The following is a 72,089-nucleotide window of genomic DNA, read 5'->3' on the forward strand; positions in this document are numbered from 1 at the left end:
AAGACTTATTCTTTTGATATTTTTAAGGCAGATCAAATATTTGAGGTTTTATTAAAAGATAAGCAGCTTATTTTACCTGAAGAAAAAAAGATGCCTACAGCTGATGAAATAAAGAATAAGAAATTTTGTAAGTTTCATCAGGTATTTTCACATACCACTAATAATTGCGTCCGTTTCAGGGACTTGATACAAAAAGCAATTGAGGAGGGAAGATTGAAGTTTGAGGATAAAACTACTATGAAGGTGAACACTGAACTATTTGCTGCTGACTCAAATTATGTTGAACCATTCAACTTGTCAGTCAACATGGTAGAAGTTGATGCCACAATGGTTAGTGCTAAAGATGAAAATAAATACCTGAGGATCTTTGAGCAAGACAAGAAGCTAATTTATCCTCGTCCTGGTGAGGATCTGTTAGATTTTTTGTTGAGAATTAAAGAATCTGACAGCACCATCGCCATGTGCCCAAGGTGCAACGCTATTTTTGACAAGGAAGCTGCAAAAGAGTTTGAAAAGTACAAAGTTGAAGAGAAAGAAAAGGCTGAGTTGAGAAAGAAGATTGCTGAAAAAGAAAATGAAACTAACGAGCTAAAGCGGAAGATAGCCGAGGGAAAACAAAAGTTGGGCGGTCAAACTCCTTTGAACAAGTGCGTCAACAACACTGGAGTACAACCCGTCAACCAGAAGATGAAGACTGTGGTCATGATTGATGGAAGACCTGATGGATTTTCTCAAAAGACAAGAGTTCCTCCCACCAAAATTTCAAACAATAAATGGGTCCAGAATGTGAAAAATGTGCAGAATCAACCTACTGCTTTTGCAAGAGGAAAAAAACAAATGGGTGAAGCCTAGACCTTTTAAGCCCAGGTACTATGAGTCTCAGTTATGGAACATGAATCATGCACAAGACGGAGGTAGTATATATATTCCCAAAAATGTGCCTGTTCCCTCAAAGCCAATTTATTCTTGTTATAATCCTAACATGCAGCAGGTTCCTAATTATTCTCCTTGGTCAAACTGTCAAAATATTCCAAAATATTCTCCTTTTACAACTTTTGAGCAGAAAGAGAATATACCTGAGTATGTTCCTTTGGATCCATACAAGGGATACGGAGTAGATTTTCCTCCTTTGCCAACCATGGCCAAGTCTGTAGAAACAGGCAATTCTTCTAATCACCCTAAGTGCAATAAAATGTCAAGAACAATCTTGCTGGGAAGAGGGTAATGGTTGAAAACAAGGGAGAAAAGGATGAAGATTTAATTACTGATAATTTTGACATTGGTTTTGATGATAGCTTAGAAGCAATATTTGGTGTTAAGCAACCTATAGCTGTGGTGTCAATACTGCCTGAGGAGTATAGTCAAGTCCAGGAAGTAGAGTCATTAGAAGATGATTGTTATGATGTCTTCCCTGGAAGCAAGTGCTTATTGCTAGATGACAATATGTGTGGTGGAGGATTATTTGAGAGGCCTACTGAAAATGATAAGGAACACTTGCGTTCACTGCATATCAAGGCTCGTGTTGATGGAAGGATAGTCAATAAGATTTTGCTTGACGGGGGAGCTGCTGTTAATCTCATGCCTGAAAGAATGATGGGAAGGCTTGGAAAGACTGAAAAAGATCTGATTAAAAGTAGCATTGGGGTAACAGATTTTAATGGAAGGACTTTTTCTGTTAGAGGTGTGGTTCTGCTGTCAATTAAGGTTGGTTCTGTCAATAGGCCAACTCTATTTGTTGTGGTTCCTTCAAAGGCTGGTTTTAACTTGCTTTTGGGACGTGATTGGATTCATGGAATGGGTGCTATTACATCCACTCTACATCAAAAGTTGATTTTCTGGAACGAAGATGGAGGAGTGGAAGAAGTTCCTGCTAATAATAGTACATGTTACTATGATGAGATGCATGTGGAGTTCAAGATGTATAATCTTGGAGTCAAGCCACTGACAGTTGACACCAAGGCATTTAATCCTGAAAGTATTGAGATGTGTAAAATAGATATGAATGATTTTATTTAAAAAAAATGCATCAAGTTTAAGATCTTAGACAAAAATAATTTCTCATTGACATTTGGGTATGTACTTCATAAATACAAAAATCTAATTGACTTAGAAATTATGTTGAGTCTCTTAGCGCTTGGAGTCAAAACTATTAGAATATTAGTGTGGAAATTTTATAGGATTAGAAATTTTATCAAATTTAATTGACACCTGGAGTTTAACATATGAAAGAAACGATTTCACGAAGTTAAGATTTCGTTACTTCTGAAGTTAGGAAAATTGTGTCAATTAAAACAATGAAAGTGTGTGTCAGAAAAAACTCTTAATTGAAATATTAAAGGTCAAAACAAAGGTCAATTGATACACATTTAATGTGCCGAAATTAGAACAGATATCATTTGACACACTTAAAAATTTCATACAAAAAAATAGACCCCATTGACAGTTCAACTATTAATGTAAAAAATTTTATAGACTTAGAAATTCTGTTAAGTCTATTACTAGTAGGCATTTAATCTGTCAAGCGAATGTGTCTAAAATGTCAATTGACTCTCAATATCAAAAATAAAAAAAATGTCAATAAACAACTAAGTTTTCTCACTTTCAATCATTGCATATCTTCAAATGAGAAATCTTGGGGCATCTTGTTAGACAAAATATAAATTTTATAAGAAAATAATAAAAAGAAAGAATTAGTTATTTGGTAATGTTTCTATATATATAATATTTATATCTATTTTAAATTAAGTCAGATCATGTGATAGTTGGTTATTTATTTAAATTTTGAAATTAACAGCAAGTAAGAAGTGCGGGAACAGCTACAAGAAATTCAAATTTCCTGCAAGTGGTGTACAAAGAGTAACTGCCCATTGAGATTAGGCTAGTCTATAAATAGAGTTTTAGGAACACATTGTAATCAATTCAGTTCTTCTTGGAAAACACTTAGAAACCCAAAAAACGCTCTCAGCCCCTTGGCATCACAGAGTAAAATTGGGAATCTTAAGTAATTCCTCTGAACTCAAACACTTGTACTTCACTTTTTTCCAGTTTTTATTAATAAAATTCCTCTACTTTTATGTCTTTTTCTCTTTTACATTCATGTTTCTTCCTTCATCTTCCTTTTAATTTCCTGTTTGCTTTAATTTCTGCATTTTACTTTGCCTCCGGCACCTTGCATGTTTTCTTTTCATCTTTAATTTTACTTTTGAAACTACAATTGAGACTTTGAGACATCCACAAAAGGAGTCGTTTCCGCTCTTTAAATTAAGATTGTGAAACAAAACTCGAAAATTGTTGATTTATTTGTTGTTAACAATGGAACAAAAATTTGAGTAAAACACTTAGAAACCCAAAAAACGCTCTCAGCCCCTTGGCATCACAGAGTAAGATTGGGAATCTTAAGTAATTCCTCTGAACTCAAACACTTGTACTTTACTTTTTTCCAGTTTTTATTAATAAAATTCCTCTACTTTTACGTCTTTTTCTCTTTTACGTTCATGTTTCTTCCTTCATCTTCCTTTTAATTTTCTATTTGCTTTAATTTCTGCATTTTACTTTGCCTCCGGCACCTTGCATGTTTTCTTTTCATCTTTAATTTTACTTTCGAAACTACAATTGAGACTTTGAGACATCCACAAAAGAAGTCGTTTCCGCTCCTTAAATTAAGATTGTGAAACAAAACTCGAAAATTGTTGATTTATTTGTTGTTAACAATGGAACAAAAATTTGAGTAAAACACTTAGAAACCCAAAAAAAGCTCTCTGCCCCTTGGCATCACAGAGTAAAATTGGGAATCTTAAGTAATTCTTCTGAACTCAAACACTTGTACTTTACTTTTTTCCAGTTTTTATTAATAAAATTCCTCTACTTTTACGTCTTTTTCTTTTTTACGTTCATGTTTCTTTCTTCATCTTCCTTTAAATTTCCTGTTTGCTTTAATTTCTGCATTTTACTTTGTCTCCGGCACCTTGCATGTTTTCTTTTCATCTTTTAATTTTACTTTCGAAACTACAATTGAGACCTTGAGACACCCACAAAAGGAGTCGTTTTCGCTCCTTAAATTAAGATTGTGAAACAAAACTCGAAAATTGTTGATTTATTTGTTGTTAACAATGGAACAAAAATTTGAGTAAAACAATAAGATTAGGTGCATGCGAAATTATCTATAGATGTTTTCAAAGCTAAGACGACTCGCAGAGTAAAAATAAGATAGAGTGCTTGTAAAGTAGGTTTGAATAAGCTATGAGCAAGTGTTTTAGCATTTATATTGTTTTATTTCGAGAAACAAATTTTAATTTATTATGGCTCTTGCTTGTCACTATGAAACCTAAATCTCGGTGTGTCTGCTGATTCTAAAATAGTAAATAGTAAATTTGGTTTATCACCATTAAAGCTTTTTGTTTAGACAAAGGTTATGTACTTTTTACTTTTTATTACCAAATGACCAACTTTAAAGTTGGATAGGATGCTCTTATTAGAATTTTGTTTAAGCCTGCAGAATGCTTGATGTAGTAGCTGATTTTTAAACATGTGATCTATTTATCAGCAAATCTCTCAGATAAAATCACCCGTAATCTTTTGATAGCTATTACTAAAGAGTATTAACACCCTTATATGAAACTTCTTATAAGTGTGAGAACTCTATGTAACAGATGATTATATAAAGGATAAATATCCAAATATAAATTGATTTATCAAGTCAAATAATAATGATATGAGTAACATATTGAGTACCATCCAACTAAACTACTTGTTGAGTATGAAAAGAAAATGAATTTTATTCACTTGAAGATGTCAAAGTCAAACTGTCATTCCCGTAATAAATCATCAATCACAAACATTTACAGGTGAAAAGCAAATGCCTCTACTAACACATGCCATTTTTCAATCTAACACATTTCCATTTAAATATATTTCCTGTCATCAGAGATTATTCGTTTTTAAGATTACATTCATTCATTTTCACAAGCATTCCAACACCACAACAATTTTATATCAAGCTCCCAAATATGAGGGTCTATGTTGGTGATATTAACATATAGAAGCAAGTACCTCTAACAAGGAAGAAGCAAATTGCATTTGAATTTCTTCATTTATTGTTGAGAAGAGTGGCACATGAACAAAAAGAGATTTAATCCCCTTCTGCTCTGCAAAACGAAGGGAATGGTAGTAAACGTAATTGCATACAAACCTGCCTGCATCATCCGATACCATAACATCATATTCCTTCTGTGCCAATGCCTCGGTGATCTCCACAACAGGAAGCGAAGTCTGTACAGAGTTAGGACCACAATCAATGAAGTTATTTGATAACTTTGGGATTAAGGCCCAGTTTGGGTAACCAACTTAATTAAACTCCTTTTATAAAATAACTTAAACAATAAATGATTTTGTTAAAAGTAACTTATAAATAAGTTATTTTGTGTTTGGATTTTTAACTCTAAAAGTGCTTATTTTATAGAAATGTAATGAAAAGTAGAAGTATTATGAGAGAAGTCATTTTTTTTAACTTCTCTATAAGCTCCTAAATAACTTCTTTCGAAAGTTACAATTTGGTTTTGAAAATTGCACCAGACATTAATACTACCACTTTTCATAAGTCAAAAGTTAAAAAAAGTTACTTCTAAAGTTTTCAAACTGGCCCTAATTCAAATTGCTTATGCAATAGAAAATAATGTTTTTTGCTTGTGCAGACTTCCATAAAAAAAAGTTGGTAGAAATCTAATATTTTATGTTTAGACACATTTGTAATAAAATTAATTACACATAAAAACAAGTGTAATTTTCATAAAGTTGACGGGATTTAAGTTTATCTTGAAAAGAAATAAATGAAAATTCTTCTATACATTCTTAATTTTAACGTTCATCAATAAACTGACCACTAAGTGTTCTACATGATGAAAACAGTCAATAATATTCAACATCAGGCTAAATGTTAACACATTAATTATTTTAAGAAAGAATTATGAGTGTAAATGTGTACGTAAAACTTCAATGGTCTGTTTTACCTGACGGGTTTGTGAAATTTCACCATCTGAAGGAACAATTGGGACTCTCTGCAGCATATAAACTATATAAAGATCAATCATTAAGTTGGTTGATAAAAAAAGATTCAAATGAATCTACTTATCCAATCTGACCTGGGGCTTCCATCCCATTTCATCAGGGCAACGGAAATTAGCTTCATTGAAAGCTTGCTTCTCTATAGCAAACCTTGTTGCACCACTATTAACCCCAAAATGAAGCTGAATAAACATATATCAGAACCAGCCAAAATGTAAATGCACAACAAGCGAAATGCAAATATAATGAAATAACTAATATTTGAGATAGCTTAGTAAAACCAATTGGGTAGTCGTTATCCATTTTTTAGTTGACTTTTTCAGTTCATCTTTTGAACTAAGTTGTAGTAGTATTAGAAAGAAAGTACAATATAACTTATATAAGCTAGATTCTATCTTTGAAAATTTTTTTAGAGTAACTTAGAGTTAATTTCTTTTGGTCTTCATATTAAATGAAGAGATTATGAAATATTTAGTTCGGCAGTATGAAACATAGAGGAAGTAAAAAAAAACATAGCAAACAGAGAAGGAAAATAGAACTATGGAAGGTTTATTAGCAACAAAATGAATACAAATCTACTTTTTCCAGTAATCATTTCTAGTACTCTTTATATATTACTACTCTAATTAATTATTTCTAGAACTAAAAACTCAACAAGCAATTATGCAGGAAAAAACAAACTTAGCTATTTCTCTTATCTCTACAATAAATATGTATAAATCAATTATTAAAGCATCACATTCTAAAAATAATTATAATTATTTGAGATAGTTGGAAGAAGAATAGATTCCTATACAACAACAACAAAATTTAAATCTTTAATTAACACATACAAAAATAAACCATGATACAATTTTGTATTGCTCAGTGTATCATAGATTATTTTGTGCTTTTCTTCTTTGATCATATTTATTTTCTTTATACAATAATATTTATGTCTCTTATTTATTCAGAGGACAATTAAGCAATAACAATATAATTATGCATACAAATCCATATAATATTAGTATAATAGAGTATGTGGTACAAGAGTATGAGGTACAGGTGGGGTACATTGTTAAGTATTCTAGTGCTCTTTGTTTTCTTTGTTTTATTTTTTATCTTATTTTAGTTTATTTTAGCTCTTCTTATATAAGATTGTAACTCACCCAAATAATTCGGTTGGAATTTGAAGATTCAGATTGAGAGTCTTGTGGAACAATAAGGGCAGATTGTAAAGTCTGGTAGAGTGGAACAAGTGCTCCTTCACCTGCGGTCTCAAGAATGGTGCAGCTCCCAATAGTTAAACATTTTGGCAAAGTCTTCTTGTTCATATATTCTGTCAAATTATTGACAATTGTTTCTGTTGGATTATCTGAAACTCCATGGAACTTTTTAAATCCTGTCACATGAATTGTTGTTATCTTTGCTGATGGAGGACCTTCGGACCCCATTTACCAATAAGTAAGTAAAGCTAAGTTTGTAATATTTAAATCCTTATCTTACAAATACCTGCATTAGATGATGACAAATTTTGAGTGAAGGGAGTAACAAAAGTAAAATAACTAGTATTTCTTACCTAGTGAAACTAATCTTATTTAAAGAAACACATAGTATCACACCACATTCTTCAATGAATATCCCCTTTGCTAGAATGATAAGAATTGAAAGAAAAAAGCTATCCAACTTTGGTTCAAGGTATAATTCAGGCATTTCAATTGTTTGTTTTTCTTTGAATTCCATAGAATACTAGAAGTTAAGCCTAGTTTGGGGGAAGTTCAGTTCTTTACATGAAGATTGGGGCATGGAAGTGGGACAGTTCAATCATCTAATAAAAGAACTGAAACAAAATTGGCATAAGAAGAAACAAAACAATTCGGTGTTGTCATAATCTCACAAATCTAAGATTCCAAAGCAGTTTCAAGCGGGGACACAGCACACCGAGTAGATTATAGCTCAATTATGGCAATATCTAACCCCCAAACCACCTAACCTTAAACCCAGGAAGATTAAAATTATCAGAGACCCAGAAAACAATTAAACAAACGATTCAAATTAAGCATGTGATCTCACAATTGGAGAAAAAAAGAATTAGCATATGATCGAGAGAGAGACAGACGGAGAGAGCGAGTATTCCATTCCAATTTCTCACTCACCGTGAATTAGAATAATCTTGAATAGGGAGGGTCTCACCGACCAGTCTTATGGTTATGCTTATCTCTACTCAAAGTTGAAGATTCCGATTAGATTTACAAGAAAAATATAAAGAACAAGAAATACTGACTGTATGAGCTACATTATAGACAATGTAATAATAATGTAAATAAATTAAATACCAATATTTACTATTTAATATTATTTTGTCAGATGAGGTTGCATATCATAATCATATTATCATGAATCGTTCTCAAATGTTGTTCGTTTTCTTTAAAATAATTGAAATTATCGCATTTTTAAAGGCGAGCATGTTGGCGTGGGTGACCTTATTATAATAAGAGGAGTGTTAGGGGCAATCACTTTTATGTTTTGTAACTATCAATTGGCTATCAATAGTATTTTTAATGGTGGAAGATTACATTCAATGGTGAGAGATCACTCATTTTTTTTTATGATTAAGTGTTGGCCACTAGGGGTGTGCATAGGTCGGGTGAAATCGGGTTTGACGTGACCCAGACCCAACCCGAAATATATACCGGGTCTATTTATTAGACCCGAACCCGGCCTTAAACCCGATGAAACCTATACATTTTCGGGCCACGATTATACCGAGTAAAAACCGGGCCGTTAACATTACATTACCTTTATACTTTCTTATAAGTTAGTATGTGAAAATATCCAAATTTCTAAGGCTCTAACTATTATTTGACATGGTAAAATTCACTTAGAAAAATATAACAAGAACCAACTCTTTTCTAAAATTAAAGCATAACCATAATTAATACTAATATTATATAATAACTCCAAATATTTAAATCAATACAAATAACACAATATTATGCATTAGTCTAAAATCTTATACATTTTAAACAGAAAACATTAACTTATAGTCTTATGATAACTAATAACACAAAATATTAAGATTTACAATACTTAAATTCCACATAAGAATAGCCATTATCCATCACTAATAACACAAAATATTAATTGTGTATGATGACCGGGCCACCGGGGCGACTTCGGGTGACCCGAGCCATGTCCCGGACCCGACCCGAAATAATGACCGGGTCCATTTTTGAGACCCATACCCGACCCTAGACCCGATGAAATCACACCAAATTAGCCCCTAAAGTGCTCGGGACCGGGCCGGGTTTTCGGGCCGGGCCGGGCCATGCACACCCCTATTGGCCACAAAACACAAAAGTTACTGGCCCCTAGACTTTTCCTTATAATAATTCATTAATCCTTTCTTCACCGCTCTCTCTTTTCCACGTTTTATATGTAATCATTTTAATTTGTGGTTTGAAGAAGTATAGGGAGCTAATGGAGTATCTATACAATATGTACAATGGAATTTAGAAATGTTCGATTTAGTAGGATAGCAGATGTTTATTATCCCTGGTATCCGAATGGTTATTTTGAATAGTATGGGTGTATTGTGTTTTTTTTTTTTTTTTGTGACTAAATAAAAAAGAAAGAAAAAAAAAAGAGAAAAACCAAATTAATTGGTTAGGGTCATATCTAAATCTATTAGATGTTGAAGCTCATTCCATGGTTGGCTCCAATTCGAGTGAATGTACGTGACAGAAGCAACTGCTTTAGCCATACAATCTGCAACACTATTTGCAGTCCTCTGAATTAAAAGAATAGAGACTCTCCAATTCCAATTCATAACCTCCTATATATGCTTTGCCAAATCCCATTCCGGAATATCCTTACCAAGCATTCTTTAGTTTACCAAGAAAAGAGCTTCTAAACAGTCTATTTCACAAATAACCTCACGAAATCTACTCTTCCAAGCAAGAAGTAAACCTCTCCAAATTGCATACAATTCAGCAAAAAGAACACTTCACACTTCGACTTTTCCAGTGCAACCTTTCAACCAACATCCATCAGGATTGCGAATAATACAACCAAAACCAGCATAGATAGAAGGAGCAAACCAACTAGCATCACAATTCACTTTAACAGAATGAACTGGAGGTGGAACCCAATGCAAACAAAGTGAAGGAGGAGACAGAGATTGATGCATAGCAAAAATAGTGTGAAACTCTCTTACTGAACTACGAATCAAACTCACCACTTTACTAGCACTCCATGAATCATCTATATTAAATAAGTCATGATTCCTACTTCTCCAAATCCACCAGATGGTCGAAAAAAAAAGAAAAACATGTCCACTCCTTGCACCTCTGTAGAGCCAATCATGTAAATTCGAGTTATCTGAATACAGGCCTAAAAGGTTCCAGACCTCCTTGGCACTAGGGCACTCCCAAAGACAATGAAAAATGGATTCAGAACCATTCTGACACCGATGACAGGTGCTAGATAAAGCTAAATCACGACCCAAACGAAACTCTGCCGTAGGAATAGCATTATGAAGACTGAGCCAAATCAAGAACTTGTACTTCTCAGGAATATGTAGTCGCCATACCCACAACCAATTATCATGCTCATTCCAATCAAACTTTCTTTTTGCTAGCCAACTATACCCACTCCTAGCTAAGTAGAGTCTAGAAGATGTCACACCCCACGACCAATCCGAACTCTCTCCAGCATTCAAATCCGGATTATAAGCATTCAAACGATGTTTGACATCTTCTGGAATGATAGAGAAAATATCATAGAGATTCCATTGACCATCTTTTCAAACGTCTCTAATAGTTAAATCAAAGTCAGATATATGTACAAAAGGGACATCTTGAGCAATTGGGCCCTCAATACTCTAATTGTCAAACCAAAAAGATTGATCAAGTGACCCAACGCACCAAGAGAATGCATCCTTAAGAGCACCAAAAGCCTTTGAGATACTCTTCCAAATATGAGAAGCTTTGCAAGGGACAGGGCCATCTAAAACTCCCTCATTCCTCAGATACTTCGCCCTCAATAGAGCAACCCAAGGCTTGTCTTGACAATGAAAAAGTTGCCACACCAATTTACCAAGTAAAGATATATTAACACACGCATGATCTCTAACACCCAGGCCACCAAATTTTTTTGGAGTGATCACGGTCCTCTAATTAACAAGATAAAGACCTCTACCATCAACTTGACCCTTCCAAAGGAATTGTCTCATCATAGAAGATAATTTATCACAAACCCAATTTGGAAAAAAAGATACCTGCATATGATAGACAGGAATGGATGCTGCAACTAGGGATGGCAAAACTCCCCGAGACGCGGGAATCCCTGCGGAGACTGCCCCAAATGGGGATCCGATTGTGGGGAATTTTCCCCGCGGGGATGGGGATGGGGGACGAAATTCCCCCGAAGCAGACGCGGGGATCCCCACCCCGTCCCCGCTATTCCCCGAAATTTATGAATTTCCTGAATTATTCTTAATAGTTTATTTCTCATATATGTTTTTTAGTCATTTTTCACACACACACACACACACACACACACACACAATATAAATCCAAAACTCCTAATCTTTATTTGCATAACCCTTCTTCAATTCAAAGATCCCTAATGCTGTCCACACTCCATCCAACCTCTCTGCAGCTACCCCCTCACCACCCTTCTCACCGCATCGTATTTCTATTTGCGGCGTTCCTTTTCATAACTCTGCCGTCGTGTCCATTTTCCTCTTTGTTGCTGCATCTCCCACCTCGTCCACTGCTTTGTTCTTTGGCTCATCGTTGCGTCCCCCATTGCGTCATTTCGAAAGAAGTCACCATCGTGTCATTTAGACTTTTGTATAAGATAGATACTTGCAGCTCTATTCATATGGAAATTAATAATTAGTTAGAACTATTATGTAGATGGGGAATGGGGTCCCCGTGGGAATGGGACCCTGTGGGGAATGGAGATGGGGAGCAATATTCCACCACGGCGGGAAATGGGGACGGGGATGGGGAGTAAATCTAAGGGCGGGGATGGGAGCAGGGAGGCATCCCCTGCCCCCACCCTGCCCCGTTGACATCCCTAGCTGCAACAGAATTGATCAGGCAAAGTCTCCCTGCTTTATTTAGAAGCCTTCCTTTCCAATTAGCTAATCTTCCCCTCACCTTTTCAATCACCGAATGAAAAGAAGCCTACTAGTACGGAAATGATTAAGGTTAACTCCAAGATATCTTCCTAACTTCAAAGCAAAACATATTGAAGAAACACTAGTAAAAATATCTCTTCTACGAGCAGTCACATTTTTAGAACAAAAAGCTTTAGACTTTTTAAGATTCACTTTCATGCCAGATGCCTTGCAAAAAATGTTAAGAGAATGCATGACCAGTTGGACCTGACTCTTTGTAGCCTGACAGAAGAGTAAGAGATCATCTGCAAACATCAAATGAAAAAATTTTGGGCCACCCCTAGTGACAGAAACTGATTTCCACACACCCTCGACCACCTTATGAGATATATAGCAAGCAAGTCTTTCTATACAAAGCACAAATAAGTAAGGAGACATTGGATCGCCCTGTCTAAGCCCCCTTCTAGGAGCAAAACTATCCAATCTATTCCCATTCCACATAATAGAAAGAGATGATGCACGGACACAAATCATAATCAAATTAACAGTGATGATAGGAAAACCAAAAGCAATGAGAGTACTCTCCAAAAACCTCCAATCCACCCTATCATAAGCTTTTTCAAGATCAATTTTAAAAGCAAGAGTACCTTTCTTGGATTTTGTGTGCTTCATGAAATTCAGAATTTCTTGGGCCACAATAATATTATCAGGAGCACCACGACCCGGAATAAAACCTCCTTGTAAAGGACTAACAATATCTGGAAGAAAAGGCTGAAGTCGGTTAGTCAATACTTTGGTGATAATTTTATAAACAACATTACACAAGCTAATAGGCCTGAAATCCTTCATAAAGGTAGGGTTATCAATTTTAGGAATAAGCACAATCAGAGTTTTCATGATGCTAGGATTTAAGAACTCTCCCAAAAAAGCACTCCGAACAATATTCCAAATCTCAGTGCCCACTATCTCCCAATATTCTTTAAAAAAATAAGCTTGAAAGCCATTTGGACCAGGAGCTTTAAAAGGGCTCATACTGAATACTGCTGACTTGACTTTTGCAAAAGAGACAGGGTCAATTAACCTAGCACAAGCCTCAGTGCTTAGAGTGGGCATCGGAACATCCCCTAAACAATCAACCTCAACCTCTTCCGTTGTACTAAAGAGATTCTTGTAAAAAAAGAGGGCTTCTTCCTGGAGAATATCTGGATCAGTAGACCAAGACCCATCTCTAACATATAATCCATGTACTCTATTATGGTTTCTACGCACCAAAGTCTGAAGATAAAAGAATTTAGTATTTCTATCCCCATACTTGAGCCACTGCTCTCTAGATTTCTGGTACCAAAAAAGTTCCTCTTGCAATAAAAGTCTATTGTAATCTTCCCTCAATTCAGCTTCTTTAATTCTCAGAGATAACACATCGGTAACCTCCAAACGCCGTTGAATCTGATCAATCTGATATTCCAGCTTATTTTTTCGCACAAAAATATTTCCAAAAATCTTTGAGTTGAAGTCCAAAGAAGCCTGTTGAACCATCTTAAGCCTTTCAGTAACGCCTCCAAACTCTTGATTCCAAGCCTTACTAATAACATGTTTATAAGAAGGATGTGTTGTCCACGCAGCTTGGAACCTAAAAGGACGAGAACCTTTCACTTTGGGGCTACCATGACAACGAACTAAAATAGGACAATGATCAGAATGAAGCCTGCTAAGAATTTCAGAATAACCCTCAGTATGGGTGGAAAAAGGCCAGGCGGCCTGCCAGGGGCCTGCAGCCTGGCCTGGCCTGTTATAAAATAGGCACAGGCACAGGCTGTTATAAAAGCCTTATTATGTTAATAGGCCAAGCCCAGGCTCACTAATTAGCCTAGCCTGGCCTGTCAGGCCTGTCTGAGCCTTTTAATATATAATTATATATATATAAATAATTTTTTTATTATTAACAAAATAATGAGATATTTTAAATTTATTATATTTAATTATAAATAATTTTGTATATTTTAAATACTTAAAAGTTTATAATTTTTTATAAATATTAAATATGACATTTTATATATAAATATGTTTATTAAAAAAATATTTTTTAAATAATATTTTTATTTTTGTAAAAAAAAATTAGCAGGCCTTTTAACAAGCTTCAGGCCAGGCCAGGCCAGGCTGAAGAACAGGCCAAACTTAGTACTTTGAAAAAAGCCTATAGCATGTTGCAGGCCAGATTCAGGCCAATCAACTACATGACAGGCCAGGCCTGTTAAGAGCAAAGCCTGGCCTGGCCTGGCCTGTTTCCACCCCTAACCCTCAGGAAACATTGTCATCCACGCCTCATTAAATAGAGCTCTATCCAACTTTTTAGCCAAGTCCCTGCCAGCCTGAACTGCTCTATACCAAGTATATCTCCTACCAGTCACTTTAAGATCAAAGAGCTCACAGTCATCTAGAGTAGTAGCTAATAGACTAGCTCTGTGAGAAGAAAAATAAGCACCTGTACTCTTATCTGGTGTCACAATCTCATTAAAATCACCAACGGCCATCCATGGTCTATTATGGCCTGAATTAATAGAACGCAAATGATCCCAAAGCATACATCTTTTTTCGAATTGAGGACTCCCATATACTGCACTACAAAACCAAACTAAGTTACTCACACTCACTTTCACTGTGATACATTGGTCAATTTGATCAATAACCACACAAGAAGCATTAGCAATAGAAGATAGAAACCAAATGCCACCCCTGTGTCCTACTGCTTCCTCAATACCAACACAATAAAAATTCAACTTATCCCAAAAATTCTTCAAATTATTAAACATGGTATGAGTCTCAAAGAGAAAGAAGAAAGATGATTTATATATTCTCACCAAATTTTTGCAATGCACACGGGCTATTTTGTTAGACGCACCCCTCACATTCCAGGCTATGATATTGAAACTATCCATAAAAACAGCAAAAAGGGAGCTCCAATAACAAACCCGAGACTCAACATGATGTCCCTGTCTTCGACGATCCTGCCTTTAATGGACTCTCAAGTTGCAGCCCAATTTTCTCCGTCGAAACTTGCACCATACCCGCCGTCGATGCCCCATCCTTATCTACTGGTGAATTCTGCAAAGAGTTTGGGCGAGGACGCTTTCGCACAGTGCCATTTATTGTCTCACCTTGCTGCTGATGATGAACATTGTGCCGGGTCCCCAAAGAAGCCACACTAACCAGTTTTCCAATATTGATGCCCCTGCTTAATTTTACTTTAGATCCAGTAGCATGTGTTGTACGTTGGTGATTATGCCTTGTCCAAGTATTGGTAGCCTTGTTAGGAGTCTTCTTTGCTTTTGGTTGGACCTGATGGGTGCTAGGAGAAGGCTTTTGACCCATTTTATACTTTCCTTTCCTAATCACTTGAGTCTAACCTTCCAAATCCTCATGTTGTGCATGGTCTACATGAACAGCATGCAAATCACCCTCTACCAAATTCGGGACAGTAACATTTACAGTCTCATCTCCAACATTCTTGCCAAAAGGAAAACTTGTCTTTTTCCCATGTACTGGATTTTTTGAATTTGAGCTTTTTGGCTGCTTTGCTACATCGTTGATCACCTTGGCATTAGTTCCTCCTCCTGCATTGCTGTCAGTCTTGCGCACTTTCATATCATGACCAAACTTGAGACATGAGCCACAAATAAGGTGAAGACTTTCATATTCAACCTCATATTCAACATCTTCAACAAGAATCTTCTTAGTCACTGGCAATCCTAAATCTATCTGAACACAGGCTCGAGCATATCGTCCTCTTTCATCTAATTTTGTTGCCAAATCAACCTTAACGGGAATGCCAACTGCAGTCGCAACACGGAGTATTGCATCTTCTTGGTAGCTCCAAATTGGTAATCCGAAAATTCTAATCCACACTAAAACAGTTTTCACTTGATCTAAACTCTTGATCCCAAGGCTTTACAGCTACATAATTTCCCTCGATCATCCATGGACCTCCTAAGATAACCTTTTCTCGCTCTTCAGCTACATCAAACTTCACAAGAAAGTAGTCAAATTCCACGTCCAATGAATCAAAACCTCCCTTAATCCTTCATACCGTTCGGAGTTTATGAGACAATGCAGTGTAGCTATAATGTTTACCTAGCACCTTAATCACTATAGCATCCTTATAAGGTTCTGCCAAGCAATTCTTAGCTTCTTGGATAAACGTGACACTCGGTGGTAAGAGATGTCCTTGCTTCCCAAAAACTACCGCAATGTTATCTTCGGATAAAGTTTCAACAAGTGAAAAAGCTTTAGCAATCTTGGAACCCACAACTTTGTCCCTGAAAGAAACCTTCAAAGGCTTAGAAACCCCTCCCGAAATATAATCCTCATTTTCACCCTCAAAGTCTCTTCCCCGTTCACTCCACCGCTCATCTTCAATTTTCAAAATTGTACAGAATACGGAGTACGTACTCCCACTATAGGTGTATTGTGTTTGAGAAATTAATAATATTTTATTGTGAATGTTTATTTTTTAACTCATATTGAATCAAATAAATAATTCATTGTAATACTTCATTAATTCCTAACGCAATTCTTGTGATTTTCTTGATTTCATTTCAATCAAATCCGCTTAAGACAAAATGCTTAAACTTAAAAACAGTTCACACTTTGAGAGTTAGGTACCAAAAATATAGCTTTAAATTAATCTCTACCATTTAAAAATGTGGAATTTATTTTCTTAAAAGTAATAAGTACCTCTACAATTCGACAATTTGTTATTCAAGTTTGAATTGTTCTTGCTCCAAATAAAAAAAAATTATTAAAAGAGTAATATAAGAGAATCAATTTTTTTAGCTAATATCAACTAATATTTTTAAAATTTAAAATTTTTATTTTTAATGTTTAAATTATAATTCTAAACTTTAAAGTTAGGTAATGTTAGTTAATTAAAAATTAATTTTTAATATTTTTTCATTCGTAAATTACCAAGCTCCTACAATCTATTCCAGCACTAACACAGCTGGTTGGGGCCGGGGAAAATGAGGAAAGAAAAGCAATGAAGGAATTAAAAAAAATTGAAAAAAGTTCCAGCATCACAAAATTAACAATTAATATATAAAGAAAATATTTACTATAAAATATTCTTTGAATTGGAAACCAGATCATCTTTTCCTTTTTTTTATCAGGTTAACCACCAAAAACGTTCAAACGCTGACAGAAATACACCCGAATTTTACTATCGACAAAAATACATTTAAATAATTTAAAAACATAACAATAATACCCAACAGTAAATATATATTTTCAAAAAATGTCTTAGAGATTGAATTTTGATATGATTTTTTACAAGAATAATTAAAAAAATGAGATATTATTATTCTTAAAATTTGATAATTTTTTTCTAAGTATATATTTTTTTTTGTGATTTTTTAAAAGTATTATTAGTTGTTAACAAAAAAATTACAAAAAAATATATACATAACAAAAAATCACCAAATTTTAAGGATACTAATATCTCATTTTCTTAATCATGCTTGCAAAAAATTGTATCAATAGTTTTTACAAAGACATGAGTTTAAACTTATTTTCTGAGAGGATAAAATAGAATAAAAACGGAAAGATGCATTAAGTGCTTGATTTCATACTCTATATATATATATATATATATACGGTAATGTTAGGTAGACAAAAAAAAATAGCCAGCCTTATTTAGCATTTATTAATTATCACAACAATTAATGAATGCTAAATAAGGCAAGTTATGGCTGTTTTTGGTTGATTTTCTTTGGTTACCAAACATTTCTGTATATATATATATATATATATATATATATATATATATATATATATTTTAAATAATAACTAGTATATGTTCCCGTACACTGTACGGGATAACTAATAAAAATATATAAATTTTTTTATTAAAAAAATTAAACAAAAATATATATAATAATTATTTTTAATGTTAAAAATATTAAAAATAAGTATTTGTTTTAACTAATTTAGATTGGTTGAGTAGTCATTTCACTCGTCTAAAGTATTAGAGTTTCGAATTCCATCTTGTGTACGTAACAACTCATTGGTTAGCGTTAATAAATGGATCTTCAATCCGTGAAAGATTAGTTCTCGACTTGCCGAGTTGGAAAATACAGTAAAAGAAAATAATATTTGTCTTGAAAGTAGAACAATTCTCATTCATGATATAGCATACTTATGGAGATTTGTCTTTGTTGAAATTTAACTGTGACAGTTTTATTTATTAATATCATATTCATTCAAATGATGTCAAATAATATGATCAACGTTGTTATCGGTTAAAATTTTATATTTTATGACATGACTTTCAAGCTTCTAAACTTATAAACTTATGTCATTGGAAAAGCTATTAGATTTATTAATATTTCTTAATAATATTACCAAAATACCACCGTTGAGTATTAGTTTATATGTAAAAAGAAACTATAATAACTTTTGTTATTCAATATATAATTTATTCTATTGAAAAATAAATTATTATTCCTAGATTGGTAAATATATTTTTCTCTATTTTTATATCATTTTTTTGGCAATAATTGCCATAAAAAATGAATGATTACAATATCTTATAAGATGATGTACAAAATAATTTTTTATTTTAAAATGAATTTTTCATATATATAATAATGGCTAATATCACATATTATAACTTGTGAAATTATATTATAAAATATTAATAAGTTTGAACAACTTTAAAAAAATAAAAAATATAAAAAAATTACTGTTTGATTCATAAGATTTTGTTTTTAGAAATTTGTGTATAGTCTATGATTAATAATGAAATTGCATATATGCTATTTATCTTATATCTATTTTATTTTACTTGATAGAAACTTATACTTTTTTTTGTATCGACAATGTTAGTGACTATAGAGAGATTTTTAGCATTAAATAAAACTATAGAGAAATTAAAAACAAAATTTGTTGATATTTTTTTGATAATTCATTTAATTTTTAATTAAAATTAAAATTAAATTATATATTTAATTTATATTTGTTTATTCGTAATAGATAACATATTTAAGTATTTTTGAAAGAAACAATTTAATTTTACACAATTAAAAGATAACTATGAAATTGAATTTAAGACAAAGTGAAATATAATAAACACATTGGCAGTAAAAATTAAATAAATAATTAAAAATAAGATAAAAAAAGCAACTAAAAGAAGTAGAAATGGGCAGCAAAGACTATACATGTAGTCGATAAAAACTACACTGCAAGAAAAATTTAGTATAAATTAATGAATATAAAATATGAAAGACAAAAATCAAGATATGTTCCTATTAAAAAATTTCAAAAAAAATATAATGAAAAAGAACTTATTAATAAAGTTAAAAGAAAAAGAAAGTATAAAGTATATTTTAATTATATATATATATATATGTATGTATATTTTGTGTGTGTGTGTGAAAGTTTTAAATTAAATTCATTTATTTTATTTTTTATTCATTATTTATTAAATAATTTAATATTTATTTTGATCAAATCAAATAATTAGTATAATTAATTATTTATACTTAATGTTATTTATCTAGTAGTATAACTGAAACATATTAAAATATCAAGAATAAAACTAAAACTAAATATTAAGGAAAAAATTAAAAATTTTATATTTACTATCTTATAATTTTTTTAGATAAAAATAAGAAATAATATATTTATAAATAAATAAAAATTATTATTAAAAATTGAATATTCAAATAAAATAAAAATAAACTATAACTTGTAAAAGCAATTTATAAGATTTGTTACACAAATATTAAAATGTATGAACCGTGATATCCCTAAGGTAACATTTGGAAGAGATACAGAGACTAAAAGACTGAGATTGAGAGACTGAGACTAAGACCAAAATAAGTTTTAGTATTGTGTTTAGTGTAAAGTGAGAGACAGAGACTGAAATAAGAATGAACTCTAATTTAATTTGTATAAAGAGTAAAGTTGGAATTAATTAATTGAAATAAAGATATTTTAGATATAAAATGTTATTAAAGTTCAATTTTCATTCTAAAAAATTTCAATCCTCTGTCCCCACTTTTTGAAAGTACTGAAATATTGAAATTTTGGGAACATAGACTGAAATTTTAATACCAGTCTTTGAACCAACAAACATGATATTGAGTTTCAGTCTTTTAATCTCTGTTCTAGTACAACACAAATACAAATCATACAATATAAACAAATGTATAAAAGTAGAAATAAAATCTTCAAACTCAATTAATATAACAATAAATACAAATTTTGTTATTTATCTACTAAACGCAGTAGTAAATATTGGACAAAATGGAATCATATTTTTATAAATATATTTATAGATAACTAAAAAATTAAAAACAAACACATTAAATAACATATGGCATCAATGGTAAAATATAACCTAAAAAAATCACTTAAATTCAAAAAGAACGTGCATGTGATGAATTATAATAAATTTATATATGAGGAGTAAAAATAAAATAAAAAATAAAATAAAGAGAACAATTAAAAGAAGTAAAAAAAGGTAAAACAAATAATGTGTGGAATAAATAAAAAATGTATTATAATGGAAGATTAATTTAATCAATGAATATAAAAGATAAAAGACAAAAATTAAAATACGATCTCATTAATTAAACAAATGTTAAGAAAAATTTTGAAAAAGAATGTATTAATCAACTTTTATAAAAATATTATAAAAAATTTAAAATGTCTTTAAATAAAATAATTCTATTAATCAAAATACATAAAAAAATAATTGATATAAAACAAAATTATAAAAAAATTTAGTAAAATTAAGATAGAAAAAACAAAAATAAAGAAATTACAAACACTACACCCGAAGCACAAAATAGAGAGGAAAAATGGATAGAAAGTACATTTTAATTATATATAATTAAAATATGTTGAGTTATTAAATTTAAGAAATTGAATTGATGACTAAAGATAATGATTAAATACAATAAATTCTGATGACTAAAATAATAAATTAAACTAAAAAAATTTGAAAATATTATCTGAGAATATAGGAATCATAGAATATATAATATAAAAGTATATATACATTAATAACAAAATAAAATCGTAGCATATAGAATTGGAATCCTTCAATATTTTTAAATGAATTAAATGAATTTATTTAAAAATAATAAATATTCATTTACTACAATGATTAATACCCGTTTATTTATTAGACCGTACTAATAAGAGAACAATTGAAAAATATATGTGACCAGTTTAAATAATTTATTTAAGTATCAATTAATTAATACTCATTTTATTATATATATAAAATAATAAAATAATAAATTAAATTAAATAAATTCATTTATTTCATTGCCTTATATATTATTTATTAAATCATTTAATATTTATGTGGTTTAATGAATCAAACAAAATTTAAATAATTTGTTATCTATTCTAATTAAATTAAATATTAGATTAGTTATAATTGATGTAATTTAATGAATTAAATAAAATATTAAATGATGGAATATTATTTATTCTAATAAAATCAAATCAAATATAATTATTTAGTTATAATTCATATTTATTTTATAAGGACACATTTTAAAAATATTTATTTTAAATAATTTTTATAAAATATTTTTTTATAATATTTCTAGTCTATGTTTTAAAGGCACAATTAGCAGAATTCATTAAAAAAATACTTAATTAGTAATACAAATAATTAGTATACTTGATTTGGTTCAATAAATTAAAAGAAACAAATGTAAAAAGAAGAGATAAAAAAAGTGAACGAATAAAAATGTGTAGCTATCAAAAGATAATAAAAAAAGTCTTTTTTAATTATTTATTTATTAATTATTAATTATTATAATTAATTTTACACCATTTATTATGTGTCATTCATCTTACAAATTAACACAATCAATTAATTTAATTATAGATAATTAATTATAATTGATATAATTCATTTCACTATACTTTCTAAAAAAATAATTAAAAAGACACATTTTAATTTTTTGTTAAAATAAAATAAAATAACATACATAAATTGAATAGATATAAATCTGAAAATTATAAAATTTTATTAACAATTCAAATAAATTAGTACCATAAAACTAAATTCAATGTCTATTTAAAATAATTACCGACCTTCTATTCTTCTAATTATTAAAAATTTAAATAAAATAATACCCTATAACTTATTTTTTATTTATTTTAAGTAATTACTAATATTTTATTTTTCTAATTATTTTCTTATCTTATTTATCATTCATGCTTTCGATCAAATATATTAATAAACAAATAAACTAAATTAACTACCTCAATTACTTGGACTATTCAACAATTATTCAACATAATCTTTTCAATTTGGGATTAACTACTAACCATAGAAAATAGAAAATTTAGAGTAATTTAGTATTATGAACATTAATTATGTGTTATGAAATAACCTAAAATCATAATGTAATTTATTTTTAAAGAAATAATCAAGCATTATTGTTAATTATGAAATAACCTAAAATTATAATGCATTTTATTTTAAAGAAACAATCAATCATTAACATTAATAAATAGAAACTATCATCAAAATGCTTTGATTAAAAATATGAGGAATTAATTACTATTTATTATTAATAATATATCGATTATATCAAAAAATAAAAATATAATTATCCACATTTACATTATTAAAAAAATTAGCATCACAAGTAGAATTTTATAAAAAAAAAGTAAAATTGCATATATATATATATATATAGTGAATTTAAAAAATAAAGATTGTTAAGTAATTAAGATTTTTTCTTAAATAAATAGTAAAAAAAATAAATGTTATAAACTATATTCTTTTAAAAAGTAATTCTTATAGAAATAAATGTTAAATAAGACAAATTTTAAAAAATATATTAAATTATAACTGAATTTTGTATATTTTATTTTAAACATAATACAAAAATTTAATTTAAATTTATTTCTTTTAAATTTTAGCCCTCTCTCCTAAATATAACCTTTCAGATGTTATATATAGTATAGTAACGTAAGTCAAGTATAGAAGCATGGTATATTCTCACCTACAAATTCAAAGGAGATTCTCGCTAGATCTATGGATGATTTACACATTATGCAGGGAAAGAAATCAAAGGATAACATCTATATCATCGTATACATACGGCGGATGAAATTAATTAATATTATTGCAATTTTCATAGTAGAAACTTTAATTAATTAGGAGCTTCCAATAGATGATGAAAAGGAATATTTTTTTCTCCGTAATTAACATGCATGTATATGTAGCTAATTCTTAGAAAAAGAGATAAATATATAATAATTTATGTATATATTCTCTGTTAATAATTTATGTAAATTGTGTGTAATATGAGTGTAATAAATTATATTAGATTCATGTATATGTACGTTTGAATAAAAACTGATAAAATATAAAAAAAATTAATGTATTAGTAAATTATTTAGCATTCATTAATTGTTAATATTATTTATCTATCTATATATTAAATTAATTCCTGACTTTGTATCAAGTAACTCATTTTAGTCTTTAAAATTAAATATCGTTCACTAAATTAGTCCTAATATTTCATATTAACAATTTAATGGACAAATCCAAAAATATCTATACGATAATGCCCTAATATTTTAGCATTCTGTAAATTATACTATAATTTTATATATCATATTATAACTTTAAGTCAACTCTTTAAACACATAAAGTACACATAACAAAAGAGAATATTACAAATAAAATTATAATAAAATTATTTAAAAACACCGTAAAAAAGACACTTTTGTTAATCAAAAGTTAGAAGGAAAAAAATATACACCTAATAATGAGCAACTAAAATAGACAAAATTTTTTAAAAAATATAAAAAAATGAAACGTATAAGTAGAGATAAAAAAATTTAAATAAATTACAAAAATTGTACCCTAGACACAAGAGAAGAGAGAGGAAGAGAGAAAGAGAGAAAAAGAGAGAAGAGAGAACAAATGAATAAAAAACACATTATGATCTCGTATAAATAGATGACATTAAAAAAAATAAACTAATTAAATTAATTCATGTATTTCGTTATCATATTTATTATTTACTAAAATAATTTAATATTTATTCCAATCAAATCAAATCAAATAATTAATATAATTAACTAAATTATAATAAATTGTGAGATTTGAATGTCTAATCAAATTAATTAATTGACATTATTCATTAGTTATAATTGATTTGCTTTACAGAATTAAAAAAAATAAATCGAGAAACACTCTTAGAAGCATGCTACGTCAGTTCCATCATTAAATATAGACATCCGATTTTTATATAATAATAATAATAATAATAATAATAATAATAATAATAATAATAATAATAATAATAATAATAATAATAATAATAATAATAATAATAATAATAATAACTACTCACACACATACAAACACACACTATATAATAGTTATATTATAATTAAAAGCTGCAACGAGAGGAATTTGAAATTTTTACCATTAAAAACTTTTACAATAATAAAATACGATACAATAGAAACACATTTTTTCAACCATTTAATTCATTTATCATAGAAGCTAATCTGCTTCATAATTTTTCACAAAAAATTTCACTCGATTCTACCATATGTCTTATTTATATCTACTTTTAGAATCAATTCAGAGCCATCGTACTTCTTATTCTTCAAAAAATGTATAAACTCGTGAGTAATTAAAATATTATCACTAATCAATCTACCTCTAATAAAAACACTCTGATTATCACTAATAATAGAATCCATAATAAATTACATTTAATGTTTAAGAGTTTTTGAAATAATTTTATAAAAGACTGAATTCAGGCTAATAGGTCTGACCTGTAACATACTTTTTCGTAACATAATAGAAGCACCTTTCACTTGTGGAATTAAGCAAATATGGGGGTGGTTGAAAGACTTTAAAATCATTCCTCCAGTAAATACACTAGTGACAGTTTTTATATCATCGTCTTTAACCACATGCTAAAAAAGCTGATAAAATTTAGGATTGAACCCATCATTCCCTAGAGACCAGAGCTGAAAATGGATTAATGAAAAAAAACTACTTTTTTTTATCTCTTTGTCTTCCATTGGTCTTGTCAAAATTCTGTTTATGCTCTAAAAAATCTTGAGTAATTGAGTCAATTTCAGTATTAGGATCTTTCGGATTTAAAGAGGTAAAAATGCCTTGAAAAAATTATTGAGCAATATCTCCAATTCCTTGTGCATCCGATCTGAACCCTCCATTTCCATCCTCCAGCTTCTGCAACTTGTTATTTCTATTACGGATTTGAGTTTTGGTGTGAAAAAATTTAGTGTTTTTATCACCCTATTTCAACCATTATACTCTAGAATTTTCCTTCCAATACCTCTCTTCCTCCACAATTGCCTCCATTTCCTCCTGTATTGACCGAATGGTAACACCATTGGTCTAGTCAGTCTTATTTTTTTCTTGTTCTATCTTTACTTGCAGTTCTCGAATACGTTTTTATGAGCTGCTAGTGTCTTATTTCATCCATTCTACTATCCGGTGTCTACACCTCTTCAATTTAGTATGCAATACAAACATAGGAGAACTTACCACTATTTCTTTCCAAATTTCCGTAACAACACTTGTAATATTTTCATTTTGAAACCATCTTTTTTAAAATTGAAACCTCCTCTTCTTCCTCTTTTGCTCTAAATCTGAGGTAAGAAATAAAGGGCAGTGGTCTAAACCGTGATCCTCCAAATATATGACAGCAGCATTTGGATATTCCAAATGTCAATAATGGATGGCAAACATCCTGTCTAATCTCTTCTTTATTAATGTGTCATCATAGTGTCTGTTCAACTAAGTAAACTTGCTTCCTTTGTACCCTAAATCCACTAAACCTCCCGCATTAATAAAAATATTGAACCCATCAATTGAGGATGTTGCTTTCATTCTTCCCTCCTCCTTTTTATGGTATGCGATAATTGCATTGAAATCCTCCATTATCATGTAAAGTGGACCAGTCAATTCAATGATATTTAGAATAGCAGAATATTGACTGCCTCTAATTCTTTTATCACTGTGGAGATGAACTGCAATAACACACCATTGCTTCATCTGAATTCTGTCTTCCTATCCGAATTGAATGTAAAAGTCCTCTATTTTTAGGACTGTAAAGTTAAACCTTTCGCTAAACTTTGAAGCTCTACACAATATACCTTTTCGAAACCCACATTTCTACATGTGAGGGAGAGAGAAAGAAAAGGAAGGTTAAGAGTTATTATAGGAAAGTTTTATTTCTATCCGTTGAAATTATAGCATATAACCACTATATAAACGTTTGTAGAATTTTAATTCAATCATCATCAACAATAACAACTACATTCACATCTTCTTTTCATATTATTATTATTATTTTATTTTATTTCCTTTTCTCTTTAGTAATTATATAGCGAGTGCATTATTGTGAGTAGTGTTCAATTTCATATTACTTTGTAGCTATTAGAAGTCAAAATTCTGCTGCAGACTCAACAATTGGTATCAAGAGCCAACGTTATATTATTCATTATTTGAGTGGTAAAATTTAATTTTGAATATAATGGCTTCTACTAGTAGTAATGTCAAAGTAGGCAAATATGAAATCGAGAAGTTCAATGGGAAAAATGATTTTTCCTATTGGAGGATGCAGATGAAAAATCTGCTTATATCACAAAAATTACACAAGGCACTGGCAGGAAAAGAGAAAAAGCCGGAGGAAATGAAAGATGAGGATTGGGAAGAATTAGATCTTGAGGCGCGGGCTGCAATAATCTTATGCCTTGAGAGGGATGTTGCTTTTTTGGTAAATGAAGAAGTAACTGCAGCAGGCGTTTGGTTAAAGTTAGAGAGTAACTTCATGACGAAGACTCTAACTAATATGATCTACTTAAAATCCAAATTGTATACATACAAGATGGAGAAAGGCACCTCAATCCGAGAATATATCAATAAGTTTGACAGGATCATATCAAACTTAAAGGATATAGATGTGAAGGTTGATGATGAAGACCAAGCACTCATATTGTTACTTTCATTATCGAAGTCCTATGAAAATCTGGTGCAGACATTGATGCTGGTGGGTGACACTCTGACCATGGATGAGACGAGGGCATCACTTTTAGCGGATGATCTACGTAAGGTTGCTACAAGTGTAATGTCATCTTCAAATGGAAGAGAGTATAATGATCAAGCACAAGGATTGTTCGCGGCTAGAGGAAGAACTAATGAAAGAGGAAAAAGGTAATAAGTGTGGAAAGTCTAGGCCAAAATCTAGACCTCACGCGGAGAGAACATGCTTTAAATGTAGTGAGGCTGGACATTTCAAAGCAAATTGTCCAAATAAGAAGAAAACTTTCAAGAAACAGAACAACGACAACCCAAAAGAAAAGCAAGAAGCAAGCTACGTCTCAAATGATGAGGAAGATTGTTACTCTGTGACAGAACAATCTTATGAAATCTTCAATAAGTGGATTCTTGATTCAGGAGCCTCTCACCATATGTGTCCAAATAGGAAGTGGTTTACTACCTATGAAAGCATAAATGGTGGCACAGTTTTAATGGGCAATGATCATGCTTGTAAAACTGTGGGGTTGTGTACTGTAAGAATCAAGATGCATGATGGTGTCGTAAGAACCTTAAAGGATGTGAGATATATTCCAGACTTGCGAAAAAATCTGATCTCCATAGGTTTGTTGGAGAAAAATGGTTGCAAAATAGTTGCGGAAAATAGGGTACTGAAAGTTGTTCATGGTTCTTTGGTAGTGATGAAAGGAGTTCATCACGGTAATCTTTATTCTCTTTTGGAGACAACGGTTATAGGTGAGTTAGCAGTTGGAATCGGTGGAAGTAGAGATCAAACAGATTGCACGAGAATATGACACATGCAGCTTGGACATATGTCAGAGAAAGGTCTATCATTGCTTTGTGGACAAGGTTTGCTGAAGAATATGAAGAAACCACAAATGAAATTTTGTGAGCATTGTGTGTATGGAAAGGCACATAGGGTGAAGTTTTCTACAAGCAAGCATAAAAGAAGAGGGTTGTTAGACTACGTGCATACTGATATTTGGGGCCCGGCTAAAGTTACTTCCAAGGGTGGTTCCAGGTATTTTGTTACTTTTGTTGATGATTATTCCAGGTATGTTTGGATTTACTTCCTCAAACATAAGAATGAGGTATTCGATACTTTTAAGCGATGGAGAGCAATGGTTGAAAACCGAACAGGTAGGAAGCTGAAAACTTTACGATCTGATAATGGCACAGAGTATACGAATGGGGCTTTCAAGGAGTTCTGTGACCGAGAAGGCATTACAAGACACTAGACAGTTAGAGAAACACCACAACAGAATGGAGTCGCCGAACGACTGAATCGTACGCTACTTGAGAAGGCAAGGTGTATACGCTCTAATTCCGGGTTAGGCAGAGAATGGTGGACAGAATCGGTTGCTATAGCTTGCTACATAGTGAATCGATCCCCACATTCTTCTCTAGATGGAGACACACCTTATAAGGTATGGTCAGAGGAACATGCAGATTATGAAAAACTCAGAGTCTTTGGATGCACAGCCTATTATCATGTCAAAGATAATAAGCTTGATGATAGAGCTAAGAAGGCAATCTTTTTGGGGTATCCAATAGGGGTTCAAGGCTATCACCTTTGGAGTGTAAATGATTCTAAGTTTGTAATTAGCAGGGATGTTACCTTTGATGAACGATCTATGGTAGCTTTGTCTAAAGATGTGGTGCCATATGATGGTGATGTTGGAAAAACTTCAAATACTCAAGTGGTGGAGATAGAGTCTAAATACCAACAAATAGACTCTAATAATGTTCAAGTGGAGCATCCTAATGCTACTCGAGATGATGCAGAGGATGAACTTGATCATGAGAAAATTCAGCGAGAAAATGCACATGCATTACAACAGCAGCAGCAGGATTCTTTGGCATCTACTAGGCCAAAGAGGAATTATAAATTTGTTCAGAAGTTCGGGTCAGACAAGCCTTTGAGACATTATAGACAGCTAAACTTGGTAGATTATGCACTCTCAGTGGAGGATGATTAGCCGGTCACCTTCAAACATGCTATCAAAGATAGAGAGAGAGTTGGTTGGTCGCTATGGAGGAAGAGATGCAATCTCTTCATAAGAACAAGACATGGGATGTGGTCCCATTGCCCGTGGGAAAGACTACAATTGGTTGTAAGTGGGTGTATAAAAGAAAAGAAGATCCTACTAAGTCAGATGGTACAAGATTCAAAGATAGGTTAGTAGCAAAGGGATTTGCACAGAAAGAAGGTGTTGATTACAATGAGATATTTTCTCTAGTGGTGAAACACACTTCCATACGGGTGCTTTTAAGTCTTGTCGCTCATGGTGATCTTGAGTTGGAACAACTAGACGTGAAGACTGCATTCTTGTACGGTGACTTAGAGGAAGAAATCTACATGTATCAACCTGAGAGTTTCAAGGTTGAGGGTAAAGAAAGTCAGGTATGTCGCTTGAGGAAATCGCTATATGGATTGAAACAATCTCCTCGGCAATGGTATAAGCGATTTGACTCCTTTATGTTAAAACAAGATTTTTTCAGAAGTAATTATGATTGTTGTGTATACATTCGTAAGCTTCCTGGAGGTGATTATATCTATCTTCTATTGTATGTGGATGACATGCTTATTGCCTCTAAGAGCAAGGTAGAGATAGATATGTTAAAGGTTCAACTTGGTAAAGAATTTGAAACAAAAGACTTGGGTGCTGCACGAAAAATATTAGGCATGGAAATTAAAAGGGAGAGATCAAGCCAAAAATTGTTCTTGAGCCAAAGAGGATACATTGAGCGCGTCATTGAAAGATTTGAAATGAAAAATGCTAAATCGGTGGTAACGCCGTTGGCTCCACATTTTAGGCTCTCTGGTAAACAATCTCCCACAACAGCAGAGGATAAGGCTTACATGGAAAATGTACCTTATACTAGTGCAGTCGGTAGCCTAATGTATGCTATGGTATGTACATGCCCAGATATTTCACAGGCAGTAAGTGTTGTTAGCAGGTTCATGGCAAACCCGGATAAGGCACACTGGGAAGCAGTCAAGTGGATATTAAGATACTTGAAGGGCACCTTGACACAGGTTTATGCTTTAGTGGAAAATCATGTCAAATCAGCGGCTTTGTTGATTCTGATTATGCTGGTGATCTAGATAGAAGACGTTCTACGACTGGTTATGTATATAAAATACAAGGTGCTCCAGTTAGTTGGTGATCGATGTTACAAGCTACAGTGGCACTATCTACTACAGAAGCTGAGTACATGGCAGTAGCAGAAGGGGTGAAAGAAGCATTGTGGCTAAGAGGTCTTCTAGATGATTTAGGGTTGAAGCAAGATTGCGTGGATCTGAATTGTGATAGTCAAAGTGCAATTCATTTGGCTAAAAATCAGGTTCATCATGCTCGTACTAAGCATATTGATATTAGATATCACTTCGTGCGTGATGTTATGGAGAAAGATGACATTTCTCTTGTAAAAGTACACACGGATGAAAATTCTGCTGACATGTTGACTAAAGTGGTGTCAGGAAACAAGTTCCAACACTATTTAAAATTGCTCAATATTGTTCCATGTTAGACAGTCATTGTCAAATGATACAACCGAATACGAATACCATTCTTTGATCGTCCAAAATTTGCGTAGATTTCAAATTGTAAACGAGGTGGAGAATTGTGAGGAAGAGAGAAAGAAAAGGAATGCTAAGAAAAGGAAGGCTAAGAGTTATTATAGAAAAGTTTTATTTCTATCCGTTGAAATTATAGCATATAACCACTATATAAACGTTTGTAGAATTTCAATTCAATCATCATCAACAATAACAACTACATTCACATCTTCTTTTCATATTATTATTATTATTATTATTATTATTATTATTATTATTATTATTATTATTATTATTATTATTATTTTACTTTATTTCCTTTTCTCTTTAGTAATTATATAGCGAGTGCATTATTGTGAGTAGTGTTCAATTTCATATTACTTTGTAGCTATTAGAAGTCAAAATTCCGCTGCAGACTCAACACTACACCAATCTATCACTTGCGAAGCATTATTTTTGGTTTCACAAAAGAATAATACTTCGGGGAATGAAAATTTTTAATCTCTTATATGTTGTAAATTGTCAGGAGTTTCTCCAAACTCCAATAGTTTCACACGGCCATCTTCATATTCTTTGGGGTGCCAAATTTAGGTTGGCACCCTCTCCCATCAGCCTTTTATACTCCTTAGCCCTATATTGTTTCTTTGCACTACTATCCTTCTCAACTCCCAATAGTCCTCTCTTTTCTCCCTATTTACCCCCCCGAAGATCCTCCTTTTCTCCTAGCTAACTTTTTCAACGAAGTCTTTTTCTTTTCGCAGAATAGAATAATAATGTTCTGTCCAAAACACAAAATGTTCTTCCCTCCTTCTATCATATCCCCCACCCGTCCCTCCATACTTCTACCATTATAGGTAATAGTTAGAATTTCATTATCATTCAATTCTTGTAATGAACTTTCACCTATTGTCTTCCGTTCCGTACCTCCTATCTCCAGATTATTATGATTTTCATTTGCAATTCTAAATGATTCTCCAGTGGAGCCAGCTCCTAATTGCTCTGCATTCATCGATAATTTAGAAAATCCTCCCAACAAACTAACCTGAGTAGGTCGCTGCATTTTGACATTTAACAGCGAATTAGCTTTTGGACAGTTTGGATTCAGGTTCTGTTTCTCTCCTGCTATTCTTCTCCCACCTTGCTCTACTTCAGTCATACACCCCACCTTTCTTCCTTTAAATCACCATTGGCTGAATCTTGTAACATCTTTTTGCACGTCCCTTGTTTATGGCCGAGGTGTCCACAATAATTGCAAAAACAGTCGATCCTCTCATATTTCACTGCTAATTCAAGAACTTTCCTATTTGGCCCAGTTATCTTTAGTTCTCTTTTGATTGGTTTAATAGCGTCTAAAGTCACCTGAGTTTTTAGGATTCTTGCTTCTCTGCCCCTCGTTACGAAGAAGTCCACTTCTATCACCTCTCCAAAAAATTTTGCTATCGTGCAACTTAGTTCCTCGATTTTATAGTATTTTGGGATATCCAAAACTGCAACCAGATTAGAACTCAAGTCAAATCATCCTAATTTCCTTCGTCCTCCTTCTTCCATCTCTTCATATTGATAATGTAATTTTTAAAGAGCCATGGGATTCCTCCTTCAATCTTTATCATGTCTACTTCATGAATAAAGAAAAATTGAAAGACATTGTTATCTAGGTCCATGACTTTGAAGCCCTCTAGGTGAGATCAAATTGATCCTAATGCTGCTTTAAGTGTCCCAACACTAAACTTTTGATCTGTCAGAATTCAACCTATAAGACTGTTGAAGCATGATTGAAGACTTTCCGCAACAATCTTCTCTCCAAAATAAATGGCATCTTCATCATCTCCTACTTTCCTACGTCCTGTTGTACTCTTCCTATCATTAGTAGCTGCCATGACCTCTAAAAGAAACACTCTTAAATTTTGAATTGAGAATGCACCTTAGGACTCTCAAAAAATCCTAGCAGAACCGCTGTAAACCTAAGCGTTCATATACTGCTTGTAAGATGGTCATTCAATTGCCGTGTATATAAAACAAATTTTAAATTTTTAAGATTTTTTTGTGTCAAAATTTTTAATATTTATATAAATAGACGAATAAGTTGAATATCACTGTTCTAAAATAATATTCAAAATTTGGGCCAATAGTTGGCATATTGATTGGGCTGGCCCAATAAGCCCAATTTTTCTTGGCGCTCCGATTGCAAACGTTCTCTGTCAACACCTACTCCACCACCGATCGCAACATGTCCGAAAACACACACTAGTTTAGTCAAAGCAGATATCAAAGAAGTCGCAGGAATGTCACTGTCTTTTTCTTCAGCCTCCGTAGCCTTATCTGAATGCTCAATCCCAATCCACCGTTGCTGCCATGCTCACCGAATCACTGTGAGTTTAGAATATTTCTAATTAATTGTTCGTGTGGAAACTGAAAAATGGCATGAATGTTGTAGTTGTAACTGTGCATGTGCTGCAGGGCGGATCAAGCAGCTTCGGTTCAGTTACAGGAAGTGATCGCCTCGTACTGAATGTCAGAAATGGTAATTTGTGTCGGAAGTTTCGTGGTTTGAAACTATGGATACTGGAGAGGCTCAATTTTCAAATTCAACCAGCTAAGCTGCATAAGAGGTCAACGAATGGTAGTCAAGATAGAATTCATCACTTCAAGAACAATTTGGAAACAGGATCTTCACCCTCAATTACTCACACTCATGTTATTCCTCATGGTTAGTTTGCTTATATGCTTAGGGTTCTATGCAATTTTTCAGTGTTTCACACATGCTGAGTTTGTGACAGATAAGGTCAGTTCCATTTCCATGGATGTTAGTGGAGGACCCTCCCTTTGCATCGCCGTCATAGGAGCCACTGGTGAGCTCGCAAGGGGGAAGATTTTTCCGGCTTTATTCGCTCTCTATTATAGTGGCTTCCTTCCTCAGGTACACCTTTTTCTTTCATCCCTTGCAACTTATGACAAGTCATGCCACTTCTTTCGGGATCTTTAGCTTTGTTCTTAAAATTTTAACATATTAAATTTTTAAATTTCCATTGCTTTATCGCAGAATGTAGGAATTTTTGGGTATTCAAGGAAGGATATGACTGATGAGGACCTGCGATTCTGTATAGCCTCCACATTAACATGCCGAGTTGATCATCAGTATGATTTAGTTCTCACAGTTCTCACTTCCCTAATTATTACTACATAATACGTCCTGGTTCACTTTCATTTTATAAAATATTTATCACTGTATCTTACATATGGCATCTCGGGAAATTTCATGCTTAGTCATGGTCTGTGAAATATTCACTAACCTATAGTAAACAAATTCTCCTTGAATTTGAGTTTTACATGTAAACGTTTAGTTGCTAAAAGAGCTAACCAACTCCAAAGTTGCAATTAAGTTGGTCCATTTAATTTCTCAGAGAATTTTGTTATTCATCTTGTCCTATGCTTGCTGCTTAGTCATTAGTCAATAAGTACAAGATATTCAAGCTTTTCCATTAATGTGAAATACAAAAACTTTCAGAGAGAATTGTGGGGACAAGATGGATGCTTTCCTTAACCGAACTTATTATATTAATGGAGGGTATGACAACAAACACGGGATGTCCATGCTGAATGCCCGAATGGAGCAGATCGAGGTAACTCTGAATGAATGTCTTCAGCATATTTGAAAGTTCTTCAGCTCTTCTCAAATAGGTCCCAACGATCTTTGTTTTGTAAGTTGTATGCCCTTTGATATTTTATTATATTACAGCTTATTATCTACCTCAGGGAGGATCCAAAGCCAACAGGATATTCTACCTTTCCGTGCCACAAGAAGCACTTTTGGATGTTGCATCATGTCTTGCTAGCAGTGCTCAGACCCAAAGTGGATGGAATCGCATTATAATTGAGAAGCCATTTGGCTTCGATGTACTTTCTTCCTATAGGTTGACACAATCTCTCCTTTCAAAGTATGAGGAAAAGCAAATATACAGGTGTATATATTCTCCCTCTCCCTGCTTGACCATTAGATCATGCGCACAGAAATATTGCTGCATAAATTGATTGTTTCATGTCTTCTTTTCAGGATTGATCATCTTCTGGGAAGGAATCTCATAGAAAATCTCACAGTTTTAAGGTTTGCAAATCTAGTCTTTGAGCCACTCTGGAGCCGTACTTACATACACAATATACAGGTCAGCCCCCCTTCTTTAGTCTGAATACTAACATGCTTTAATTTCTTGATTTCTCTCTTGTGCAGTTTGATGTTTGTAATCAAATTATCTAATTAATATATGCAGATCATTTTATCAGAGGAGTTGGGTGTGCAGCCTGGAAGGTGATCATAGTTGTTGTCTTGCCATTTAAGTAAATATGATCAATATGTCATGATTTTCTAAATATTGCAACAGAAATTCTTCCTCCACAAGTAGTTTTTTATGACATGGCATCAGCATAGTCCTTATTGCCCATGCAGGTATTTTAGTGGCTATGGGATTATCCGTGATATTGTTCACAGTCATGTACTTCAAACAATTGCGTTGCTTGCCATGGAACCACCAATAAGCCTCGATGGCGAAGATATTCGAAATGAAAAGGTACAATTATAGTTTATAAACTTCATAACATAGCTTGCTGCGATAGTGACTGGTTTCTTCTCAGGTCAAGGTACTCAGGTCAATTCGCAAATTGGAGCCTAGAGATGTGATTCTTGGCCAGTATAAAGCAAGTAGCAAAGACAAAGTTGATGTATGCGTAAATGGTCTGACACCCACTTATTTTGCTGCTGCAATGTACATTGATAATGCACGATGGGATGGCGTGCCATTTTTGGTTAAAACAGGCTTTGGACTCATCAAACACCAGTAAAAATCTGTATCTTTTTTGTGACTTTTGTTCAGATATATATTCTATGATTGATTTTTTAAATTCAATGGCAAGACTATGTCTGTCCCTACTTTCTTATGTTTGCATGCATGAATTCCATTACAACTACTATAATAATAATAGTATAATTAATGTGCTTATGTAACACAGGTCTGAAAAATTAGTGGTTCGAATAAGTTATATGCTGATCCAGATCAGATATTGTTATGCAGAATGGAGATACGGATTCAATTTCGTCATGTGCCAGGAAATGTTTATGACGAATCCATCGGGCATAATATCGACCGCGCCGCGAATGAGCTCATTCTTCGTGATGTTCCCGATGAAGCTATCCTGGTGAAAGTTAACAACAAGATTCCAGGACTGGGGTTACAATTGGACTCTTCAGAGTTGAATCTGCTCTACAAGGACAAGTAAGCAGTTGATATTAGATTATAATGCAAGAACTGTTGAGTCTCTAGAGTCTGACGAAATTGACATGCATTGATGTTAAAAAGGTATAACATGGAGGTGCCGGATTCATATGAGCATCTTCTGCTTGATGTCATTGATGGCGATAACCATCTCTTTATGAGAAGTGATGAACTGGCAGCTGCGTGGAACATTATAAGTCCAATTCTGAATGAGATGGACAAGGACAACATGTCACTGGAGCTTTATGAATTGGGGGGTCGTGGTCCTGTTGGAGCATACTACCTCTGGGCTAAGCATGGTGTTCGTTGGGTGGAGGACTAAAACTTACTCGTGTTTTCTGTTATTTTATTTTCATGTTTATGGGACCACAGGCACAGCAATCAAGAATCCAAGAATGATGATGAGGTCGCTTTGCTTGGACAAATTATGGACGCGTGCAAATCATATTCCATTCCTCAATTCTCGTATATTATTATGATTTGGTTTGATTTGTGGATAAAGCTTATGTAAGTCTTGAAAGATATGTTAATTTAAAATTTGGAACATCCATTAAAGTAAGGTTATAGTGCTCTCCAGTACTCAGCTTATACCACCACAGATATTGCAATTTTCAACAAGTGTTTCTAGATCGGGATTTCTTTTAATCCAATTTAATGTGACCAAAAGAAAGTTCCCATCTAGAACCTGATACTCTCTAATTCGAATATTGAAGGTGGTGATTGTTAAGGTGGTTATATATAGTTGTCTAATTTACTAAAAATAGTTAAAAATTAATATTTATTTTAAAAGACAAGTTCAGTGAATTTGACACCAAATTTAAAGAATATGTGATCGAGTCAAGTCAACTCGAATCAAGTATGTGATTGGGGGGTTTTAATTTAATCTAAGAAATTGTGGAGATTGGCTTGCTTTACTCGCACTTAAACTCGAGTTGGTCCACTAAAACAGTTGGTAGACAAAAAATTGTTTGCTTTTCACTAAAATCCAAGTTGCCTCATCTAATCTCTATTCAGGCAATTAAAGTCCAAGTTGCGAATATATTTTATTGAATAAAATTATAATTTTTGACGTACACATGTACGTTAATAATTACATGAACTATTTTCATAAGCCTGATGATGATGTTGTATTATTCGGACATGAGTTAGGACACACCCAAATCCCAATTGACGGTGGCTTATTATTTCCCCCCGATATTTGTTTAATTATGGGGTCCATGGTCCATATAGTCATATACCCATCCCCATACATGGTTAGCGATAATTCTTCCTCCCCTTCCATAGATCCATCATCCACCTTCCCCACAAGATGCCCCATCATTTGTCATAAAGCAGCCATATGACACAATATTGGTTGAATTATTACGTTATGGGATGACGCAAGCGGCATATATAAATATAGTACACTATATGCTCAATGTTTGTATTTTACTATTTTTCGCTCCAATTTACCATCGTACCCTTACTGTTTTCACGGCCACATGGGCCTTATTGTCAAATCATTAATGGTGCTTGGAACCATAATGAACGCGGTCTTGACCTCGTTTGCTGGTCAACTAACACGCTTTAAATTCAGTCTCTTTGAACTTAGAAGGCAATAATAATTTCCCACATCCCGTAGTAGTTGTTGACTGTGTAGCAAGGTTTTAATTTGCATTAGTCGGTTTCGAAATTTAAGAATATACCTTATTGTTTGTTGAAGCCAAAATTTTAATTTCAGTCTACTTTATCTGGTAATTTCCTTTCACTTTCACTCTTGTCTATTGCCACACTGCCGATAATGATGTAGGGTTAGAGAAAATAATGGAGGCAAACAAGTTATTAATTAATTTCATATTCTTCTTTTTTTCTAGTCACTACTTTTCTGTGAGCATCTTTTCTTGTCCCAATAATATAGAGTAAGGTTCGTACTCCCTTAGTCTTCTCCATATAAGGAAATTAAATAGAGAGAGACTAAATTGTAGTGTTGATGAGGATGGAAGGAGAAAGAAGGAAGCGGAAATTGGAGAGTAGTGAAGAAGAAGAAAAAGAAGAAAATGAGGAGCAGAAGATGGAGACGTTCTTCGCCTTGGTGAAAAGCACGAAGGAGGCGCGTGATCTCCTCTTCAATAAGGACAAAACGGATAACAAGGTTGATGAGGATGAAGAAGCACTCAAGAAGGGAAAAGCTACTTGGATTCCAATGTTTCAGCCAGAAGATTTCATTGATTATGGAGAATTGGGAAGAAGAAGTAATAATAATAATAATAATAATAATAATAATAATAATAATAATAATAATGTTCCAACAACAAATCCGCATGCATCAGGTGCAGGTCCTTCGGAGAAAGAGAAGGAGGAGGTGGTGGTGATGGAGAAACAACATTTGCAAGAAGCGGCGGCGGCGACGCTGGAGGCACCTATTCCAGAAATAAATGAACAGAAGGAAAAAACAAGTGATCTTCTAGACTTAAATCTTTCTTTGTGATAAATGCCATATATGTATGTGAATGTATGTATGTGATTTGCTGACCTAATTGTATCTTTATTGTGTTATTAATTATATTATTGATCAATTAGTGTTCATTGTTACTTCATGATTAACCATGGAATTGTTTATACAACGGAAGAGAGTCATCATGTTTAGACAGTTTAGTATACTGTGGTGATTTTTCGTGCTCAATTCTTAATAATAATCTGCCTTCTGGCTTTGTATGTGTTTTGTCGATTTTTAGCAAATCGATGGTGGTTCGATATCTAGTGGTCTGGGAGTGAAACCTACTCCTCTGTGCGAGTACTAGTTTTCTAAAAGTGCATCAAAGCGTCTTCGATTAGACAAGTTTTGACAATAAAAATAAAATAAATTTGTAAAATGTTAAATGAAATTTAGAAATCAAAGTTTTCAATAAGTAAATGCATGGTAAATGAAAAGACTTGAACCAAAATCAAAAGGAAACAGTAAAAGCGCCTTCAATTAAATCAAAGAACTTTAAAGTAAGTCATAAAATGCTGAAAGATAAATTAAACAGCGAAAATAAGGAACGTAAATAACACTTAGTGAATATGATTAAATGAAATATGAAGTTTACAAGCAGAATCAAAATTAAAAGAAAGAGGAAGGTGGAAGGAACCTTACAGAAAAAGGAAACTCGATCGCAAACTCAGGGATTAACTGGGATGTGAGAGTGCAATAGTGTTTTTTTTAGTAAAAGTTTCAACCCCTCTTCACTAAGAACTCCTAGTATTTATAGGCTAATCTTACATAACTATCCATTAATTTATAATTTAATTATAATTAAATATGGCATTTCAAATTCTGAAGCGAAGTCTCTCTTAGTAACCGTTTCCACCGCATGATTATAGCTATTCTTCATGAACTCCTCGTGCAATTAAAGTCATTAACTTCCCACTTTTACTATTGATTGATCAGTTCTTTCGAAGGCCTTATTCATCCCTTCGAATCAAATCTTCTCTTCGATTTAGCTTATTCGATTGACAACACAATCGAAATCCACACCAACACCGATTACCTCCAACTTCAAGCTCGCGCGCACGCGTCTTCCTGAAACACCATACTTAGCTTACCTCGATTTGACCTACTCTTATCGAAAATACTTTTTCGATCAACAAATTGCCCCCTTGGATTAATGTGGTTGGCTTCGATACTATTATCGAATCAATAAAACACTTAATCCAAAAGACGTCAGTTTTCAAACCAATAATAATTATCATTTAAACTTTCCATTATTATTGATCCACTCGACACGTCTTCCAAGACTGACGCTTTCTCTTTCTACCACTTCACCTTCTACACGAAGTTACCTCTATCTGTGTCTCTTCCACAGTAACGGCTACAGTGATACTTTTAAATTTCATTCTTCTTTCTTTATTTGAATCTCTTGAATTCATTATTCTCTGAACTTTCTTCGCATCCAAACTTTCTCATAAAATCTCCAACCTTCAATTCTCTTTAACAATGGCTGGTTCTTCCTCACGTGTTGCCACTCAAGATAAAGGCAAAGGCCATGCAACAGCACCGCCATCTCCGCCAGCCCTTCGCATCCTTAATCAAATCAATGATGAAATCATTGATGACCTCCATTTGCAAGTCAATGATACCAGAATTCTAATTCCTTTCACAATCGGTTCAGATACATACTGCTTCCTTGGACCGATTGAAACTCTTGAAAGGGCAAAGAAAAAGCTTTCGTTTTTCTCTAATGTTGAAGGAGAAGATTTACTGATAAACCAGGCTTTTAACATTTCTCACTTCATCAACCAGAAACCTTTTCGAAACAACCTGAAAATTAAACCTCGAGGGTCTGATTTTACCACTTGGTATCAACGCCTCGAACCCACAAAGGGTGCTACCTGGGGAGCCCTAGGAATACAAGAACTATTAAGACTCTCTCACTTTTCACTCACTACAATCTTCGGATGATTGGAGCAGTGACCTGTTTCTGGAACAGAACTACCAATAATTTTCGCCTTCCTTGTGGAATGATCGAAATGTCTCTCCTTGATGTAGCCGCTATTACAGGACTCCCGATAAATTCTCCAGACTGCACTTCTGACATGCAACCTCAGCATCAATACAACATCACCTTCAATACCCCTATAGTGACTTCATTGCTCATAATATGGGTAAGGATGGTACAGAAATCACTAATGATGAACATGTAGCCTTTTTATTCTACTGGCTAAATGCAATTTTGTTCTGCTCTCGAAGTGTTCAAATGTCAAAACTTTTCCTTCCTCTAGCGGCTCTCTTGCATGAAGGAAAAGCTCTCAATCTAGCCAAGCTTCTTCTCGGACACATCTGTGAAGAACTTAGCCTACTTGTCTGTGACCTCCGAGACAACAAAATAATCAACACAGGAGGTCCACTTTGGCTTCTTCAATTATGGCTAAATGCCATTTTTGAAAACTACATGATAAAACCTATAGGAGGCAACACCAACAAACAACACATCGAGGGTTTTCGTTTGTTTGATTACAAACCCAATTTCCCAAATACCCAATCAGATGAAGATAAATTTTGGGCTGTTTTCTCTCTTTTCCATTCTTGCAGAAATTTTGATAATGATCAACTCAATTTTACCCCCTTTTTGCGTCGCAACTGCGGCCTTGCCTGGCTCGATCGTTTTCTCTTTCCAAACACTAATGAGGAAAGCAAACTTGCAAATCGAACCTAGGCACACCTACTGGCTGTTCAAGTGATACCAATAGGATTGCCACAATATAAGAAGGAAAGGTTTAAAATAACCTTGTACGCTCCTCATTTAATTGCAAGACAATTGGAATTCTCTCAGGCTATCCCAACTCCTCAACCTCGACACAGTGAACCATTATGTCAAATCACTCTGACCTCACAGGAAGATTTCAATACTTGTCTCTCGAAAAATCAGAAACAAAGAGACCACTTCAACTTCTTGATTTATGAACGCAGTTCATTTATCACCAAGTCCTGTCTCGAATGGTGGACTGCTTATTATTCAAGGTACACCCGTACCTTAGAAGATATTCAGCAGACTGCTATTCGAGTAGCTGTTACTGAAAATTCTCCAAAAAGATCACACAAAAGGAAAGTTGAAGCTGCTCGGCCACCACCGCATAAGATCAAAAGAACTCCTACTAGGACTTCTCACAGAGTAATCCTTCTATTCATGACTTTACTTTCAAATTCGAAAACATCCTTCGAATATTACTCTTATGTATATTTTAATACATAATTGATCTTGGACTTTTAACAGCTAATTTTGCAATCATCAAGCGAAAGCGCGGATGAGAGTGAACCAACCAACAAAGATTCTCTTGCTGCTTCCTCTCAATCGGAAGATGCAGCCGATTCTGATCCTGGCACTCAGCTAATTCTAAGATCCAGAATTCCTCAGGTAACACATCCATCACTATACACTTCTTAGTTTAAAATAAATCTTAAACTCATAATTGTGTACTTTTTATATTAGCCCATTAATGTTGCTCAGGCTGCTTCTTTCACCGGAGCCCTCGATCAACTAATACCTCAACAACAAAATGACCCAGAGCACTCCATATCACATGATTCCATTCAATTCACAGGATCCCTGCAATCAATTCCTGCTACTCGTCCACCTCTTCTTTACACAACACATGTGATCGATCTGACAGAAAATCCTCTGCATCATTCTCCAGAAGAGACACATAGACTTGAATCAACTTCACCAAACAATCAAGCTGCACTAATTGAAGAGAACCAAACGGTTCCAAACTCCGATTCTACTTCTAAAGCTGCTGACACCACCAATTCAGATTCCTCTCGATCCAAGATTTTTGAGACCCCTCCAGAGTTACAACCTAATCCTTCACTCCAAACCCCTCCAGGACCAAGACCAGGGTCATCGAATATTCCTACCACTCCATGTAGTGCTACCTTGGATGATCTGATTTCTGTTTTGAATAAAATTATCCAAGAAAAGAAAGTACCAGTCCTTATTCCAGAAATCTCAAGGTCAGCCACACCAAGACCTCCAATCGAATTAGAGCCTGACACTCGGGAACAACTTCGATTACTCATCAAACTTTTGGATCATCCACCTACTTCATGGGTCAATGATCCAATCCTGAATAAACTCCTGGAGGACTGTTTGAATTCTTCTTTTGAATTTCCAAACAACACACCATATTTTGCTTCAATCCAAGAATTCAAACAACTTCTTAACGATAGTGTTGCATCTCAGTTTCAACTTCAGAAAACTGAAAATGAAGAAGCTACAACCAAATCTAAAATAGAAAAGTGTCTTACAACTGCTCAACCAATCCAATCTTCTCGTGAGGAATTTGATAGGAGAATTTCTCATGCTATTTCCGTCCAGGTGTTTCATGATCAAGAAGAAGAAGCAAGAATCGAAGCAGAATTGGCTCAACTTCAAAAACAGCTTGCCACTATACGCCAAGACAGAGCCACCTTAGCTAAACCTCTGGTTGCAGCCCAACAAGAGCAACACCTCCTTATCCAGAAACTTGTCTCAATCGACACCGAGTGGGGAGAGTATGAAAAACAACTCGAGAAGATCCAAACTGGCAAGTTCAAGCAAATTGAAATGCTTATGATTCTGGAAAACAAAAGGACAAAACTGCGCTCTGATTTGGCGAAGCTATTGGCATCTTGAACTTTTTTTTTTACTTTTGTAATGATTATTTTCCTTTCCGAACTTATGCTTGTTGAATTTCTATATTTGCCAGCAATAGAAATATTTCAGATATTTTCCATTAATTGAATTAACCACTTTCCCTGACTCAATGTCTTTAATCTGATAGGCGTTTTCTGAAAATACCCCTATCACTTGAAAGGGACCTTCCCAGTTATGGGACCATTTACCAAGAAATTTTAATTTCTTTTTCATTGGTAAAATAACTTTCAAAACTAACTCACCTATTTTGAAAGATTTCTCCTTAATTCGGTGATTATAACTTTGAGCAATACTTTCTTTTTGTCAAATTACATTATCAAGTGCTAGAAATCGCTCTGAATCTAACTCATTTAACTCATCAAACATGGCATTCCAATAGTCATCGACTGGCAACTCACTCTGTTTCGATACTCTTAGAGTATTCAAATTAATTTCCAATGGCAATACTGCATCATGGCCATATACTAATTTATAAGGAGAAGTTCCTGTCGAACTTCTTGGTGAGTTTCGATAATTCTATAACACTTGACTTAAAGTCTCATGCCATGTTTGAGGCTTATTCCTGATATGCTTTTTAATCAAACCAATTAATATCTTATTTGCTGCCTCCACTTGTCCATTAGCTTGTGCATAATAAGGAGTTGAAGTAACCATACTAATGTTTCTCGAAGCCGCAAAATTTTTAATTCGCTGGCCAGTGAAAATAGTTCCTTGGTCAGTACTTAACGTCTGAGGAATTCCAAATCGATGAATAATATTTTCCTCGACAAAATCCATTATCTCTGTCTGACCAACCTCTACCAAAGGGACGGCTTCCACCCGTTTCGTGAAATAATCAATAGCCACTAAAATAAATTTGTGCTGCTTCGATGAAGGGGGATGAATTAAACCAATTAAATCTAAATCCCAACCTCTAAATGGCCATGGCTTTATTATCGAATGCAGTTCAGCCGCATGAATCTGTTGTATCGAACCATGTTTCTGACATTCTCGACATGCCTTTGCATAATCAATACAATCTTTTATCATAGATGGCCAAAATACATGATTGCGATATAACACCCATCTCATTTTATTTCCTGCCTGATGAGCACCACATATTCCATTATGAACTTCACCCAAAGCAATGTTTTGATCTTCTCGACTTAAACATCTCAACAAACTTCCATCGATTCCTTTTTTATATAACTCATTAACCAATAAAACAAAGTTCATTGCTTGCAGCTTTAGTTTTCTATCAAGTGCAATATTGGGATCTTTCAAATACCGAGCAATAGGTTTTCTCTAATCAGAATCCTCCCATTCATCCATGCATAACACCTCTCTCTCATTTGCTGGTATTAAAATTTGATAGATACTAGATAATTTCTTAATAGTTTTCGGACCAATCCGATATTTCGAAGCAATTTGGGCTAACTCATTAGCAATCTCATTATGAATTTGAGGGATATGAACCAAAGAAACTTTTCAAAAAGACGTCAATAACTCCCAAGCAGTTGCTAAATATTTTTGTAACGTCTTATTATTACACTTAAACTCATTCGACAACTGCTTTAAAACTAACTGTGAATCTCCTAGAATTTAAACTTCTAAAGCTCCTTTGTCGATTAAAATCTCTAGACCCAAAATCAAAGCCCCATATTCGGCTACATTATTGGAACAAGGATACTTTAATTCAAACAAGAATTCTGATGGAATACCTTCTGGTGAGATAATGAGGATTCCAACCCCTGCACCATCTTTGTGCTTAGATCCATCGAAATACAATTTTCAATAGTTGACTTCTACATCGACTATATTTGCCCCCTGGTCATTCAGATCTTTCAAATTGTCTACAAGAAAATCTGCAATGACCTGTCCTTTAACAGCCTTTGCTGGGACATACTGTAAATTGAATTTCGTTAATGCTAACATCCATTTCCCCAAACGTCCCCTTAACATAGGGAAACTTAGCATGTACTTAACAAGATCGGTCTGTGCTATAAATTTCACTGATTAAGCCACCATATAACACTTTAACTTCATACAAGCATGATATAATGACAAACATAATTTTTCAATCGGGGAATACCTTGTCTCGATATCAGTAAGAACTCGACTAAGGTAATAAACCACCCGTTCATTCCCTTTTTCATCATCTTGGCCTAACATACACCCTATAGTGTTTTCAGATGCTGCAATATATAATTTTAAAGGTTCAGATAGACACACATTCGCCATAATTGGAGCTTTTGATAAATATGACTTAATCGAGTCAAACGCCAATTGATGTTCTGTGGTCCATTCGAATTTCAAAGCATTCTTTAATTTCACTAAAGGTGCAAACACGCTAGTTTGATCTGACAGATTCGAAATGAATCTTCGAAGATAATTTATTTTTCCCAAAAATGATTGCACTTCTTTCTTCGATTTGGGAGCAGACAAAGCTAATATTGCATTTGCTTTATTTTTATCAATGGCTATCCCCTTTTTATGAACAACAAAGCCTAAGAAGTTTCCAGCCGATACTCCAAAAGCGCATTTCAAAGGATTCATTTTTAATCCTTTCTTTCTCATAGTCAGAAATGCCTTTCTTAAATGGTCTATATGTTGTTCTACATAAATCGATTTTACCATTACATCATCAATATATACCTCCATAAATTTTCCAATAAACTCATGAAAAATAGCATTCATTGCTCGTTGATACATTGCTCCAGCATTCTTCAAACCAAAAGGCATAACCACCCACTCATACGTACCTAACGCTCCAGGACAACGAAAGGCAGTTTTAGCCACATCATCTTCTGCAATAAAGATTTGGTTATATCCAGAATAATCGTCCATGAAACTAAGAACTTCATTTCCCATCGCAGAATCGATTAACATGTCTGCAATCGGCATAAAGTATTCATCATTTGGAGTGGCATTATTTAGATCTCGAAAATCGATACATACCCTCAATTTTTCATTTTTCTTCATGACTGGAACAATATTCGACACCCACTCCACATAACGAGCAGTTCGAATAAATTTTGCTTTGATCAAGCGTTCTATTTCTTCTTTAATCTTCACATTGATTTCAGGAGCAAAACGTCTTAGGGTTTGTTTCACAGGTCGAGCATTGGGTTTCAATGCTAATTGATGTTCTACTAATGAACGATCGAGACCAGAAATTTCATGATAGTCCCATGCGAAACAATCCTTAAACTCATGTAACAAATCGAAAAGCTTAGTTCGAAAAGGATCAACAAGATCTTTATAAATATATGTAATTCGAACATCATCATGAGTCCCCAAATTAATTTCTTCTAAAGGATCCTGAGATTCGAACCCCTTATAATGATCATCTTCGATTGAATATTTTTCAAACCCCAAAGGCTCTAGATCATAAATACAGTCGAAAGTAAAATCAATGGATTTATTAGGGATTGAAAAAACTTGATCTTTGATTAATTCATCACTACATTTATTTTTCACACAATGAGCCTCTGCTATTAAATTGGCAGTCCGACTCACATTATTAATTTCATTACAAGTAATAGAAAAACCATAACTACATTCGACTGGAGATGTCGAATCAAACATACTATAACTAGTAGACTTACTAATCCTATCTGATTTAACTTTATCAGAAGAATCATCTTTATTTTCTAAAACTTGTAAATTATTTAAATAATTATGCAAAGTTACCAGGTAGTTGGAAACTTCCTCAACCTGGTCCATAGTTCAGCCTTTGAGATCGTTAAGAAAGACAATCCCAACCCGTTGGCTCGAAGCCCAGATCTGGACAGCACAACTTCACCGAAAGTCCTTCCGAAGTCAAATAACACCCTTCACAATTGTAAGGATTCAGAGATCGATCAACATTAAAAGGCTTCAATTTACGATTATATATCCTAAAATCAACGTGCATTTGTTCGACGTATAGACTCGAATCTGCTTTGAAAATTTCAGGTTTGCCTTCTTTAGTCCACAGAAGCACGCTCTGATGCACTGTAGATGGTACAACACCTACTCCATGAATCCAATCTCTCCTAAGTAAGGCGTTATAACTAGCCTTCGATGGCACTACCACAAATACAGAGTGTCTCTCCGAAGATCCCACCTTTACAGTCAAGGTAACCAGCCCTTTCGCTGGCATAGAATTCCCACTAAAATCAGTCACAGCAATGTTTGTAGGGACCAACTCGTCAACATGTTTCTCTACTTTTCCCAACATCCTTTCAGGTAGGAGGCTAATCGCTGCCCCACCATCAATCAACACCTTGTTTATTTTGAACCCGTTCACAACAGCAACAATATGAAGAGGACGCAGATGAGACATTTATCTTTCAGTAGGTCAAAGAAAGAAACCCGGCTCATCTTCTATGCGAATGAAAGAGAAAGCCTCTTCATCTTCTTGATCATAATCCTCATCCGGATTACTTTCGCATTCTCCAAGGTACTCAGTAGGAATTATCAAAGTCGTCCCTACCATGTCATCATCTCCTTCATCAAAGTATTCCTCATTGACATCGACATCTTTATGTTTATCAATCCCAGAGGACTGAGCAACTGCCTTCCCTTTTTTCATCTTTGCTGGTGATGGAATTTCCTTGGGATAAGTTTCTCCATCAGAAGGAAAGACAATTCGAGAATGTACAGAGGGAGTTGCCCCCTTGCTTGCTTCCTTACTTGTCTCGATTTGAAGTTTCTTACCTTGATTGAAACTCCTTCTTCCTCCTCTTCCTCTTGGGTATCCCCTGGCTCACCCTCGATAGGAAGCATATTGATTTCGAGATGGTGCTCGATGCCCCTATTGAGGATTGCATCGATACAGGTGATCACGCCTTTGGAATTCTTGACAGTTTCGAACCCACTGAACACTTATAGCCTGAGATTGACTTAAAGGTGCAGTCACATCATGTTGAGGAATTTTTGAACCAGAACCCTCCATACATCGAATTGGTTGTCTCTGACGTGCTTACTCTTCTCTATGAGCCAATTCTTTCTTCATCCTCTCCTTTTCGAAGATTGCTGCTGCCTCAGCATCGAAGACAGCATTGCACTGTGGACATAGAGATACGTCCCGGTCTTTAATCTTTTGCTGAACCAAGAAATCCATCAAGCCATCCCCTGTTCTGGGGTATACAGACCTTAGCTGTGACTCAAAATCATCAAGAGCCACATAGAAATCATAAGCCATGCCAACCATATTCACCCCCAAGTAGGGCTCGACACAACTGGCGTCAACCTTGAAGGGATCTACATCAACCTTCATCTCCTTCTTGCCATCGTCAAATTTCAATCGCCCCTCCATTATCGCCTCTTGAATCAAGTCCCTGAAACGGACACAACTATTAGTCGAATGACTTGTTGCTTGATGAAATTTACAGTAAGGCTTTCCTTTCAAATCTTTTATGGAAAGTAAAGTTCTACACTCAGGCAAAACTAATTGTTTATCTTTAAGCAACACATCAAAAATCTGATCAGATTTCGAGATATCAAAACTATACTTCTTTCCACTTTTAAGTTTTGAATCATTCGACTTTTCATTACTAGGGAGTTTTTTCAGTAAAGAGCAAACATATGGAGGACCTTTTTTAAGTTCAGCCAAATCGACTTCTGTCTCGAAATCGAATTCCTCTTCTGAGGATTCCATATTCACATAAGCAACCTTTTCTTTTCGAGTAAAAGGTTTACTCTTCGATCTCTGGTCACTCCTGTATTTCTCTTTTTCTCTTTTCATAAGTTCGGTCTGTCGAACCTTTTCAGCCAGATGGGCCAAATCGGGAATATGCACGTTAAGCAATTTTCTACGCATATAAAATCCCAAGCCCATAATTGCTATTTTCACTATCTCATTCTCAGGTAATGACACATAACATCTACTTCTAGCATTTTTGAAACGTATTAAATAATCATCAATGGTCTCACCATCTTCACGTTTCAAAGCCACTAAATTAGTAACTGCTACATTCATCTCACCTCGATAGAACTGAGCGTGAAAGGCAGTTTCTAACTGATTCCATGTTGTAATCGAATTTGGTCTAAGATTCGAAAACCAAGTAAATGCATTCTTTGTCAATGATGAAGGAAAAAATTTCATTTTTAAATTTTCATCATTAGCGAGATTCCCGATTTCGACCAAATATCGAGCAACATGTTCAGTAGTTGATTCTCTAACTTCACCAGCAAATTTTGTGGTTATTTTTGGGATTTTCACCCCTCTTGTCACTTCAGCCATTTGAACCACTTGGAAAAAATGGATACAAAATGTGGTTGATTCATAAAACCAACATTTAGACCAACCCGATTTAACACTTCTTCAATAATTCTAGTGACTTGATAGCGATTACCACACAATCCGGCTAAATAATCATCAGCATTTTGACCTCGAAGAACCACGTGAGGATTTTCTCGATTCGGAATCTGGTTTTCATTTTGAAAAATATTTTCCATTCCTTCATTATTTCCCCTGAAATTATGCCTCTCACCTTCAACATAATCAACGATTCGAGCAATTCTCTTGACTTGTCTAGCAAGACGGTCGAATCTTGATTCATGATCAGCCATCATGGGATTCAGAATTGTAGTCATTTGCTGAGAATAAATTGACCAAGTCATGATGAGTCTCCTCTACTTGTTGCCAATATACTGCCATCAAATTCGCATCATTCAAAGTAAAGCCCACATGATAATCACGAGAATACTCGGAATGTTGTGGGTTTTGAACATTGTTTGCTCCATTTACATTTCCAAAACGGACAGGCGGCATAAAACCACCCACTGGTGGGGTATAACCAGGAGGAAGACCATAAAGAGGCCAACCAGTGGTTAATGGAGGTTGATATAGTGGTATAGGACCACGTGGACGAGTATTACATCCAACAACTCCAGTTGGGATAGTCATAACGACTATGCTTTCAGTCCCAATTGCACCCTCCGAACGTGAAGACACGTCGGCTTGTTGCATGGAAATCGGTATGCTATCATTGGTGGATGAACCACCATTCACATTTGATAACTCATCAGCCATGTGAATGATCTTCCCACTTCGTAATCGCATACACTAACAATTACTGGAAAAGGACTTATTTGACACACTTTGATTTAAAACTGTCCCACCGGGTGTGCCAATTTGTTTTGTCGATTTTTAGCAAATCGATGGTGGTTCGATATCTAGTGGTCTGGGAGTGAAACCTACTCCTCTGTGCAAGTACCAGTTTTTTAAAAGTGCATCAAAGCGTCTTTGATTAGACAAGTTTTGACAATAAAAATAAAATAAATTTGTAAAATGTTAAATGAAATTTAGAAATCAAAGTTTTCAATAAGTATATGCATGGTAAATGAAAAGACTTGAACCAAAATCAAAAGGAAACAATAAAAGCGCCTTCAATTAAATCAAAGAACTTTAAAATAAGTCATAAAATGCTGAAAGATAAATTAAACAGCGAAAATAAGGAACATAAATAACACTTAGTGAATATGATTAAGTGAAATATGAAGTTTACAAGCAGAGTCAAAATTAAAAGAAAGAGGAAGGTGGAAGGAACCCTACAGAAAAAGAAAACTCGATCGCAAACTCAGGGATTCGCTGGGATGTGAGAGTGTTAGAGTGTTTTTCTAAGTAAAAGTTCCAACCCCTCTTCACTAAGAACTCCTAGTATTTATAGGCTAATCTTACATAACTGTCCATTAATTTATAATTTAATTATAATTAAATATGGCATTTCAAATTCTGAAACGCAGTCTCTCTTGGTAACCGTTCTCGTCGCATGATTAACTTCCCACTTTCACTAACGATCGATCAGTTCTTTCGAAGGCCTTATTCATCCCTTCAAATTAAATCTTCTCTTCGATTTAGCTTATTCGATTGACAACACAATCAAAATCCACACCAGCACCGATTACCTCCAACTTCAAATTCGTGCGCACGCGTCTTCCTGAAACACCATACTTAGCTTACCTCGATTTGACCCACTCTTATTGAAAATACTTTTTCGATCAATAGTATGTTAAAGTTTTACAAGCAGCATGTTGGCAATTGAGGAGATTTCTATACTTTTACTCTCTTAGTTGATTAATAACAGTTTAATTGTTCAATTTATATAGAACATTTTTTTTTCTTTTGTTTAAATAGTTTATTAGGTTATGGCTGTTTTGGAAAGTTTCTATAAAAATATTTTTTAAAACTAACATATATGTAATAAAAAATAAGAATAAATATAGATATTTATATATAAAATTCAATTCAAAAATATTATGTACAAAAAATTAATTATCATGTAATTATATATAAATATATATGTTCTTTTACTTATTTTTAATATATATTTTATTTTTTAACGTATATGTTATACGAATGATTAATTGTTTGACTAAATATTAAATGTAATATGATTGTATAGTTATATTAAATTTTTTAACTTTGTGAAGTATATGTTAGTCAAAAAATTAATCATTCTATAACATTGAAAAATAAAATATGTATTGAAAATGAATAAAATAACATATATATTTATATATAGTTACATGATAATTAATTTTTTGTTTGTACATAATATTTTTAAACTTTATATATAAATATCTATATTTATTCTAATTTTTTATTACATATGTTTATTAAAGGCATTTTAAATTTTAAAAACTAATATTAATTAATATATAAAATTATATTAGATATTTTAATTTTGATAAGTATAAATTAATTTTAAAAAAAAATTAGGTGCTTCAAAAGTATCCTATTTTTTAAAAATTGTCAGTATAAATATATAAACTTTTTAATTTATTAAACACAAAATGAGATATTTATGTTTTTAAAAAATACAAAATACTTTTTTTTTTAAATTTTACCAAATCAAACCGAAGTCTTGCAAAATGCAAATATTCTTAGAAACAAAGCATTTTGCCAAACAAACTAAATTTTTGAAATATCAAGATGTCATTTGTTTCTTTAAGAATATCATTTGATCAAAATCTGAATATTATGGACCGACACAATACTATAATAGTCTACGTTTTGTCATACGCAACCATACACTTTCTTTTTCTTTTTCAAAAAATAAAAGGTAAGACAATAATGAGAGACCATGGAGTCCTGTAATTATTTCTCCAGGTTTTGAGTCCATACGTACATATGCTACGGACATGAACATGGGCCTAAATTGTACAACTTAGGGGTGAACACGAGTCGGTTTGGTTCGAATTTATGTAAAATTAGAACCGAACCAATCAAAATATAATTGGTTCGATTTGATTCGGATTTATATTTTTTTATACATGTATCCGAACCAAACCAAACCGATTAAGAATGGATTGGTTCGATTCGGATAATTGGGTACCCGATGATTTTAAAATTCATAAAAAAAAAACAAATTTTTATTTTAAAAATTCAATAAGTACAATAAATATGTAACATCAATAGAAATAATCCAAACATGTTAAACACCAAATACATTAAAAACTAAACTCATTAAAATCCAAACATATTAATAATGAATAATAATTGTCTAATAGAAAAGCCATATATATTTTTTATTTTTTTATTTAATTAATATATGATCGGATTCGCGGGTTGGTTTGGGTTCCGCACCCCCAAAACCGATACCCGAACCAATTACTAACAAAAGTCATTGGTTTGGTTCAGGTTAGACCCGATTACCCATTGATTTCAGAACAAATTTAATTGATTCGGTTCGAATTCGAACGGATAATCGGGTACCCGCTACCCGTGCTCACCCCTAGTACAACTGCATATGAGACCAAACAAACAACAACAACAAAGGGCCCCTATTGAAGGAAAGCTTCTCCTATCAAGAAAATAACAAAAAAAATGACAAAAAAATTTAAAAATTAAAAAAACAGCAAAGCTTCCATGTAGATTAATTATAAGCCCAACCATCTTGTATTGGTGTAATAGTTACTTCCCTAATTCATTTAAACAAATGTCCAAGAATTCCGCATTATCTATACAGCAACCCAATGCCAACAGCAAACCTTAAATAAAGCTCCAATTCACAACAGATTAATTCTTGATATATTGAGTTGGTGCATACCAAGGGGGCAAAAAAATTATAAAAAGCCCTAAAAATACTTAAAGAAATCTCAACACCATCTTTAAATAAACTTCTATGGAACAATCCTCTTATTTTTATTGCACTACATGTCAATACGCTTGATCAACGAATTATTATTTTTCATGTATCATTGATCAATGCTCATACATCACAAACATAATTTGCATACTACAAAAACAATGCCTGGCAACAAAGACCAATTATACAACCCAAGATGGCCCCTAACTTTAGAACTTGCATCTTGGGCAAGAGAGCGAGACTACATAACAAACTGTGTTTTTTGAGAACAACTACAAAGAAAATAAATAGAAGTATAAGGACCAAAAAAGAACCACAAAGATGCAAAGACAGCACTTAATGGAGTAAGTGTTTGATTCATTGCTTTGCACACTGGTTAGTCAGTGATTGCAGAAGAAATCAAAAGCTGTAGGTGGTGTGGAATAGGCCTTGGAAAGAATCTTTGAAGCTATGAATGTATTTGCAGCCTCAGTAAGATGGATTCCATCCCAGCTAACATATTTTGATCCTTCACTACAAACCTGATACCCTGGTTGCCCACATGTCACCCTTGGGTCAAAATTGTAAGGAGGCCCTCCAGACCCGCAGCACACCATCAGCGAATTCGAGAAACCTAATCATCAATGAATCTCAAGAATTCATCAAAAGTTCCAGCCATCATAATTCAATCATGCATGTTATCAGAGGCAACTGCAAATAACTTGGACTATTTGCCACTTAAACCCAAAGCAGTTAAATACTGTGCTTGTTATTAATAATGTCATCATAAGTTAGGGAGTGAGAGACATCAATGATCACAATTAAATTATTATGACACAAATACCAACTGAATAAGTACTTGAACAAGAAGAAGGTGCTTTTGTTTGGCTTACCATATTTGGCGGCATTTGTGATAAGATCATACTTAATGGCATAAATATCGACATAGACTATGGTAGCATCCTTCAATTGAGTTCTTAGCTTAAGTGACAACCGATTCAGTGCATCATTAAATAATCTTGCAGCAGAGTTATAGCTAGATAGACATCCAGATGAATCCAGATCCTTCTTTTGAGCCAGTGCAATCAATTTGGGAAGACATCCTAAGGGTCCAGTGTTGTGAAGCCAAAACTTCCTGGCACCTTCATTATACAAACTCTGCATATCAAGAAATGAACATTACAAACAAAATTCTTATCTATCTCACTTATAATTATAGAAGTTTGACCGAAATTTCAAATCATACAACCGTAAACAGAAAGAAAGATTGTGTGATGCAAATAATATGATCAATAGGAAAAAATGTTTCACTAATCACCAACACCAACCAAGTAGGACTCACCCTAACAGCCGTTTCAATCTCGGCAACAACTGTTGGGATCCTCTTGATCACTTGCGCATATGACAAATTTTTGGTAAATGAATCAGCAATGTCATTTTGCCCAATATCAATCAAGTAGAGTGCATCTCGGAACCCTCCATCATTTATCAAATTGGTTGCACCTGTAAGTTTATGAGGCAATTATTTAGTTCTACTTCATTCATAAATTCAAACTCCATATGAATATTTTACAAACATAACATTTACCCCGATCAGATAGCAATAATATGATACCTCAAGTTGAACTGAAAGCATAATCAGTATTAATTTTTTGGCCCAAAAATAAGTCATTTAAATACCTTAATTGGGATATGAACTCTATGAAGTATGAAACATTGATGAGAAAATAAAAACCCTCCAACAATGAACTGTTTCTTCCAAGCAATGAAATAATAACGAAAAAAGAAAAATCTACCTGCATTAACAAGTTCAAGTGCACGAGCTTTGAGACGCCTGAACTGCATGACTTGTATATTTAAAGAGAATGGAAGATACTTGGGGAGTGTAGAGGACCCTACAACTGCAAAGTTTGCTCCATTTGTGAACGTCGATCCAGACAACGGGTCCATATATGGGTTCAATAAACTCATGTTCATACTTTGGCCTGCAAATGTTAGAGGGAAATTGTTCAATAGACTTGCATCTTTTGCATCTACGCCTTTTAATGATATAGAAGTAAATTTTTTATATACTAACGATACATCAACAGTAAATTGTAAATTGTAAACAAAAACCAACCAACAAAACAATTTGCATATCTAACGATTGAAGAACTAATTTACTAACATCCAAAGTCTAGGTTGGTTAATTTTTATTGTTCGCATTTTTATCCTACTACATCGAATTCAAATTTAATGTATCACAAATTTTAAAGTGGATTTTTGTTATTTCCTCGCTAAAATAATATTTAGCGACAATTTACACGGCCATCTAATTAATTAAATTAATAAGTAGTATATTTGAAAATGTTATTTTTATTTAGGTTTAATTATCGTTCTTATAATTTTACCAAATTTATAATTAAGTTCTTATATATATATTTTTTCGGATTAGATCTCTATACTACTTTTAATTTTATAATTAGATTATTCTTTGTATAAAAAATATTAGAATTTATTGAATATTTTTTTGCAAATTAAAGAGATATAATTAGATCTTTAATTACATTTTTTCCAAAAGAAATTTTTTTGTTAATTTTAATGTTTTTGACATGAAAAGTACATAATTATAAAATTAAAAACATTGTATGAATTCAATTGAACAAAAAATAGAAACCAAATTATAAATTTGATAAAATTACAGAACCGATAAAAATAATTAAAATTTTTATTTATAATACTAAATGTTACACCGAAATCTAGAGGGGGCATACTTTAATAGGTAATGAAGTTTTTAATTAAGAAAGAGTAACCCAATTAGTTAAAAAATTTAATTTTGATTAGCTATGTAACAAGTTTTTTTATTAACTGCCTAAAATAAATAGTCATTTAAATGATCATATGTGAAATATAAAAAAAAAATAACATATGTGATCGAATGATCATAAAAAATATTTTATACTGTTCATTAAAATTAAACTCTTAATTAAACAGATATAAATATATTATTTTTATTACACATATATGTATTTTTTTTTTTTGGAATAGTGTTAGAAACCAACACATTTTATAATTTATAGTCGTTAATTAGTTATTATTAGTATTTTTAATAATAAAAAATTATATTTAATAATGTGAAATTAGATTTTTTTTATAATTAAATACTAACTAAACTAAATTTTAATAACAGTGTTGACCACTAAGATTTTCTCTTTTTGGGATTTTTTTTTTTTTTTTTTTTACAAGTTGTGCGAGGTTTTTAACAGAGGCAAAGGTGATGGTGCCGGACAGACGTCAGCACTAAAGACTCAAAGTCAAAGATATGTGAGAAACATGGACCCCACACGAGATCACAAATAGTAATACGAAATAAAAGAATAAGTGACCGACAGATCCCGTAAGAATGAAGATAGATCCATTTCCAGAAAACAGAGAAGAGAAGCAATTAAGTTATGTCTTACAGAGCAAATCGATTATGAGGCGTCCATCGCACAAGCGACCGGTGGATCTATGGAAGAAGCTGCGTCCATTGGGGAGGTTGATAGGGTAACCGAGTCCAGAGGCGAGTCCACCCGTGTCCGAGTTGGAATCGCCGAACACGAATATAGCTGGAGCTTTATCGCATCCATAAGCTGAAGAAATTGAATAGAACCACAGCACTAACAAGAACGATAATGGAAATGAGAATGAGAATGAGAATGGAAGGCAGTGACCGACGCAACCGGAACCCATTGTTATGTTATCTCTTGTCCGTTACACAGGACATGACTTAATTAGACTTGACAAAGACCCGTCTATATCTACTCCTCTCACTTCCCTTTTTTGACTCTCCTCCTCTCAAATAATATAATAACCCGGCTTGGCACTTTTTTAGGCCCAATCAAATGTTGGGCCTACAGGATCCGTTTCAAACATCCCAGCCCAACCCAATATATATGAGTTTTCACAACTTGGCAAAGGCAGAGGTGGTTGGTTGCATGACTGTGTTCTTGACTTCTTGCAGAAAGTAGAATCCTCTGCTTCGTTGAATATATAATTAATATGGTACTCCACTCATTGGCTATTGTATCCCTTGTTCTGTCGCCCTCGTTACTATTACTTCAAACAGCATTGTTTTATATTTTATTTTTTTTCAAATTAAAGAAACTGTAACTACTTTAGGAAATGATTTACAATATTAGAAAAGCTGTCATTATAAAATGAAAGAATACAGGTACAATATTCCTAGAAATATTCTCATTGCATACGTTATTATCATATACTCTAGCTAGTCTCTCTATATCTATCTATCTATCTATCTATCTATCTATCTAACACGTTTTATTAGTTTGGTTTTCCATTATGACTATGATTACTTGTTCCTGAAAATGAACCCCGACAATTTGTTTGGATCATAAGCGGAAATTAAAGATAGCGTTACGTGTAAATTAAGTCCCCCTATTGATGGCGCAATATGTGAATATACATGCCTAGATGCATATCTTATTAGCAGCCTTTAACTCTATTGACAAATTTGATGTCACGAAAAAACACCACCCATGATTCTTAGTCCTATACATAGATAAATCATGAGATTATAGACATGCTAGAAGCAATGTCTATATTCGTTATTGAGAAATCATTCTCTAAACGTATGTTCAGGATTAGAAACAAACCTCTCGTGAGGGAAATAAAGTGAAGCTACATGATTGAACAATCTTATATGTATATCTCTTATTTCTTTTCAAAAAAGAAGAAAACCTTATTTCTTTTTTAAATAATCTACGGTTAGTTTAGCTTCAAAGCCTAGTTTGATTCTATATGTGAATCAATACAAGAGACCTCTAGTCAGCATAGACTCTATCTTCATTCTTCGACCCTTTTCTTTTTCTACATAAAAGCTTTTTTAGCATGCAAATCCAAAATTAAAAGACTCTTGCGTTTAATTTGTCTTAAATTTACAATTAGTAACACAAATAGAACTTAGAATAATTATTGTACTTGCATTCATTTATTTCATACCAAATGTGTCGATAAAAAAATGTTAAAGAACTATTAAAATTTATATTTTTGGCTATTAATTAGTTATTAATATTTAAAAGTGATGTAGATAAAAGTACATTGTAAAAATATTAAATTAATTAATAATTAAAATAATAAATTTTGATTTTTTTTATATATTTTTAAGTGTTAATAATTTTGGATTGGCCGAGTAGTCAACTCACTCGTCTAGTTAAACAAATGTTGGGAGTTTGAATTTCGTCTTATGTATGTAGCAATCTATTAGTCAGCGGTAGACTCTTAAATAAAATTCAGATCTACAATAGATTAGTCTTTAACTTATCGAATTAAGAAATACTGTCGACAATAAAAAAAAAGTAACCTTGCATTATTAACTTCAACTAATTAAATATTAAGTGTGACTGGTAATAAAAAATTAGGGTAAAAAATACAAATAAATCAATGGAGGATAGTTATTATATGAATAAGCCAAATTGAAGATTGATTCACGAATGAGCCAAAGCATACTTATATGTAATTCGAACCTATTTGGTTCGAACTCCAATTGCATATAAATCGAACCTAATAGGTTCGAACTAGACACACATAATTCAAACCTAATTGGTTCGGATTACACACGAATTGGGCTATCACATAATTCGAACCTAATTGGTTCGAATTACTAAGGAATAAGTGTGAATATATTACGTGCATGGAATTGTAATTGAAATGAAACAAATTTAAAATGTTGTAACATATACAGAAAATTTATTTATTATATAAAATTTATAAAAAATATTTTTAAAATTAATTCTAAACTTTTTTAAATTATAATTAATGTACTCTTTTAATTTCTAAGATTAATTATATTTTACTTATTATTTATTATAAAAAAAATAAGTTTTTTTTAATATATTAGTATCTGCTTGGGTTTAATTGTATGCCTCGTTAAAAAATGCTTCTAAAATCAAATCTTTTTATTTTTTTTAATAATTTGATTACAAATTTTTTAAGAAAAAAATATATTTTATATCTTTAATTGTCTTAGTTTTTTAATCTTAAATTTCATTTCGTTTCAATTTACTTTTACATTTTATTTTGTGTTAATTTTATCCTTATTTCAATTTAATTAAAGAACATTAAATCCTAATAAAATAAAATTAAAATTAAATAGAGTTAAATAAAATAAAATTTAAGAATAAAATTAAAATAATCTTCAAATTGCATATATAAAGTGCCAATGAGTAATAGCTCAAATGGCATAGTCTCCCCATATTTAATTAAGAGGTTGCGGGATCGAGTCTCCTATCTTTGGTAAAAAAAAAATATATATATATATATATATATATATATATATATATATATATATAAAGTGTATTTTTAATTTAATTCCAATATTTAACTATATAATCTCTAGAAACAGCGATGAGCTAAAGAAATATACACGTAAAACATAAAAATCAAATTTTTTATTGACATTAAAAAATGTTTGTAATAAATTATATATTCATTGAAATGGAACAAATTTAAAATGGTGTAATATATACGAAAAAATTATTTATTATATAAAGTTTATAAAAAATATCTTTAACACCAATTCTAAACTTCTCTAAATTATAGTTAGTGTACTCTTCTGATTTCTAATATAACTTGTACTTTACTTATCACTTATTGTAATAAAAAATTAGGCTTTTTTTTTTTAAATATATTAGTCTCTGTTTAGTTTTAATTTTCTGCGTTGTTAAAAAATGTTTCTAAAATCAAATCTTTTTTAACTTTTTTTTAATAATTGGTTTACAAGTTTTGTAAGAGAAAAATATACTTTATATCTTTAATTGTCTTAATTTTTTAATGTTAAATTTCATTTCGTTTAGATTTACTTTCAACATTTTATTTTGTGTTAATTTTATCCTTATTTCAATTTAATTAAAGAAAATTAAATCCTAATAAAATAAAATTAAAATTAAATAAAGTTAAATCAAATAAAATTTAAGAATAAAATTAAATAATCATCAAGTTGCATATATAAAGTGTATTTTTAATTTAATTCCAATTTTCAGTTATACAACATTTTAAATTACAACATTTTAAATTTGTTTCATTTCAATTACAATCTTATGCACGTAACATATTCACACTTATTCCTTAGTAATTCAAATTAATTAGGTTCGAATTATGTGATAGTTTTCAATTCGTGTGTAATTCGAACCAATTAGGTTCGAATTATATGTGTCTAGTTCGAACCTATTATGTTCGATATGCAATTGAAATTATGCTTTGGCTCATTCGTAAATCAATTTTCAATTTGGCTTATTCATATAATAACTATCCTCCATTGGTTTATTTGTGTTTTTTACCCAAAAATTTATTTACTACTGTCATTAGATTCTTTTCCCGAGATAAAAGTAAGTTGGGCTCGTAAATCCTTGCTTAGTTAATCAATGAGGCCTTGAAGGTCGAAGCAAAACATCTAACACTACAATCATTTTTTTTATGGATAAATTTTTAACGATAATAAGGTAATGATAATTGTATATTTTATTTAATTTATATAGTATATATTTATGGTTATTACTTCATGTTATAAGGATATTTTAATATGGAGGTTACTTCGATAAAGACATTAAAAATATTTTTTTTTAAATATTTACATATGTCATGATATTATTGGACATCTTTATTAAACCGGTTAATTTTTTGCATATGTCATGATATTATAACAACAATAATAAACTCAATTTTTTGCATTATAATTATTAGAGTCGATTTAATCCGATCAATTTACACAATTTAAACCGAATCATGTTTAAATCTTTTGATAAAAAGACAAATATATCCCTGATTTTGTTAAAAAAAAAAACAAAAAAAAATCATGATCCAGTGAATTATGTAAATTGGTCAGTTCGACCGGATCTGATAACAATTAAGTTTATTGTTATTATTATAAAAAAATTGATTTTATTATAATTTATTAAGAAATTCAAAAATAACCGATTCATTAATACGTCCAATAATAATACAACACATAAGTATTTTAACAAAAAGATATTTTATACGTTTTTATGGAACATCCTCCCTCCTTGGTATAATTATATTATGTGACTATGATGACTAATATTTTTAAAAATATTACTAAAATTAAAATAATACTTTTTAAGAAGTATTGTTTAAAAAAAATAATATCAAAATATAAAAAATATCATTTTAATTTAACAATATTTGTATAATAATTACCATAATTATCATAATATGATTATATTAAAATCTATTTATTATAATTGTAATTATATATTTTTTCAACTATTAAAAATGTTTTTATTGACAATCGTATAATTTTGACTACAATATTTTAGTAACAAATTATAAAGACGATTGATATTTAATTATCGATAACTATATTAACGATTATTTTTATGGTTCTGTTAGAAAAATCAACTAGAAGAATAGTTAACTAGAGCTAACTAATTAAAAAATAAGAAATCGGTTAACTTTTTACTATTTTAATTTTTCGAATTTTAAAATTAAAAATATAAAAAATTAATTTGAGTTAGTTTATATTGTAATTGGCTCTTTAGATTTTTTTTATTGTTATTAAAAATAAAATAAATAACGGTTAAAAGTAATTGTTTGAGTATTTAAGAGTGCTGATCAAACTCTCAGAGTAGTGAAACTTGCTTTTGCTTAATTTAAGGGAAAATCAGAAAAAGCTAAGCATTATTATTAAGGTGAAGTAGTGCATGCAAATGCATTAACGTAACGTGGAACAAGCCCAGGGTGGGTTGGGAAATGCAGCTAGCAAGGACCTAGAAGGAAAATTGTATGTGATGGGTCCCATTAGCTTTATAATTTATTAAAGAAGAGTGCTAGTGGAACAATAAAAATTTTGAACAACATGAACAACCACCAATCAAATGAAAATATATTACATCCTAATTTAATGCTACTAATTAAATTTACTCTTTTAACCATATTAATTCATATTATTTACACATTATTTAAAAATTTTATTGATTACCTATATTTTTTTTTATTAAATTAGTATCGTATAATAATGATGTATAGTATATGGTGACATGCGCATTATCATCAACAACAAACAAATTTAGTTGCTTCAAGACTCATTCTTATTAAACGCATTTAAACCTGCTAGGTACGCGCAAGCCCCCAAAGCTTCTCAAGAAATCGAATCCAACTCTTTCTTTTCTTAAAAAGATATAAAAGAAAAATGTTTAGAAAATATGGTTGCTACCGTTTCTTTTACTCATTTTTCACGCACGTTGTCATTCACCTTTTTTATGGTTGTGTTTATATATATATATACCCATCTTTCTCTACTTGCTTCTCCATCTCTTATTATTCTCATTCCCTCTCCCTCTCTATCTCTCTGCCTAGATACACTTCTTTTCTTTTGAACTTTCTCCCTTCATTGTTCAAAAGTTCAAAGGCAGAGAGAAGAGAATAATGGCGAGAGGTCTCATTCCAGTGTTATCAATGATTCTTGTTCAGTTGGCGTATGCAGGGATGAGTATTACCTCAAAGCTTGCCATAGAAGGTGGCATGAACCCTCTTATCCTTGTTGCTTATCGTCAAATCTTTGCCACTATTGCCATTGCTCCCTTCACTTATTGGCTCGAATGGTAATATATCAATTTGGATTCATTTACTGTAATAATCATATCCATCTACTTCTTTTTCCTACATTATTCTTATTATTATAGCCATATGCATGCATGAATGCTTAAATGTTAATATATATGTTTGTTCTTCTCTCTTATATTTGCATTAAGCATGCTTCATATTTTGAGCATTATATTATTATGAAGCAACAAGAAAAGCTAAACTGAAGGAAATAATGAAGTGAATGCTTTGTAATAAATAAAAAATATTAAGTGACTAACATTTTTTTTCTTGCATTTGTCAATATTAACTATTTTTTAGTTTTGAACTAGAAATACTGGTTTCTTAATATTTTTTTAATATAATAAGATGAGTGGGGCTTCTTGCTTAGCTTGATGCTAATTAATAAGTGAGAGTTTACGGAAAAAGATCTTAAAGAAAGAGAACATCACAAAATGGTAACTAACAGCCTTTTTTGCTTTAAGTAGAAACAATAAAGACCAATTTTTTCACTCTATTAGACTACATATAGTATAGTATAGACTACTCATTTTTTGGTGTATTTACATGTAACTCGTCAGTTTGTTACTATCAAGTAAAGTAAGTACACCAAAATGATGATAAGCCACACAAACATTTTCATGTAACCTATAAGAACACCACTAGTAGTGACATGCATGCTTGACACGTTACGAATGGTGTTACGTTCCACTAACTTTAATTTCTACTTTTTCAAATTAGGCATGGTATACAAGAGTTTCTAAATTCATATAGAGTCTCATACAAATTAAATGGGTTGTGTTATAGTAAGGCGTGATTTGGATCTAACACGTTTATTTTGGGTGAATACGATTTCACCTATTTGATTAAATAATCGTTTAACTATTTTTAACTATTCATATATACTTATTCCAAGGAAAAGTTTCCGTAATTGTCTTTCAGGTTCCTTCTTGATCAAATTAATTTTAAAAAATATTAAAAAATCAATAAAATTTATTATTTTTTATTCATAATTAATTAACTAACAATATTTAAAAGTATAAATTAAAAATATATTATTAAATTATTAAACTAAAGAATTAAATTAATGACTAAAATAATAAATTTTATGGAATTTTGATTTTTTTTCATAATTTCATTTAAAATTAATTCTAAAGTAAATTAAGTACCTTATTCGTGATACTTTTATAAAAATATTGATAAAATATTTTTAATAAAAATAAATATATTTAGAATCAAATTGTTTGAAAATAATAAACGAGAAACCAAACAATAATCTCAAAGGATAAAACAAACTTAATCTATCTTGCAAGTTACTCAAATACAGAACTAGGACTCCATTACGTATAGCTCTTGTTACATATGGATTCTCTGTAATTTTTGTCTTTATTTTCTTTTCTTTTCCTACGCTACAAAAATATACCGAGCCAACTCATTAAAAACAGTATGCAAATATTGAAATATATAATACATCTTTGAAGGGGAGGGGAAGAAAACACTGCCAAGATATGATATAAGTTTTTAATTTTGGCTTGTATTTGATTAATAATAAAAAGTTAACAAGTCGGATCATTATATATGCTCTGTTTTTGTGTACATCTGTTTTATATATTTTTATTTTTAATATTAAAATTGATCGATAAAAAATATGAAAAAATGTATTTTTATACCATAAAAATATATATAAAATAATTATATACAAAAAATAATATAAATATTTTATTTTATGTTTCTATTTGTTTTATTTTTTTGCATTGTGTGTAATTGTTGTTGGTTTGCGTCCGTAGGAAAACAGTTCCGAGGATGACAAGGCGCGTTATGCTCCAAATAGTACTTTCTTCCATAACAGGGTAAGCTTTTGTGCTTTTCTGTCCTTTCATAGTAGTCGCTAGCACTTAATGCCAAGAGTTTTTCAAATTCAGCCCATTTTGATTTATGATTCTTTTTTCCTTTTATCACTAAGCTCACACGCTTAATTTGAATTTTGAAATGCAGAATAACAGGAAACCAGGTTCTGTTCTTCGTGGGTCTAAAATATTCAACTGCCACAGTTGCGTGTGCACTCACCAATTTGCTCCCAGCTTTTACGTTTGTCCTGGCAGCCATCTTCAGGTAACACTCAGATGACGGTTATTAACTATTAACTTCACATGAAATATAATTATTAAAAAGAAATGGCAATGGCAATGAATTAATTATATTGAATAAATTGTGTAGACAAGAGAGTGTGGGAATGAAGAGCAAAGCAGGGGTAGGAAAGGTGTTAGGAACAGTATTGTGTGTAGGTGGAGCACTGCTTTTATCATTCTACCACGGCAAAACAATTGGTATAGCAGAATCAAGCATTCGTTGGAGCTTTGCGGAGAGAATGGAAGGAAGAAGCAGCTCCAACGGGAACGAAAGCGCGCTTCTGGGTCCTTTTCTTCTTGTGTTTAGTGCCCTTGTTTGGTCACTTTGGTTCATAATTCAAGCAGACATAAGCAAGAATTTCCCTGCTCCATATACGAGCACAAACTACATGTGTTTCTTGGCCAGCATCCAGTGTGTCCTTCTTGCCTTGTCTTTTGACCATACCCCCTCTTCTTGGTCCCTTCATGATCCTATCAGACTTGTCTCTTCTCTTTATGCGGTACTACTTCTAATTCTACTTCTTTCTTAGCTTTCTTTATTCATATTATTATAGTTAAACAAAAATAATCTATACTAAAATCAATCCATATATATTTATGAATATTAATTCATATATTTTCTTAATATAATTAATTATTATCAGAATAATCAAATTTGTTTACGGTGGTATAATAAAAAAGTTTTATAAAATATCAAATATTATGTATTTTTATGTAGGGTGACTGATTATTAGTCGTTGATTTTTTGTGTATAGATAGTATGATTGATAATTATATGATGGTAATTAATTAATTTCAGGGGGTAGTTTGCACTGGTCTAGCGTACTGTCTCATGTCATGGACCATTGAGAGGAAAGGTCCTTTGTACGTTTCAGTATTTAGTCCATTGCAACTTGTTCTCACTGCTGTTGCTAGCTGGGCATTGCTTCGGGAGAAACTATACATTGGAACGTATGTCTTTGTAATCATAAATTCAACTTCTGTGATCTTGTTTAATTAATTAATTAATAACATAACATGTCTGATTTTATTTTATTTTGTGGGTGTAGTGTGATAGGGTCTGTGCTGATAGTTGGAGGGCTATATTGTGTTCTATGGGGAAAGAACAAAGAGATGAACGAGATCATTGCTGAAAAAGAGACAATCAAGTACAACGAGAGTAATGCAAAGAATAGTGATTTGGAGTTACCATCTTACATACCATCCAACAATGGTAATCATCTTGTAATTGTGGATGTTGCTTAATATATATACACAGACACAACTACCCATTAAGGGGATTGAGGATTGGAGATCAAAGGACATAAACTAAGATGCAGCACATGATTCATTCATTGCAGGATATGCTACTACCAATTATTAGAGATAGGCTCACCATCTTTCTTTGTCTTTTTCTTCTCTTTTTTTCTCTGGTGAGATACGTCCGAAATATGATGGAATTCTCTCTAGTCTCTAGCTAGCTAGTGTTGTGTTTAGTATTGTATTAGTGATTTGAAATTGATTCACAACGGTGGTATCACTCTTTCTGTTGGAAATTCCTTGCAATTGCATCTTTGATTAAATTACATGTATCAATCTCAGTTATAGCGTACCTAGCTAGCACCTCTCTTGACTCTGCTTGCATATTTGATACACGTTTCTTCAGCTAGTACAGCATTATGGTGCTAAGCGCGCGTAAATTGAATAGGAAAACAATTAATCAATGAGAGAGTAATTAGGAAGAAGATGATTTTATTAATGAAAAATTTTAAAGAACAAAAAAATACAAATCACTAATTCAATGCTTTCAATTATTATCTTAATATTATATGTATTTATAGCAAATTAGTTAACTAATAAAATTATTCTAATTAGGTTTTAGACCTATTTTTACTTGTTACATTGTGAAAAAATATAAATCCTAATCCTAATTACAATTAAAAAATTATTAATCTAAAAATAATCTTTTATCTTATTTTTATTTTATTGTCTTAAATAAAAACTAGTGTATGTACCTTTACGATGCAAGAAAAATATTTAATATTTTATTTATATTTGAGGTATTTTTAATAAAAATATATTTGTTAACATATTTAATTTTAAATTAAGTCTAATTTATTTTTTTATTTATGTGAATACTAAATAATAGTACATAACAAAAAAATTTCACAAAATAATTAGATTATAATTAAAGAAAAAGGCGTAATATGCAATAAATTAATGTCTTAATTTTTATGAGAAAATATGGGTATATATTTTTTGTCACTAATATTAATTATTGCATATCTATATAGGTTGTATTTCTATTTCTATATCAAATAAAATTTAAATATTATTTACATAAAAAATTCTATCCAACTACAAAAAAATAGGAAAAACACAATTAATAACAAAGAAATCAAATTGATTAAACAATACCTGATTATCTCACTTTATCAAAGACTTCTCTATACACAACATTAATGGTGCAATTCTCAAAAATTCTCTCATGATATAAAAATTTATAATCACATAATACATTAAAGGGATATATACATAATGTATGTAGAATTAATCTACTCTAAATTAGAAATAAAAATGTTCAATTAATTTGATTATCTATTTCAAAACAAATTATTATAATAATCATGTACATTTGATTTTTAAAATTAAAAATATATAATATTTTTAATTAATAATTATTTATTTATATATATATATATATTAATTATCTAATTAATAGTTTCCTTGTTATGAGGATATATTTATTTTGTTTAAATAATTTTAAATATTTTTTTATTTATGTATATGTATAATATACGTAAATATATTTAAGTCATATAAATTAATTATTTTTTTATTATCGTTATTTTTTTTTGAACTCACAATTATTTGCAATTATTCAATGATTCTTTTGTTCTATCAATATCACGTATATATAATAATCTTCATAAATCATGATAATTTTTTTATTTATATATACATATATATTATTTATTTAATTAATAGTTTTTCTTATTCTTAAAACATATTTATTTTATTTAGATAATTCTAAATATTTTATTATTTACATATGCGTATCATATTAATTGTAGATAAATATATTTAAGTTATATATATATATTAATTATTTTTTTTATTATAATTATTTTTTATAATTAATAGGTTTTTTTATTTTCAGGATATATTTATGTTGAGTTAAGAAATTAACTAATTAATTAGTGATGACAAACATTATTTTTGGCAAAATAAATAATTAGATTTTGTTTAATTAATAAGTATATGTTGCTAATTATTTATTTTGTGTTGCAGGCCTAATTCAATTCAAGCAGCCCAAGTGGTATGAAAGTAATATAGCAAGGCTGATGGATAAAGAAGCAAGCACAGCCCAAAAGAAAGAAGCCTAAGGAATTGATGGGCCAATCGGGTTGCTTAATGGAAATTAAATCCAAACCCGTATCCATCCCACAAAACTTCTCTTGTAAGATTGAAGTCTTCCCTCTTTTGAAGTGCAACGTATCTCTCCTCTCTAATCAAGTCAAATCATGGCATCAGAAAAGTAAGAAAGAGAAAGAGAGAAAAAGGTTTCTCCATAAGCCAATAACCAAAGAAGCAAGAGAGAGAGAGTTGAAGCTTGAAGCACAGAAGCTAAAACAGAAATCCCAAGCTAAATCAAGCTTAAGAAAGGTAATCCATCTCATCTTGCATGCATCAAATCTTCATCCCTTCTTCCCAACTCTCTGCTATATCCGAAAATGGCATTCAAGGGAAAGTTGGTCTCTGCCCTATTCTGCTTCACATCTACGGTCACAAGTGATACTTGGGGAACAAGTAATTTTTCAATGGCTAAGATCAAGTTGACCATAAGAAGATTTCTATTGTTACTGTTTTGTGGCTTTCGGTCAAGTTGGAGAAGTCAGAAGCAAAGGTTCTACTTTGATGCTTGAGAAGAAAAAGTGTGCTTGTGGGTTGGTGAAGCTCAAGGCTCAAGGTGTTGACCTTGGAAGAAGAACTCAGCCACATGCAAGGAGATAAAAGAAGCTTGCTGTTCATTCAGAAAGCAAGGAGAAAAAACCAGTGAGTAGAGGTTTTGTTCTGAGAGATAGCTCTTTGAAGAAGTTCATCTAACTGGACAGTGCTTCCTAATCAAAGGTGCATTCCGCCAGTATGAAGAACTAAATCAGAGGCTTGCTAATCTGGTTTTTCGCATAGCACAGAGGCTGTTGATGAAGTCAATCTCCTTCATGTTTTACTGATTGTAATGTTCTTTTCAATGTTTATCATTCTGTAATTTCTAGTGAGAAAAGGCATTGTGAGAAAACTCAAGTAAAAGCCATGAGTGAAAAAAGGCTGAGTGAAACACTTGAGAGAAAAGTCTAGAGTTATTTTCAGATTTCTTTAGGTGTGTTCATGTCTTGTATCTTGTACCTGTGAGGTATCCCTTTCTTAGTTGGGTTAGCACTAAGAGGTATAGTTAGGTATTAGCATAGCCAATGTCAAGTTAGGTTTGAACTTGAGTGTGAAAGGATTGGGTCAATCCTGTGTTATTGGTGTATGTAATACTGTTTACTATAGTGAAATTCTTCCATAGTTATGGAGGAGACTGGATGTAGGTTGCATAGCACAAGGCAACCGAACCAGGATACATGCTGGTGTTAGCTTTTCTCTTCTCTGCTGTGTTCTGTTTTCTGATATTCATGAGACAAAAATAAATTGTCTCATAAATTTCCGCTGCTAAGTTAAAACAGAATCAGAATTGCAAATCTGTTCTAAAAGGGTAACAACAGTAATTAAGAAAGGAAGGCATAGATTCAACCCCCCTTCTCTAAGCCTACCACAACCTTCAATTGGTATCAGGAGCTAAGGTCTCAAGAATCAAGCTTAACCGCTTGGAGCAAAGATCCAATGGCGAACAATCTGGGCACAACCACAATTGCCTACACCCTCACTGAAGGCCAGTCAAACAACCGGCCACCTTTCTTTAACGGAAAGAACTATTCCTACTGGAAAGAAAGGATAAGGATCTTCATCCAATCCATTGACTACAACTTATGGAAGATCATTGTGAGTGGTCCCAAGATCCCAACAAAAACAAGTGCTGATGGAGTGGTGACTCCGAAAGAAGAAGCTGAATGGAATGAAGATGATAAGAAGAAGATAGAGCTGAATGCTAAAGCAATCAACCTTCTTCACTGTGCTATCAGCTTTGAAGAGTACCGGAAGGTGTCTAGATGCAAGACAGCCAAAGAAATCTGGGAAAAACTCCAGGTTACACACGAAGGCACTAAACAAGTCAAAGAAATGAGGATTGATATGCTGCGAAAAGAGTATGAGATGTTTAGCATGAAGGATGGAGAAAGCATTGATGAAGCATTTGAGAGATTCTCAATCATAATCAACAACCTTGATGCTATGGGTACAAACTATGCAGAACAAACCTTGGTGAGAAAACTCCTTAGAAGCCTCACAAAAGAATGGGAAAACACTGCCACTGTCCTAACCGAGAGTAACAACATAAGTCCCATAACCTATGATGAGCTGAGAGGAAAACTCCTTGCCTATGAAGCCACACACACAAACACAGACTCAAAGAAAAAGGGAATAGCCCTCAAGTCACAAATAGAACCAAAAGAGAGTGAGTCCAGTGATGGTATTTCAGATGACGAACTTTTGTTTTTTGCTAGGAAATTTAGAAGGATGATGAAAAGCAAGGACAAATACAAGGGTTCAAGTTCAAAAGAGCAAAAGATGGACTTAAGTAAGGTGACATGCCATCATTGCAAGGAGGCTGGACACTTCAAGTCAAACTGTCCAAAGCTCAAAAAGGAAGACAAAGGCAAGAGGGAAAGGAAGAGAGTACTCATGGCAGCTTGAGAGGATCTTGAGAATGACTCAAATGAAGAAGAAGAATCTGAAGGAGATGACAAAGACTGCTTCATGGCTGGAAACAACAATCTTGATGAGGTAAACTATTATGATTTGACCATTGAGGATTTGCATGTTATTATTGATGATCTCACTTTAAACACATCAAAACTGCTTGATAAATACAATGAATGCAGATCTGAAAGAAATGTGTTAAGAGCTGAAAATGAATTTTTAAAAGAAAAAGTGAAGGAAACTGAATGTACTTTGGACATCATTGAAGAAAACAGATTTCTAAAATCTAAACTTGAAAAATTAAAAGGAAAGCACATTATGGATCCCTCACATGAGTTAATTGCTGAAAATAAAAGATTAAATGATATGGTTAAAAGGCTGAATGGTGACTTAGCAAAATTTGCTCAAGGTTCTAGTAACTTGGACAAATTACTTGCAAGTCAAAGACCATTGTTTGAAAAATCTGGTTTAGGCTACATAGCCAAGGAAGATGTTGTTTCTAACACATCCTCTATAAAATTTGTGGCTTCTTCATCAAATACCAAATCCATACCAAACAAATCAGGTATCGGATATGTTTCAAAATGTGAAGAAAAATCTGATGAAGAATACACAAATGTAGCTGAGCCTTCACCAAGAACTGGTCCAAGTTCAAACCGGCTAGGTTTGGGTTATATTTCGAAAAATGAGGCTGCTTTCAAGAAACCAACTTTTCACAACAAAACCTCATTCTCAAAAGGCAAAAATATTCAAAAAAATTATGGTGAAAATGCTTTTGCAAAGAGGAATAACTTTACTAAAAATCAGTTTGTCAAAAGAAATGCATCTCCTCCAAGAACCAGAAAATTTCAAAACTTTAATCATTTCAAGCAATATAACTCACATCAGTTTCAGCAACACACACCAGAAAATCATTGTGTTAATTGCAAGAAACTTGGTCACTCATATGCACAATGCTTCATTGAAAAGAGAGTTGTAGGAAACAAAGTCTACAATGTTATTTGTGATTTCAATGCACTTGGGCAACCAAGATGGATTAACTTCAAAGGATCCAAATTAATTTGGACACCTAAGGCTACTTGAAACTCATCATGCAGATTTGCCTAGCATCCAAGAACAAAAAGGACATGTGGTACATAGATAGTGGATGTTCAAGGCACATGACTGGAAGGTCAATATACTTCATCAAACTAAATAAGTATGATGGAGGTTTTGTGACCTTTGGAGATGATGGTAAAGGTAAAATCATTGCTATTGGAAAAGTAGGTAATGAGCAATCTACTT

General features: G+C 32.4%; 5 protein-coding genes across 8 annotated transcripts; 3 read left to right on the forward strand and 2 right to left on the reverse strand.

Moving 5' to 3' along the window:
* Positions 1–4,877: 4,877 nt before the first annotated feature.
* Positions 4,878–8,464, reverse strand: LOC107645967 (uncharacterized). 3 transcript variants are annotated; one of them, XM_016350131.3, is made up of 5 exons: positions 8,196–8,464; positions 7,209–7,551; positions 6,138–6,242; positions 6,006–6,053; positions 4,878–5,268 (listed from the first exon to the last, which is right to left on the reverse strand). In XM_016350131.3, the coding sequence occupies exons 2-5, from the start codon at positions 7,491–7,493 to the stop codon at positions 5,029–5,031; spliced, it is 678 nt and encodes a 225-aa protein (XP_016205617.1). In that variant the 5' UTR covers positions 7,494–7,551; positions 8,196–8,464; the 3' UTR covers positions 4,878–5,028. The 3 variants fall into 3 exon arrangements, with proteins under 3 accessions (XP_016205617.1, XP_020959640.1, XP_020959639.1); XM_021103981.2 differs by having other exon boundaries at positions 6,006–6,067; positions 8,196–8,437; XM_021103980.2 differs by having other exon boundaries at positions 8,113–8,214.
* A 24,522-nt stretch (positions 8,465–32,986) lies between these two features.
* G6PD4 (glucose-6-phosphate dehydrogenase 4) lies at positions 32,987–36,633 on the forward strand. 2 transcript variants are annotated; one of them, XM_016350130.3, is made up of 12 exons: positions 32,987–33,179; positions 33,268–33,517; positions 33,588–33,727; positions 33,851–33,945; positions 34,316–34,430; positions 34,564–34,769; positions 34,862–34,970; positions 35,076–35,113; positions 35,252–35,372; positions 35,437–35,639; positions 35,874–36,074; positions 36,159–36,633. In XM_016350130.3, the coding sequence occupies exons 1-12, from the start codon at positions 33,093–33,095 to the stop codon at positions 36,394–36,396; spliced, it is 1,803 nt and encodes a 600-aa protein (XP_016205616.1). In that variant the 5' UTR covers positions 32,987–33,092; the 3' UTR covers positions 36,397–36,633. The 2 variants fall into 2 exon arrangements, 1 of the variants encoding a protein (XP_016205616.1); XR_015885839.1 differs by having other exon boundaries at positions 33,009–33,179; positions 35,860–36,074.
* A 989-nt stretch (positions 36,634–37,622) lies between these two features.
* Positions 37,623–38,629, forward strand: NIMIN-3 (NIM1-interacting 3). Its single transcript, XM_088491509.1, has one exon. It carries the CDS (start codon positions 38,044–38,046, stop codon positions 38,539–38,541), a length of 498 nt encoding a protein of 165 aa, XP_088347635.1. The 5' UTR covers positions 37,623–38,043; the 3' UTR covers positions 38,542–38,629.
* A 14,675-nt stretch (positions 38,630–53,304) lies between these two features.
* On the reverse strand, positions 53,305–57,071 carry LOC107645965 (GDSL-like Lipase/Acylhydrolase superfamily protein). The gene is made up of 5 exons (XM_016350129.3): positions 56,703–57,071; positions 55,059–55,247; positions 54,605–54,765; positions 54,156–54,420; positions 53,305–53,896 (listed from the first exon to the last, which is right to left on the reverse strand). The coding sequence occupies exons 1-5, from the start codon at positions 56,971–56,973 to the stop codon at positions 53,664–53,666; spliced, it is 1,119 nt and encodes a 372-aa protein (XP_016205615.1). The 5' UTR covers positions 56,974–57,071; the 3' UTR covers positions 53,305–53,663.
* A 5,487-nt stretch (positions 57,072–62,558) lies between these two features.
* UMAMIT25 (nodulin MtN21 /EamA-like transporter family protein) lies at positions 62,559–66,558 on the forward strand. The gene is made up of 6 exons (XM_016350128.3): positions 62,559–62,858; positions 64,626–64,688; positions 64,834–64,950; positions 65,056–65,467; positions 65,767–65,918; positions 66,017–66,558. The coding sequence occupies exons 1-6, from the start codon at positions 62,683–62,685 to the stop codon at positions 66,210–66,212; spliced, it is 1,116 nt and encodes a 371-aa protein (XP_016205614.1). The 5' UTR covers positions 62,559–62,682; the 3' UTR covers positions 66,213–66,558.
* The last annotated feature ends 5,531 nt before the right edge of the window (positions 66,559–72,089 follow it).

This window comes from Arachis ipaensis, chromosome B6, assembly GCF_059453495.1.
Source record: "Arachis ipaensis isolate K30076 ecotype BB chromosome B6, ASM5945349v1, whole genome shotgun sequence".
NCBI lineage: Eukaryota > Viridiplantae > Streptophyta > Magnoliopsida > Fabales > Fabaceae > Arachis > Arachis ipaensis.

What these genes read in the sequence shown, in the direction of transcription:
- LOC107645967 (XM_016350131.3), bottom strand. Translation starts at nt 7,493, where the DNA reads ATGGGGTCCGAAGGTCCTCCATCAGCAAAGATAACAACAATTCATGTG. An exon ending in ATTCCAACCGAATTATTTGG is followed by an intron (nt 6,243 to 7,208) that starts GTGAGTTACAAT and finishes ATGTTTATTCAG; the next exon opens with CTTCATTTTGGGGTTAATAG. An exon ending in AAATTTCACAAACCCGTCAG is followed by an intron (nt 5,269 to 6,005) that starts GTAAAACAGACC and finishes AACTCTGTACAG; the next exon opens with ACTTCGCTTCCTGTTGTGGA.
- G6PD4 (XM_016350130.3), top strand. Translation starts at nt 33,093, where the DNA reads ATGTCACTGTCTTTTTCTTCAGCCTCCGTAGCCTTATCTGAATGCTCA. An exon ending in GAGGAAAAGCAAATATACAG is followed by an intron (nt 34,770 to 34,861) that starts GTGTATATATTC and finishes TCTTCTTTTCAG; the next exon opens with GATTGATCATCTTCTGGGAA. An exon ending in AAGATATTCGAAATGAAAAG is followed by an intron (nt 35,373 to 35,436) that starts GTACAATTATAG and finishes GTTTCTTCTCAG; the next exon opens with GTCAAGGTACTCAGGTCAAT.
- LOC107645965 (XM_016350129.3), bottom strand. Translation starts at nt 56,973, where the DNA reads ATGGGTTCCGGTTGCGTCGGTCACTGCCTTCCATTCTCATTCTCATTC. An exon ending in AGATTGAAACGGCTGTTAGG is followed by an intron (nt 54,421 to 54,604) that starts GTGAGTCCTACT and finishes CTTGATATGCAG; the next exon opens with AGTTTGTATAATGAAGGTGC. An exon ending in CACAAATGCCGCCAAATATG is followed by an intron (nt 53,897 to 54,155) that starts GTAAGCCAAACA and finishes ATTGATGATTAG; the next exon opens with GTTTCTCGAATTCGCTGATG.
- UMAMIT25 (XM_016350128.3), top strand. Translation starts at nt 62,683, where the DNA reads ATGGCGAGAGGTCTCATTCCAGTGTTATCAATGATTCTTGTTCAGTTG. An exon ending in GTACTTTCTTCCATAACAGG is followed by an intron (nt 64,689 to 64,833) that starts GTAAGCTTTTGT and finishes TTTGAAATGCAG; the next exon opens with AATAACAGGAAACCAGGTTC. An exon ending in TTGTCTCTTCTCTTTATGCG is followed by an intron (nt 65,468 to 65,766) that starts GTACTACTTCTA and finishes AATTAATTTCAG; the next exon opens with GGGGTAGTTTGCACTGGTCT.
- NIMIN-3 (XM_088491509.1), top strand. Translation starts at nt 38,044, where the DNA reads ATGAGGATGGAAGGAGAAAGAAGGAAGCGGAAATTGGAGAGTAGTGAA.